At 44.0% G+C, this 72089-nt stretch overlaps 1 protein-coding gene across 2 annotated transcripts; it reads left to right on the top strand.

Moving 5' to 3' along the window:
• Window positions 1–20191: 20191 nt before the first annotated feature.
• Window positions 20192–64162, top strand: LOC147895383 (S-adenosyl-L-methionine-dependent methyltransferases superfamily protein). 2 transcript variants are annotated; one of them, XM_087383666.1, is made up of 10 exons: window positions 20192–20541; window positions 20637–20715; window positions 20825–20919; window positions 56406–56477; window positions 56564–56673; window positions 60894–61007; window positions 61096–61188; window positions 61355–61423; window positions 61604–61692; window positions 61992–64162. In XM_087383666.1, the coding sequence occupies exons 1-10, from the start codon at window positions 20368–20370 to the stop codon at window positions 63452–63454; spliced, it is 2358 nt and encodes a 785-aa protein (XP_087239792.1). In that variant the 5' UTR covers window positions 20192–20367; the 3' UTR covers window positions 63455–64162. The 2 variants fall into 2 exon arrangements, with proteins under 2 accessions (XP_087239792.1, XP_087239793.1); XM_087383667.1 differs by lacking the exons at window positions 56406–56477; window positions 56564–56673 and having other exon boundaries at window positions 20637–20711.
• The last annotated feature ends 7927 nt before the right edge of the window (window positions 64163–72089 follow it).

Raw genomic sequence — 72089 nt, 5'->3', positions numbered from 1 at the left:
CTCCGACACTTAAGAGGAAGGCACCCACACTTACTTCCAGGCTTACACAATCATCTCCAAGCACACAGGAGAAGAGGGTGAACAATGAAGAGAAGCAACTTTGAAGAAGGACAAGAAGCTTCCATACCTCTATCTAAGGTAAGTCTCTTTACGGTTGATCTTCTTTGAAAGTTGTTCTCTTTGGATTCATCCTTTGTCGTATCCAAGAAACGAATGATTTTGGTATCAATGTTATGCTTTCATGTCAGGCGCATGTCCTTTTCGACTTTTTAGAATAGTCCGTCTGTCAGAGCGCATCTAAAACCGCGTCTACAGATGCATCTACTCTGTTTTCAAAAACAGATAGCCACATCTATAGATGCACTGTTATACGCAAAAATGGACACGCTTCTTTAGGAGGTCCTTCTGTCTCGCAGAGCCGTCGGCATACTCCTATGCAGTCGAGACTCGGTTCTCCAACTACGAGTGGTCCACATAGTCCCATGCCATCTCTAGCTATGAGTGGCCAGCGTACTAACTCGACACGACACAGTAGCAGGCATAGTAGCAGGGAGAGTGGTGGGGGATGCATGGCATAGTGCTTTGGGAGGGGTGGTGGTGGGGACGAGGATGATTCAGATGATTTAGACATGCCTCCGTGTGATGGTACGATCTTTTATGACATCACTCAGACAGGAGGCATCTTGATGGATGCACGGGGGAAGGACATCATGGCCCTCATGCGCTCTGTAATTGCTAACAATTACAAAGATTGCTTTATCCACCACAAAGACCAGCCAAAGAGGTTGGCTAATGAGACCCTTACTGTTGTTCGCTCTAGGTATCCTAACCCCCCCAATCTTCAGTTCACAGATAAATGGGCCAAGTTAAAGATTGTTATGATACTTGGCAATAAAAGATCTTCACTTAAGAGGCAGGCACTAGCGGAGCTTGCAAGGCTCGAGGGAGGTCAACCACCAAGGGGCCCGCCCCACACTGCTCACAAGCATGAGTGGAAGAAAGCAATGAAGTCAGCAAGGGAGGAACGCAGTTTGCAGCACGTGGAGGCACAAAGGATCCAAATGGAGCAATATGGAAGCGTGCATTTTGGAGCAGGGGGTGTTGAATCTTAGGAGGCCCAATTTGTAAGTATCGATCTCAAATTATATTGTTTATTTAGTTTATTAGGAGGTTGTTTCTTTGTACTAACCCCTCTGCAAATTGTGTCATCTTGCAGCTTGATATCGTGGGCAGATACCCTACTCCTGTCGAGACAGCCTACCACTGCCACCATCATAGAGGAGACGTTGAGATATCAAGCTCTACCCCCGATATATCTCCTGGATGACTATCATTTATGTCACCACCTATGTTAGTTGTACTCGTGGTGTAGTTAGACTACCACGTATGTTTTTGGTTTGGGTTCACATATGAACCATGTATTCTAGGTTTTGACATATAGGGTATTTCCCTCTTCTATTGTATTGTTGTTGTGTGCAAAAGTGAAGAAAGGCTTCACCCTCCAACCTTGTGTCCTCTCTCTTTTGTGTGTTGTGAAGAAAGCTGAACTTGAGTCTCCTATCTCTCTCCCTCATTCTTTACATGGTATCAGAGCCTTGTTCGTGGTAAGGAGCTCAAGAAAACAAGCCAAGTTTGTGGTGTCCTAGTAAGAGGACCAGTGTTGCTTTCCTATTTCGAGTTTGGGAGCAAATCTCTGCAGGTAGCACAGCCAGAAGTGCAGGAGTGCACTGTCTCAGATTGAGAGGCCCTTCGCGGTGTGGCGAGAGCGCAGTATATGCTGCGGGATTGGGCGAAGCCCTCAATGACTTTATTTTTTTGATTTGAGGCCGTTTCGGGGCCCGTTTTGAAGGCGCAAGTTCTTCGCAGGCACTCAAAAAAAGGCCCTGTTTTTCGCTGTGCGTCCACTGCGCGGCTAGTCGGTGGAAAGGTGCCACCGAAATTGCATCGTATGCCTGTGTGCAGAGATATTGGGAGTTGCAGATTCATGCCTGTTGCCTGTTGATGCAAAATCGTCACTAGGAAGTGACTGTGTGGTGAAATACCACTTTCGTCAGTGTTGCGGATCTGCCCCTGTGAGGCTGTTTGCAGAAGTTTTGCTATCTGCCCTTGTGAGGCATTTGCTGTGTTTACAGGTTGCTGTTGCAATTCGTGATTTGTAAAATGTCTGAGAATCTGTCTACCATTGTCAGTGAGAAGCTTGACAAGAACAACTTCCAAGCATGAAAGTTCAGGATGACAAACTTCCTTATGGGAAAGGGAGTTTGGGAGTACATCAGTGGTGAAACTACAGAACCAGTTTTGGGTGCTGCTCCCACTCCTGCTGAATTGAAGGCCTTCAAAGAATGGCATGAAAAAGCCAGAAAATGCTTGTATTGGCTGTCTGTTAGCATTTCAGATTCTATGATTGTGCATATACAGGATGTAGAGACGCCTAAGGAGGCATGGGATACATTGGTGAAGCTGTATAGCACAAATACCAAAGCACGAAAGATGCAGCTAAAGCAGGAGCTGCACAATGTGCAAAGGAAAAATATGAATATAAATGAGTATTCCTTGAAGGTGAAAGGCCTTGCAGATTCTCTTGCCTCCATTGGAGCACCTGTTGATGATGAGGACTTAGTGTCCGTGACCTTGAATGGTCTTGGGAAAGATTATGCACAGTTTCGGACATCCATTGGAGTCCGTGAAACATTTCCTGATTTTCAGGAACTTATTGCTCTCTTGCTGAGTGAAGAGCAAAGGAATGGTGGTTCAGCCACCTCAACTTCTCAAGAGACTGCTTTCTACTCGAATACAGGTAGAGGCAGGGGTAGAGGAAGAGGCCGTTTTGGTGGCCGTGCAGGAAATCAGAACCAACAGCAACAACAGGAAAACCAGTCCTATGGAGGAGGACGTGGTAGTTCTAGAGGCAGGGGGAGCCAAAGAGGCCGTGGTTCATGGCAAAGGAACCAGCAAGTAAATAGCAGCACAGAATGCTATTATTGTGGAAAGCCTGGACACAAGGAGAATACATGCTATAAAAAGCACAATGACATCAAAAGTGGGAAGTTGCAGCAAAGCAACTATGCATCATCAAGTGGGCATGGTGATGACAGAAATGAGCACCTTTTTGTGATGCAGCATATGGTTAACTCCATGTCAGGAGATGCTGCAGCTTGCAATGATGTTTGGTATGTTGATTCAGGTGCCTCTAACCACATGACCAGTCATGGTGAGTGGTTTCATGATGTTAGAAATTTGGATAAGCCAGGTTATGTTGAAACAGGTGATGATACTGCGCACCCAATTACGCAGGTTGGTAAAGTGCCATTGGCTATGCAGGATGGCAAAACGAAGTACTTGGCAGATGTACTTCATGTTCCAAAAATCACTAAGAACCTGGTTTCAGTTGGCCAGATGGTTGAGCAAGGTCTGCAGGTTAGATTTAATCCTGATGGGTGCTTTGTTGAGGACTTGAAAAATAAGTGCCGCTTGGTTGCGAAAGGCAACAAAAATGGCAGAATGTTCACTTTGGATGTTGATATGCCTGAGGTGAAAGCCGCTATGTTTGCGCATGGGAGAGGTGTCATTGCAGATATTGAGATATGGCACAAGCGCATTGGGCACGTGAATATACAAAGGCTGAAATCTATGCAAACGAAAAACATTGTTGCAGGTTTGCCTAAATTCAGAGTTGAGGGAATGCAAAAGGTATGTGAAGCATGCCAAATGGGTAAGCAGGCCAGACATGCATTTCCCAAAAATGCTAAGGTGAGCAGAAGACCTTTGGAAGTGATCCATTCAGATGTTTGGACAACCAAAACTGCTTCTATTGGTGGATGCCATTATTATGTGACGTTTATTGATGACTACACTAGGAAGGTGTGGATTTATTTTATGAAGCACAAAAGTGAAGTGTTCAGCCATTTCAAAGCTTTTAAGGCCATGGTTGAAAAAGAGAAAGGTGTGCATATTAAAGTGCTAAGATCTGATGGAGGGGGAGAGTACTTTTCAGAAGAATTTTGTGAATATCTGAAAGAACAGGGAATTCAAAGGAAGTACTCATGCAGGTCTACCCCTCAGTAGAATGGGGTTGCAGAAAGGAAGAACAAGCATATTGCAGAAGTAGGATGGGCGATCCTAAATGAGAAAAACATGCCTGATTATTTTTGGGCTGAAGCAGTAGCAACTGCTGTTTATATTATGAACAGAACCCCCACTGCAGCTGTCCATGGCATGACGCCTGAAGAAATGTATACAGGTCAAAAACCAGATATTTCTCACTTGAAGGTATTTGGTTGCATAGCTTATGTTCATGTTCCTGATGAGAAGAGAACAAAGCTGGATCCAAAGGCAGAAAAATGCATCTTTATTGGATATGCTCTACACCAGAAAGGGTATCGCTGTTATAACCCTTCCACCCGCAAAATGCAAGTGAGCAGAGATGTTGTTTTTTATGAAATGAGCAGCTGGTATGCACCAACTGTTATGGTAGGAGATGCAGATGCAGGAAATGGGAATGCTGCAATAAATGCAGAGCAGCAATCTCAAGCCTTGAGTGGACCTAGAGAGTCCTCTACTAGTGGATCTAATGCATGGACAGGGAGATTGAGATCTAGTGAATCGTCACATGGCAGCCCTGATAGTGTTGTGCAGGTATCACATAAGGGAAAAGAAAAAGTGGACCATGCTCCAGTGTTTGATGTGTCTACTGGTAGCTCTCATGTTGATGGAGAGTCAAGTGGCTCTGAAATGAGCCTTAATGAGGAACTTGGGATTCCGTCTGTTGTTACACCTGGTGCAAGGAAAAGCAGGCATGATTTAAAGACTCCTGCAACTGATCCAGCTGTACGGAGGTCCACTCGTATTAAGTATCCAGTTGATAGGCTGAGATATGATGGGTATACAACACATCACTATGCTTATATGGTCAAGGTTCTAGAGGAGCCAGAGCCCACATGTTTTGAGGATGCAGCAGGGCATAAAAATTGGGAAGCAGCTATGGATGAAGAGATGGCTGCCTTGGATGCAAACCACACTTGGGATTTGATGCCTTTGCCTCATGATAAGAAGGCTATTGGCTGCAAGTGGGTTTACAAAGTAAAGCACAATGTTGATGGGTCTGTTAGCAGGTACAAGGCAAGATTGGTTGCCAAAGGTTTTGCACAGACATATGGAATTGACTATGAGGAAACTTTCAGCCCAGTTGCAAGGATGGCAACTGTGAGAGCAGTAATTGCTATGGCTGCTGCAAAGGGATGGTCTTTGCATCAGATGGATGTGAAAAATGCCTTCTTGCATGGTGACTTGCAGGAAGAGGTTTATATGATGCAGCCGGAAGGTTATGAGGATAATTCACATCCCGATTTTGTATGCAGGTTGCGCAAAGCCTTGTATGGCTTAAAACAGGCGCCGAGGGCATGGTCAGACAAGATAGGGCAATATCTTGTCACTATTGGATTTCAGATTTCCAATTCAGATTTTTCACTTTATGTGAAAAGGACAAACAGAGGGATTGTGCTTATAGTCATCTATGTTGATGACTTGATTATTACAGGTGATAGTGATGCAGACATTAATGAAGTGAAGCTGTTGTTGAAGCAGAAATTTGAGATGAAAGATTTGGGAGAGCTGCGTTACTTCTTGGGCATTGAGGTTATTAGATCCCCGAGTGGGATATGGCTGTTGCAAAGGCAATACGGTTTGGACACGCTGTCCAAATATGGGATGACAGGCTGTAAGCCTATTTCTGTTCCATTGGAGCAGAATGTGAAGCTCAATGCAGAGACAGGTGAGCTTCTTGAAGATATTACTATGTACAGGCGCATAGTAGGTAGCTTGATTTACATGACTATAACCAGACCAGATTTGAGCTATGCTGTGGGGCTGGTGAGTCAGTTTATGCAGGCACCGAGGAAGTCACATTTGGATGCGGCTAGGCGCATACTGCGGTATGTGAAGTCCACATTGCATTATGGACTGTTTTATGAAGCTGGGTGTGCATTACAGGTACATGGATACACAGATGCTGACTAGGCTGGTAGTGTCTCAGACAGGAGATCTACTAGTGGTTTTATGTTTTCCCTTGGGAGTGGTGCCATCAGTTGGAGCAGCAAGAAGCAGCCAACAGTTGCCTTGTCGAGCACAAAGGCTGAGTACAGGGGTGCAGCAATGGCTGCATGTGAGGTAGCTTGGTTACGGAAGCTACTTGCAGATATGGGACAGTCAGTTCATGCAGCAGTTGTCATTCATTGTGACAACATTAGCAGCATCATGCTTGCTAATAACCCAGTTTATCATGCTAGAACGAAGCACATTGAGGTGCATTATCACTTTGTGAGAGAGAAGGTTCTAGCTGGTGAGATTGATCTTGTCTATGTCAGCACTGAGGAGCAGGTGGCTGATATTTTTACGAAGGCATTGGGTACCGAGAAGCTTCGCAGATTTAGGAGCTTGCTTGGTGTACGTGAGATGGATTTGAGCTTGAGGGGGAGTGTTGAGATATCAAGCTCTACCCCCGATATATCTCCTGGATGACTATCATTTATGTCACCGCCTATGTTAGTTGTACTCGTGGTGTAGTTAGACTACCACGTATGTTTTTGGTTTGGGTTCACATATGAACCACGTATTCTAGGTTTTGACATATAGGGTATTTCCCTCTTCTATTGTATTGTTGTTGTGTGCAAAAGTGAAGAAAGGCTTCACCCTCCAACCTTGTGTCCTCTCTCTTTTGTGTGTTGTGAAGAAAGCTGAACTTGAGTCTCCTATCTCTCTCCCTCATTCTTTACAGGAGATACATGGAAGCACTTTTATAATGACGAGTTGATTACTGAGGAGCAGTATATCCGAGCTACTGGAGCGTCCCCTGAGGTATTTAAAAGTAATTAAATAATGTCAATATCATAAGTAAAGATTTAATTTTTCATACATTGATATATGTTGTCCCTTCTTTACAGGCCCCTGCACAAGAAGACGAGGAAGAAGACGAGAAAGGAGGCAGAGAAGGGAGCATAGAAGGGAGCGAGGATGTGGAGAACTTAGATTAGTCGTAGTAGTGCTAGCTACTCTTTTTTGTACTTAAAGCCACTGGCTTGGCTTCGTGCCTCTTGTATATACACTCCTCTTATTTTTGGTACTTGAAGCCATAGGACGTGGCTTAGCTTCGTGCTATATGTACATACAAGCACTTTTTGAGCTTTCAATTTTCTTGTGCAACGTTCTATCAATTAATGCCTTGTGAACTAAACATTTTGGAGTTGTAATATTTTATTTGGAATTGTAATTGTCGACTATAGACGTGCTTGCAAGAGTGCTAATTAAAATGCGGTTGGCTGTAAGAATTGAATTAACACAATGTGGAAATGGGATTCCTGTAACTACATAGCATACACAACACACACAGCATTCTGTAAATTTAAAAAATATTATGTAGCATGTCTATCAAGGCATCTATAAACGCGTCTATATACATGTCTGTCTATTCAAGGAGCGTCTATTTGCGTGTTTATAAAAGCATTTATAAGACCGTTTATAAATGCATCTATACACGTGTTTAACGATGCGTCTATCTGTTTTTTAAATTTTCTAGTAGAGTGTCTATTTACACATGGCATGGGGGAAGGGGCATAAGATGGCATGGGGGAAGGGGCTCAGCTGTGTAGTCGGCTGGGCTGTGCTGACTCCAGTGGGGTAATCTCAGCTGGTGTGGGGTTGGGGTGGTTTGGAGTCTATAGTGCCGACTCCTGGGGGGTGTTTAGAGTATAACTCCCCAGGACTGGGAGGGTGCCCTAAAAGGTTATATAACTCCTGAAAGATGGTCTCACGAAGATCAGGTGAGCCTGAAGAGCTTCCTAGCCACATGATGAACCGGAAAAAAGAAAAAAAGAAGATTACTGATGAGCTGAGAAGAGAAAAAGAAGAGAAAAAGAGAGAAAAATTACCACGAAAAGAGAGGGAAAGAGATGATAAAAGAGAGAAGGAAAGAGGCAAATATAGGAAAAGAGAGAAGAAAAGAGAGGCAAATCCTTTTCTTGGAAGTGGAAGTGGAAAGGGAAAGGGAAAGGGAAGAGGAAAGAGAAAGGAAAGGAAAGGGAAGGGAAGGGAAGAGAAGGGAAGGGAAGGGAAGGGAAGGGTCTTAAACTTTCGGAGCATGTCTATAGACACGTCTAACTTCATGCAAGATAGCCGAGCAAGTGTTTATACTATTTTTAAAATCTCTTGAAAAACACGCTCGTATAAACTTGCTCATAGGTTTTTGCTCGTAAAATTGATGCATCCTTGTAGGTCCCCCATATAGATTCAATGTGGATGAATTGAGGAATTGAAATTTCAATTAGAGGATTTATTGAAAAAGGGGTTTATTCAACCTAGCATTTCTCCTTGGGGTTCTCTAGATTTATTCCAAAAGAAAAAGGATGGAACATATAGGTTATGCATTGACTATAGAGGATTAAATAGACAGACCATCAAGAACAAATATCCTCTACCTTACATCAATGAGTTGTTGTCTCAATTGTGTGGAAGCAGTGTCTTCTCCAAGATTGATTTGAGATTTGGATATCATCAAATACGTATCAAGGAAGAGGACATCTCAAAGACTACTTTTAGAACTCGATATGGTCATTATGAATTCAAATTTCTTGCCTTTGGACTCACCAATGCACTTGCCACTTTTATATGTTTGATGAATGATGTGCACATTTCATAAATATCTAGACGATTTTATTTTGGTTTTCCTAGATTATATTCTAGTATATTCAAAGAACACTGTAGAAGATGAGATGCACCTTAGGACACTTGAAAATCAAGGGATCATAAATTATATGGGAAAAGGAGTAACTACTTATTTGCTAAAGATAAAATTGTCTATTTGGGGTGTTAGCCTTCTGGCAACAAGGGCCAGAAGTGCAGAGCATTGTGTGTATAGAGTAGCGGCAAAGCTCTGCTTGTAATATCTTGAGCGTGAAAGATGGTATGATGAATCTTAAAGGATGAGGATATCCAAAATGCTCTCTAGAAAAGATTCAATCATACTTGCAAAATTAGGATCTAGAGAGACAAAGACTAAATTTAGAGAGAGAAAGAATAAAAGCCTACACTTTTTGGTGTCTCCCCACTTTGTGTAGAGACTCAAAGGTCCCCGCACTTTGTATAGAGACACAAAAGGTCCCCCCCAAAAGTGGAGGGACTCTTGTCCAAAAGGTCTCCTACAAAAGAGGTTCCACCACAGAGGTACCTATGGATTGTGTAGAGACCAACATGTATAAATATCTCTCAATGGAGTGAAGCTCCGAGTCTTTGAGTTCAGTGTTTAAGCTCACTATTGTGTTCATCTGATTGATCTCCATTGCGTCCATGCTCTCTTACACTATCATGTTCTAGCATGCCCTTTCCCTTGCACTCCCTACCCTTGTACTCTCTCCTCCTTCTCCCTTCTCCTTTGTCTCCTCTCCCTCCTCCTCCCTCCTCCTTTGTCTCCTCTCCCTCCTCCTCCCTCTTCCTGTACCCTCCTCCTCCCTCCTCCTCCCTCTTCCTCCACCCTCCTCCTCCCTCTTCCTGTCTCCTCTCCCTCCTCCTCCCTCCTCCCTCTTCCTCCACCCTCCTCCTCCACCCTCCTCCTCCTCCCTCCTCTCTTCTCCTCCACTCTCCTCCTTCTTCCTCCTCCTTCCTTGTCCCTCCTCCTCCTCCCTCCTCCTTCCTACACCAAGCCCCAACCACTAGCTCTCCCTAGTACAGAAGAGGAGATGGTAGCCCCTTTGAAGAGAGAGAACGAGCTCTTGCAGGAGCCTTCATCAATGCAAGTAGCAGTGGACACCTTTGAAGATATGGTAGAAGACATGGTTCCCTAGCTAGTAGTGGACACCTCCAAACCATGACTAATGGAAGTAACTCCAGCAATAAAGAAGGAACCGAAGGAGGGGATAATATTCAAGGTGGAGCCTGAGGAACCACAACCAGTGGTGCCATGACAAACGATGAACATGCAGGAGGAAGAAGAGCTCATTCCTCATATGTTGGGAAGACCTTGAATGAGCAAGGTGCACCCGCAACCAGTGAGATGAAAGAGAATGTGTTAGTGCCCCAAGATAACCTAGGACAATCAAACGACAGGAGCTTATGCACAATCTCTGCACAATCAACTGCTAGAGGAGCATGCCAAGATACAAGTGAGGGTGAACAACTTGGTTTTGGTAAGTCAATTATGCCCTTCCTAGATGACAAACTTCTCAACAATTCAGTGACGTGGCTATGCACTCATGCACTGGTAGGCTTTCTTCCTAGAGTTAGACCCCTAATGTCCTTTATTGAGACTTGGATAAGAATAAATTGGGCCCAAGGAAGGGAATTTTGTATTGAATATAAGATTTTTGAAGAAAGGCTTTTTTGTCTTCTTATTTGAAAATCTTGAGATGGCAGCAAGGGCCCTCCAGCATGGTCTTTGGACTTAAAAAATCAACCATTGTACTTGGAATGGTGGTCTAAGGAGTTTTCTCCAAATCCCCCTAGATCTACTAGGATTCTAGTATGAAAAGCTTGAGATGGCAGCAAGGGCCCTCCAGCATGGTCTTTGGACCTTCAAAAATCAACCATTGTACTTGGAATGGTGGTCTAAGGAGTTTTCTCCTAATGCCCCTAGATCTACTAGGATTCTAGTATGGGTAGAGATGTCTAATCTTCCAGCTTATCTATGCAATTAGTTACGTTTCTTATGCTATGGATTAGGATAAGTCCTTGGGGTTGAACATGAAATTTTTATTAATCCTAGAGGGGACCCCTGGATTTGTATTAAGATGGACATTGCAGAAGAAATGCCCAAGACACTTATAATTCTGAATAGAAATGGTAGTACCTTTAGCTCACCTTTGGGGAGAAACCTCTGCTGTATAAGAATTTGCCCAATTCTTGTTTCTTGTGTGGACTGTCTGCACGTGGTGAAAAAATTTCCCTTGAAGTGGGGAAAGCCCAAAGAAGCTGCTCCTACTGCTTAGAAGTAGGCTACTCCTGCAGAGGGATGGGTCCCTAAGATTCCTCTATACCCATTAGTACTCAATAAGAGGGTCAAACCACTAAGAGCAGTGCTGAAAAAGGTATAGAAATTTTGTTGCCCCTTGTCACAAATAAAAGCCCTTTTGAACATCTCAAAGATAAGGGGGCTGAAAATGAAGTTAATAATAGAGAGAATCCTAATAATGTCATGATAATTGAAACTGGTAGGTCAAAGGAATTTGAAGCAGATGTTAATGGAGAGGATGCCATGGATGGGCATGATATCAATTATGAGGACTCAGAAGACGAGCAAGTCAAGGGTGCCCCAGGAAGTCAAGGTGGCTCTAGTCAAGGTGACTCTAGTCAAGGTAAAGCTTTCACTGTGGTATAGCACAAGAGAAGGCAATATAAAGCTACTAATACTCAAGTTAATAGCCCCAACCCTAGGGCCAAGAAGGGGCAGAAAAGGAATGTCAGGTAAATCAGTCTCCTTCTTAACCCTTAATGCTAGAGGGTTGATGGACCCTGGAAGAGGAGAGGAGATTTTTCACTAGTTGAGAGCTAACTCCCTCTCCCCTACTTGTCTAGCATTACAAGAGGTCAAGGCTTGTGGAGTCAATCTGAGAGTAGATTAACTATCCCATGTGGAAGGGAAGGGAGGGACTGCTATCAAAGTCCTCTCTCACTTCAATGGAGGCATCACCCAAGTGGTTACAGATGGTCAAAATAGATGGGTGATTCTCAAATGCTTCATCAAAGGGAATAAATTTACATTACTTTCTGTGTATGCCCCAAATGCAGTAGCAGATAGGAAGGTATTATGGGAATCTCTACTGTGTGCAGATGGCAATTGTTTTGCTATGGGAGATTTCAATAAGAGGGATAGATGGTTGGAAAAGGGCATTGTTATTAGAGGCTCTGAGCTTGATGCCTGGGAAGACTTTGCACTAGCAGTTGGTGGATGCATGTCAAGAGGGGAGTTTCACTTGGTGCAATAGTCGAATGGGTGGTTGTAGGAGAGAAGCTAGGTTAGATAGGTTTTATCTTTCCTAAGGTCTTCTGAGTAATCTTAGCTCTTTTAAGACTAAAACTTTCTCCTCTCTAACTATTTCAGACCACAAGCTAGTCTTTCTTTGTTGTGACTTTGGGTCCACATATACAGGAACTTCCTAGTCTAAAGTAGACCCAAAACTTTTTGCTTTGAAGAGTGTCCAAACCATGATAAATATAGTTTGGGATAATGCCTTTGTTGAGTACACTTCTGCTACTACAGATGCTTGGAATATTTAGTTGAGAATACTTAGAAACTTCTCAAGACATCTAGAAATAATAGAGCCAGGATTAGGAGCTCAGATAATGGATAGGATTTAGAGTAGGATCACGAGTTTAGACCAGCAGGCCAGATCAAGAGATTGAGAAAGTGCAGATCGTGCTCTCCTAGTGCACACAAGATTAGCAGAAGAACTAAGGAGGCTCAAAGTAGACTGAGTAAGACATGAAAGGGAGATAGCAAATGTATATCTATGTCAAATCAATACAACATAGGCTTCTTATGTAGAGAGAGCCTTTAGAATAGTCAAACCATGTGGGATCCTCTCATCCACATCTCTCCTTGTGGATATCCTCAATCCACATCTCCACATCATGTAGTCCACATCCTAGGGTGGCTACTTTAATTCTTTCCTATACCATACCTTAGCCCTTTAATCTATGTGCTCATGGCACCACAACTCTCAACACCTCCCCTTGGTGCCATGATCCTTTGGCTACTGCAAGGTGGTCAAATGTGAGGCTTTTACATGTCAATACCTCCCCTGGGTGCTTTCATAGCTACTCTCAGGTGGTCAGGTTTGATTTACAAAATATAGGCAAGGTTGGCAAGGGTTTTCGTTTCTCAATACATTCCATTGATGTCACCTTTTGGCTCATGGCTTGATGACGATTCCACGTAGTTGACCTATTGGTTCTTCAATCTGCAATCTTCTTCCTTGTGTCCCAGCTTCTTGCAATGGTGACACTTTGGTTTGTTCTTCAATCTGCAGTCACTTTGATAGTGACCCATCCTTCTGCAATGGTAGGACTTCATTGATGTTTTACTGAATAGTGCTTGTTCTTCATTATAGCTATTGCATGTTGATGTCGATGTCGATGTAGATGCCTTCAACTCTCTTTCTTTTTCAAGAAGAGAGGATACACATTCTTCAAACTTTGGATCTGGCAAATTCTTCAAAGTGGTTGTCAATGCACTATACTCTGCAGGCATGCTTTTAAGGAGAATTGCAAGTGCATCTTTGTCTCCTACTTTTGCATTTATGCCCTCTAGTTGAGTCATAATGCTTTTGATTTTGTTGACAAATTGTGCCATGGATTCATTGAAGCCCATGTGCATACCATAGAATTCAATCTTGAGATGGATTTCTTGGTTTTTGGCTTTTGCACCAAACACTGTGTTCAACTCATCCCATGCATCCTTGGCATGATCCTTAAAGTCTATATGATGAATTATGTTTGGACCCAAGTGCAATTCAATGAGTGATAGTGCTGCTTCATCTTTTTCCTTCCAAGCATCATTTTGTGTAGTGGGTATGTCTTCTTTTACAGTCTTCCAAAGCTTTTGGTGTATCAGGAGATATCTCATTTGTGTAGACCATGTGTGAAATCCATCCCCGGTGAACTTCTCAATAGTTGGGGTGCGGATTGCCATTGCAAAGGTCTTACCAGTTGATAATCTTTCAAATCTGGCAGTGTCTAATTGCATACAAAAAATCTGAGTTGATAGGCACGTAGAGCTCAAAAAACTGGTTATTTTTCCTTTTTGGAGCGTGTGCAAATTCTTCCTGGATTGCAAGTTACGGCTTGTCGAAGTTTTCATGAAGAAGAGGGGCCTTGATGATGTGGCACAAGGATTCACATGTAGAATTCAAACTGTGCTTAACAAGGGTTACTGAGTGTTTAGGTGGCATGATGATGTGGTATTAACTTAACCCTAAGCATTTAACCATGGTTTAAACCATAGTTAGTTTGACCCTAACCATGGTGGACCTTTACCATAGTTATTTTTTACCAAAAAACTAGCCATGGTGCATCTTAACCACAATTACTTGACCAGTGAGTTAACTGAACTCAACCAAGGTTACTTGTGATCTGCCACGTGTCAAAATTATAGGAAACCTTGTGGAAGGAATTCCAAGTAGAGAAGGCGACAACGGCGTCGCGGCTGATGGTGTTTGATGATGGAGTCAGTGATGCGAGGAAGCGGCGATGGAGATGGAGAAAAGGCCATGTAGAAGGCGCTTGTTGCTGCTGTCGGTGCTGGAGCTAGCTGAAGAGAGGACGGGGCTTGCAGTTGGACGTAGAGGCAGAGTTGTGGGAGCTTTTGCATTGGATAGACAACAGTTCCTCCCAAAGTTAGTACCTCTATATTGCGGCACACCAAGATTCCCGATAGCGCTATCATTAGTACCCTTGATAGAGTCGGGAGAGGAATCAATAAGGCTATTGCTTATCTCTACATTACTTGCGAGGATGGTTGGGCCAAGCAGATTGAGCTCCTGGCGCATCAAGAATTAGATCAGTCAATGGGTGGCCCCTTGGACTCACTGCTGGCTTGTATGAGGAGATTTTTGCCTACGTATCCTCCCTTGTACATTAGGCTCTCACGGGTGTGTTGAGTGTTGTGAATGCAGGCTATGGGAAGCCTGGCTACGGTGTCAAATGTTGGCAGCCCGTTTGCAAGTAGCCTTTTGGAGCGGGGCATTGTCGTGGAGCATCGCAGTTGGAAGCTTGCTGATTGGAGAGGTCTCGTGTCGTGAGCCGAGAGTTATCTGCAGAAATAGACATATTGGAGGCGATGTAGAAGACTTTGGGCAGTTAGGAGATGTAGTTGTAGGAGCCGCTAAAAGATCCGTTGGCTTTGAGCTCACTTAGCTTGTCATGGCGGAGGCTGCGTTTGCATTGTAGACTTGTTAAAGCGTAGTAGTTTGTAGAAGCAGCTGAGCTGAGCATTGTAAGACTGAGTGTTTAGGTTAGCTGTTGCAGTTGTTGAAGTCGAGGTCTTAGAGCCAGAGTTTTTCAGCCTGTCATTTGAGCTTTTCTATCTTGAAGTTGGGTGGAAGTGTGAGACTAAGGTCTCTCTCTCAATAGAAATCTCTCAAAAAATATCTAACATGAACAATCACTCAAGAGGCATGAACATGATTCTGTCTCTCTCTCTCACACACAATCAAAGAAATTAATCTAGCTCTCACAAGAACAGAAATATCTCAAATTCTCATGGATGGAATTCTCTCAATCGAAAACTAAAACTAACCTAGGAGAAAACAAGTGCTCCTAAGGCAAGCCTACAACTAATCTAGGAGACTAGACCTAAGCTCTGATACCATGAAAAAGTGTGGATCATGCTCTCCTAGTGCACACAAGATTAGCAGAAGAACTAAGAGGCTCAAAGTAGACTGAGTAAGACATGAAAGGGAGATAGCAAATGTATATCTATATCAAATCAATACAACATAGGCTTCTTATGTAGAGAGAGCCTTTAGAATAGTCAAACCATGTGGGATCCTCTCATCCACATCTCTCCTTGTGGATATCCTCAATCCACATCTCCACATCATGTAGTCCACATCCTAGGGTGGCTACTTTAATTCTTTCCTATACCATACCTTAGCCCTTTAATCTATGTGCTCATGGCACCACAACTCTCAACAAAGATTTAGATGTGCAAAGTGATTTTTTAACTGCCAAAAAAGAGCTCAAAAAATAGGAGCAAATTAGACTGAATGACACCAAGGTGTATTACAGGGAGTGGTGGGCAGGTAAGATTGATAGGCCAACTTAGAAAACTTAGCAGCTTATTAGAAGAAAAAGATTCAATGGGGGTAGCCCTCTATTGAAGAAGGCTGATTGCACTTCGATCTCATCCACAGAGGAGAATATTAATTTGGTACATAGCCATTTCCAAGCACTCCTCTCTTCTACAATAACTCCAGATGAAGAGGTCCAGACAGCCAGAGAGTTATGCCAAGCTGTAAGACGCAAAGCTGTGGGGAAGTTTGACATGGGTGATTTAGAAAAGCCTTTTTCCATTGAAGAGCTAAAGAAAGTAGTTATAGTGATGGCAGATGTGGGAAAACACTAGGAGAGGATAGTCTTCCCATTGAATTTTATAAGGCTTTCTGGGACATAGTTGGACCCCACTTGCTGCTATTGTGGCAAGAAATTATTTCCAAGGGTGCTCTACCCTCTCATGTTAATGGAGGAATCTTCAAGCTCATCCCTAAGGAAGGCTCTAAGGATGAGATTAGGAATTGGAGACCTCTCACAATGCTTAACTATAGTTATAAGATATTTGCTAAGGCTCTAGACCTCAAAATCCAAAGAAAGATGAAAGACTGAAATCTTCAGGATTAGAAAGGCTTCATAAAAGTGTCACCTTCTTTAGGCAATCATAAATATTTGGGAGGGGTGTGAATATGATAAGGAAATCAATCAAGATATATGCTTCCTCAAGATAGACTTTGATAAAGCATATGACGGGCTAGAATGGGACTTTCTTATACAATCCTTACAAGATATGGGCCTGGGTTCCTAATTTATTTCTTATGTCAAACTATTGCTCACTAATGCATCAGCCAAGATATATGTTAATGGAAACATGAGCTCCCCTTTTTATTTGAAGAGGTCAATTAGACAAGGCTGCCCTCTTACTGCCCTCATCTTTGCAATTGCAAAGCTGATTCTCTTGGGTGGCTTCTCAAGATTCAGATTTAGGAAGGTAACCTTAAAGGGATTGAACTCATGTCTGGTAGGTAGCTAGTGTGCCAGCAGTTTGCTGATGACACCACAATCACCCCCAGAAATACTGAGCATGATGTTAGATGCATAATGGAGTGTCTAGACATCTTTTGCAAAGCATCTGGTTCTAAGATTAATCATACCAAAAGAGCTTATGACACCCTCAGTGGTAAGGAGCAGATTTATTTGCAGAATCTGGGATGCCATAGGATTAATAAAGGCCGTGTGTTTAGGCTCTTGGGTATACCCATGGGATTTGACATATCCATGAAACAAAGATGGGATTGGTTCATGCACAGATTTCAAAAGAGGATTGACAAGTGGAGGGGATTTCAGGCCAATCTTGCAGGAAAGAGGCTCATGCTCAACCATTGCATTTACCCCATCTCCATTTTTTTTCTCTCTTGTTGGGCACCTTGAAATTTTGGTCTAGACAGACTCATTAGAGTCTGCAAGTCTTTCTGTGGGAAGGTAACTCCAAAATATCAAAAGTAAGGTGGTCTTATTGCACTAAACCTAAGAAAGAAGGAGGGCTAGGGGTCACATATATTGCTATGGCAGCTAGAAAGCTATCTGCCACTTCGGTTATCAAAGCTATTCTAAATCTAGAGAGAGATTGGGCTCAACTATTGTTGAGGAACATGAAATACATCCCCAAATGGAAAAACTATCCCTTATTATTTGCTGTTTAACCATGTAAAGCTAAGGGTAGTGCATTGTGGCAATTTATTTGGAGAGCTTTTGAGGAGGCCAAAGTATTCTTCCATGTTTTTGGTAAAGGAGATTTTATGGCTAATGATTCCATTTGGCTCTCAGCTATCTTTAGAAATGCTCAACTCACTAAGGAACTTGCTTGTGCTTTGTTCAAGAAAGGTTTACAGACTTGGGGCCAAGCTGGAACAAGAAACAACTCAGGTGGAAGACTTGGCAGGAGATTAGGAGAGAGTTTGCTTTAACTAACCAAAGCCAAACTCTGATTTTAAGTAGGATGGAACTATGGCAGAGGGATATCGGTTGGAAAGGGGGTTCTGTGTTAATTTTTTACAAGGAGTTTAGTTGGTTAGGAAGCTCTTCCTCCCCATACCCACTTCTACTGCTGCTCATATGGATGACTTATTTAGAACCCTGAACACTAGATGGTCTTTGTAGGACAGTAGGGACAAATGGTATGAAAGGTTTGGCAAATTATGGATCAAGCAGGTCCCTAAGAAGATGTCCTACCTAGCTTGGCTCATCTTGCACAAAGTTGTCTGGACCAATGTAAGAGGACTCAGGATAGGGAAGGTCTGTAGAAGATACCTTGGTGTCCTTGAGGATGTTTTTCACTTCTTTGGTGCTTTCCCTCATGCCAAAAAGATTTGGAAGTTCATTCAGATTAAATGTGGTGAGCCAGTCAACTAGAAGGCTATATTACTAGGGGATGCATTAAAAACCAAACAGCAACTTTGGTTCCAAATAAGGGCACATGCAATTATGGTTTATTTGGATCTCTAGGAACAATATTCAGTTTAATGATGTGAAAATTTGTACAGATGCCTTGTTTGCTGCATGGTGGGACAGGAAAAAAGGAGGTTGAAATTTTAGATAAGTGCCTATAATATTGAGCATATGAGGTTGAGTGCAGATTTGGCTGAGCCAACAGATGTACCTTAGTGGAAAAGCAAAGCTACCTGCAAGTCTTGCCTTTTAGTTCCCCTCTTCAGATACCATCTTTCACACTCATGGTGAGTTGTCACAAGAACAAGAGATCTCTCTTGACCCTCTGCAGGCTGTTCTTGCCACTGTTGGTGTCATTGCTTAGAGTACGGAACATAATGAGGATGCTTCTAAAAGCTTTTCCTTTCAGGTTTCCTCTTGCATATAGAGGAGGACTTGAAAGATCTTTTTCTTGTCTTCTGCACACACATATTTTTTGTATCTCCTTTTGTAAGGGTGACTATGTTGTAAGTCCTTTGTTGGACTAGTGGAATTGTTATGGACAAACTCTAATGGTGTACAAATGTTCTCAAGTTTAACATAATCACTTTTCTCGCTCCAAAAAAAAGAAAAGAACATTCAATGCATCAAGAGAATTTTGATGTAGCATATTGGCATGCTATGTGGGTCGATTTGTGGGCAGAATGAACATCATGCCAACCTTTCTTCCTTTGGCAACTATCTTTTGTTGTCATAAATATTTTGAAATAAAAATACCTCTTTTGTTGAAGAGCACTTCATAATTATTGTCAACCATTTTGCCCAACCAATAATACATTTTGAGTTAAATTCGATACACAAAGTACGTCGTTAAATTTGATAATACATTTTGAGTTAAATTCGATACACAAAGTATGTCGTTAATGTACTTTTATGATCGTGAGAATTTTTGGAAAGGAGTTGAGCCCTTGCCCATTGCAAATATATAAATACTTGTCTATCTTTGGGACTTAGATTCTAATATATATTAGATATCCACCCTGCATCACTAGTCATATGACCAGATGCGATTCAGTCAACCAACCATTCAGGCTATTGTGGATGACTCAATAGAAATGGAAGTTCGATAAGTTGACTATTCATCAGTGGTGGCAAGAAAATTTGATCTACTCATCCTGTTGAGAATAATGACCTATTTATGCAGACTGGTTTTGCTGCTGTTGTTGAAGATACTCCTTGAAACAATGAGGTTCCCAATAACCACAATAATTACAATTACTGATCTTTGTGGATTTGTAGATGCTTGATTGTTGCTTTTGTTATTGTTTTGTCTCCATTATTTTCCTCTTCCATGACTGTTGTTAAAACTGTTATGACTATGAATAGGCCGATTTGGTTGTCTTAAGAGATGATGCTTTTCCCACGAACTAGGTGAATTTCGAGTGTGCATGACTCATTATCATCAAGGTCGCTGGTTGGTGGAGATTTAATCTCCGTTGTAGGATTAAGACCCTCTAAAACCTAAAAGCATAACAAAAAAACTTTGATAGAAACTGAGAGGGAAACCGGACGAACCACCTAGTCACACATCGACGACCCAAATAGAGAACTTTTCACAAAAAGGAGACAACCTAGCAAAACCATAGAGAATGTTTAACTACATAATCCCAGGAACGGCATGACGGGCTAATGATTGGCTGAAATGATGGCGACGAGAAGGTGAGTGTGCGGCCATGGGCAAAAGAGTAGAGGGCGACTTGTGGCGACGAGAGCGACACATGGTGACGATGATGCCGCCTCGTGACGATCAGGAAGGGCCATGTGCGGCCAGCCTAGCTCGTGCCAAAGGATTCTCGGAAAGGTGTCACCACACGTGGACTATGATGCCGCCTTTGACGGCCGGGAAGGACCATGTTCGGCCAGCCTAGGCAGACACACGTGTGGTGACGCCTTTCCGAGGATCCTTTGGCACGAGCTAGGAAAATTTCGAGCGTGCGCGACTGATTGTGCTAATTCGTGAAACTTGACGAAATTTGAAGATCCGTTGTTGTTTGAATTGTAGATTTCGATCAGATTGATTTTTCCTCTGTTGATTGGCTTCACTGTTAGCAGTTTTTGACTTGAAATTTTGCTCAGATGTAAGCAAGTTTTCATGGACGTGATCGACCTTCGATCGATTTTCTGTTGACCATGGCCGTTGCACAAGGAATGCCTTCATACCCTGCAAATCTGAGCTCGGGGCACTCTTCCCGAATTGCTCCCCCTGCCTGGACTGGTGCCCCCGCGTCTGGGACTGTGCAACAGCGGCTCCTTGATTTTGTGAAGTGTTGCCTTCTGCAGCAATTGGTGCCGCCTGGCGCAACTGTGAGCAGAGTTTCGTGTTTGTTACGCGTAAGGAATTTCCGGATTGTTGGCACAAGTCTATGTGTAATGATGTTTCCGTAACGCGTGTTCTGTAGGTTTGTGATTTGTACTGCGGGCGCGGGATGGACACTGAAAAGTGGGCACGAGCTCAGATTGGTCGATATGTAGGAGTGGGTAAAGCGCTTTTTTTTTTTCTTATTACGTCACAGGACTCTGTACTGCAATTTATGCTCGTGTAAGCCATCCACCAGGCTTTTTTCCTGAGATTGCTTCTTTTTTACAGATTTTGCAGCATCAGCCTTGGAGGAGGCTCGCGAGCAATGGGACAATCACAACAGGCCATACCCTGCAGATTTCTGTGAAGTTGATCCATGCATGGTATTTTCTATAGAAATGTTATGTTTCATTGCCCTTCCTTATATACTCGGGAAACCAGGCAGAATGATGGAGTTCAAATTGTCCATTGGCTTCAAGCAGCCATCCCTACTTCTTAAAAACATGATGGACTCAGCAAACACATTTTACTGGCTTTGGGGGGAACTAACGTGCTTGTTGGGAATAGACCTTGCAAAGATGTTTGAGCGGGAAAAAAAGAACGCAAGCTATACTTCAATTGTTTGCAATTTACTCCCTATTTATTGATGTTTTGATTTAACATTATTCAGAAGCCTTTTTCCTCACGTTTCACGTAGCGCGAAGGAAATCCCCCAAGGTGCCCTAGTTGACGTTAGGTTACACGAGGGCAGAAGTAACCTAGATCGTTAGGCTCTTTTGTTTAGAAAGCACACTTATGAAGAGTTACATGCTTGTGGTATCTCTAATTTTACTTTTAGGTTAGAATGCTTACTCTCTTTAATCTTAGATGTGGCCATGTCTTGTGTGAAAATTTTGTTTTGTTTTGAAAATGCGGTTATCTTATTCTATGTAACATCCTACACTGATATCATTGCATGGGTGTGCATAAGGAAACCAATGCTTCCATTGTCATGTGCCGGGTCATAAGGAAGAAGATTGCCAGCATTACCAGAAGCTTTGAGCAGAAGGAGCCACTTCAAGTGGTTCATCCACAGCTTTAGCGCATACGGGGACAATCTCAGTGGGCATCGAGGAGCTTGAAGATCAGCAGAAGGGGGAGCCTCGTTAGTTTCCCAACATGTTTCAGTTTTATGGCTAGATTGGTGGTCACAAGGCCCTTATCCTGGCAGTTTCAGCAGCCCCGAGGACATTATTTCCACCAAAGCAGCTAAGTAGGGCCAGTTGACTCTCACGTCAACTTGCCTTTGATGGTGCATTTCTGGGGCAGTAGATAGAGAACAACATGGCGGTCTCTTCAGCCACTCTGAAGATCTTAGGGTGGATAGACAATCGCCCACTCATGATCGCACCTACTCAGGCTACGGACGTCATCTTGGGGACACAATGGTGGCACCAGTTCGATGTGATGTCAAGATCCCATGGCACGGGTCCAAGTTCACTTATTGGCTTAAGAGGTGTTCCGCCTCGACCTTTGATGGTGCATTTCTGGGGCAGCATATAGAGAATAACATGGAGGTCTCTTCAGCCACTCTGAAGATCTCAGGGTGGGTAGACAGTCGCCCACTCATGATCTCACCTACTCGGGCTACGGACGTCATCTTGGGGGCACAATGGTGGCACCAGTTCAAAGTGATGTCAAGGTCCCATGTCACGGGTCCAAGTTTACTTCTTGGCTTAAGAGGTGTTCCGCCTCGACCTTTGATGGTGCATTTCTGGGGCAGCAGATAGAGAACAACATGGAGGTCTCTTCAGCCACTCTGAAGATCTTAGGGTGGGTAGACAGTGCCCACTCATGATCGCACCTACTCAGGCTACAGACGTCATCTTCGGGGCACGATGGTGGCACCAGTTCGAAGTGATGTCAAGATCCCATGCCACAGGTCCAAGTTTACTTCTTGGCTTAAGAGGTGTTACGCCTCGACCTTTGATTTCAGTAGTTTAGAGGGCTCAAGATCGGACATAGCTGGACATAGTACAACAGGACCAGGGTGTCTCTCATGAATCTTCCTCTATCCCTATCACAGAGGAGAATCACATTGAGCATGTTCATGGGTCAGAAGGCCACAGCAAGTATCCTTACCAAAAGTCAGCAGAAGACCTTGGGATTCAGTTCTTCCAGATCAAAATTCATGAGCTAGTCATTTAGATTAGGATTTATAAGCCAGACATACCACAGTCAGCCACCTCCTTCATCATATTGGGATGTCCTCTTCATATCCTAGTTTGAGTTTCAGCAGAAGGGGATGTCATGGGCATCCACAACCTGTGGACATGTTGGCTGCCATATAGAGCACAGTTACGCTGAAACGCGTTTCAGAGCCCAGCCAGGCCTGAGGAAACGCCGTTTCAGAGAAGCCCCGTTTCCTGAAACGCGTTTCAGGGTCTGAAACGTTTCAGGACCCTGAAACGGCTGGCTGAAACGTTTCAGCCAGTCTGAAATGCGTTTCAGAGCCCTGAAACGTGCCGTTTCAGACAACACAGGCTGCTAGGTCTCCAAAATCACATTTTTTGTCTTTTTGCTTTTGATTTTGGTCTCCAGGCTCCTTCCACTCCTTCAGCCTCATACTCTCTCCATCCTCAAGGTTTTCCAGCCCTCCTTCAGCCCCATTCACTCCTTTCCTCTCCTTTCTCTCCTGCAGCCTGCTTCAGCCCTCCATCATCATCTACTCCCCTCCCTTGCTGACGTGGCGTTTCCCCGTTTCAGCCCTCTCAGAAATCCCAAAACGTTTCCGTTTCCGTTTCCGTTCCCCGTTTCCCCGTTTCCGTTTCCCCTAACTATGATATAGAGGCAGCCACATCAATGTAGCCTGCCACGCAGGCAGCCGCATCAACAAACTGTGCAGCAACCACGTGGACTGCCACAGCACAAGTGCCACATTAGCCAAGGCATTACAGCAGTTCCATGTCAACCTTCAAGTGCCACATTAGCACGCCACGTCAGTAGTGCCACCTGGCAGTCTCAAAGAAAATAACTTCTATTAATGCTTTTAAAACACCATACAAATAGCTTTTGAAAGGAGCTGACAAAGTTAAGTACAGAAAAAGAAAACTGTTGCCAGCTAGAGGAAAGTCAACTTGTTTCCAGGTTTCCTAGCCTAGAAAGACTCCGAAACCAGGAGCTAGTAACTAGGGTGGTGGTCTATACATCTAGCGAATACCCCTTGAAGAAAGGGTGTAAAAGACTCTTGCAAGCTAGGCCTTGCAGAAACTTTCGACGGTCGTTCTCGATCCTAGAGTACCGTGCTCCCAAGTGGGTGCCCAAATGAAAATGATGTCCTGCCAAATGGCAACTAGGGTAGCCGTCGGGGAGACCATCTGGCCTCCATCACCCGGCTGCACTGGGCGGCCCAAATGTTCCAAGTAGTAATGCTGGACACTGTCTCCCAAACACTATCCTCTGTTGAAGGCGGCAAGTGTGATGTGGGAGGGTGGCCATGCATCATAGATCTCTATTTGGGAGATTTAATGTCCATGGATCCTGTACGCCAGTGATCGAGAATGCATGTCCTCCCTCCGTGAGCGAGGCTACCATCCCTCAGGTGAACTCCCCGTCTGCATCCGTTGTGTGTTGGCCACGATCCTAAGGGAGGCCAGCCAAATCCTCTGTGCGACCTGGCATCCCTATACGCCAATGATCGAGAGGGCATGTCCTCTCTCTGTGAGCCAAGCTACCATCCCCTAGGTGAAGTCCGTCTGCATCCGCCGTTGTGTGCTGGCCATGATCCTAAGGGACGCTAGCCAAATCCTATGTGCGACGTGGCATCCCCAAAGGAAGTGGGGAATCGTTTCCAGAACTCTGTCCGCATAGCAAGTACATCTACCATCTACCCACATTTGCTCCAGCCAAGGGCCTATGGGTAGACCCCCATGCAGTAGCAACCAGAAGAAATACGAGATCTTGTGGGGCCATAGATTGGTCCATAGATGTGGCTAGAAGTGGGAGATAACCTTGCTCAAGACATCCTGCTCAATCCAGTGCCGTTCTTTTGAGGGGGACCATGCTGCTACCTTAAGCTGTAGCCGGTGCCCAATGCGAGTCATGTAAGGAAAGAAAGGGACCTCCTCCATCTTGTCTGAGTGCCGTATTTAGGCTAGTTGGAACCACTCCCTTGGATCCCACTATATGTCATAGATAGGTTTGCCCTCCCAGAGAGCCATGATTGCCACACTGCTCCCTCCAAGGTCGATAAAGACTATGGTGGGGTCTATGTACCAAGTCCTGCCCATGCGACCCACTATCCTAACTCTGCCACTCCAAGGCCGCCTCTGTCTCATCCTCCGCCTTTGTCTCTGCCTGCAATAAGCCTCGTGGTCCAACCTTGTAAAATCTATAGTAACAGGATCCGAGGGTCTCTTGAAAGAAGCGAATTCTGACAGGTACCCAGGGGATCCATAATCCTCCCACCAAGAATCATGAATAGCAGCATCAATCTTCGCCACCCAGGCACCTGCCCCCGTAAGGTGAGAGAGGGCTTGTGTTCTGGCCTCTACCTCCGTGGGGAGCTGTCTCCAAGCCCAAAGGATCTGGCTGGTCCACTGTAGGATCATCTCTTACTAACCAACAACCATCATACCAATGTCTATGGTACCCCTCCTTTCCCTAGCTTTTTTGGACCTCCATGTTCCAAGATTCATTGCTCTCTCCTCCGTGATGCAAGAGAATGTGTACCTGAAGAAACATTCTCAAGTACATCTACAAAAATTCTTTCAATATGTTGTGGTCAGCAAAGAAGGGACAAACCTGCCCCCTGCCCATCTATAAATAGGGGCATTTGTGCCCTGGCGAAGCTGTTCACTCTCAAGATCACCGAGGAGCATGGAACCTAAAGGACTGCAGGGCAGAAGTTTGGAGCATATAATCAGCTCTGCACTGAGCTTCCAAGGCAGCAGTAAGCATCAAGTGTTGGGACTTTGTGGTATAACCTATCTTTGAGGAATATACTTTGAGTATTTATTGGCCGTTCATTATTGCTATCATTTACTCCAGATGTGAGTGTTATAGTAAAAGATTCTTCTGCACACATGTCTGTCAAATTTGGATCTAATTGAGTTCTTCCCTTTGGTTCAAAGTTCTTCCTTTGGTTTACGATTCTTCTGCTGCGTAGGGTTGAGCTATCTCTTAGCAAGCCCCAGCATGGTATCAAGGCTAATTGTTGTACATGCCTAGATTCTCCAACAAAAACGCCAAAATGTTCCATTAAGATGATAAGGTGGTTACCAACCGTACAAGTGGGCTTGGGCCTTGCACCGCAAGCACTTATTACACCCTCACCCTTAATATTAAAGCAGTAGCCCTAGATGTCGAGCTCTGCCTAGTGGAATGGCCGAGAAACGGACTTTCATTGTCACCATCTGTGACCAGCAGATTTCTCCAAGGTGCATTGCGAGTTGCAGACGGCAACACACTAGTCAGTTGGAAGGACCGTAGATGAGGCTTCGTGGGTGCTTAGAAAGGTTCCCAAGCTTTCATGTTGGAAGTTGACAGATGGTCTCTTGATGACCTAGCACAAGGTCTTATAAAGAATGACTAGATTTGATGGATGCTAAGTTACCACGAGTTGGGATGTGGTGGCACAAACCATAGCAAGCAGGCACAACCGGTTAGGTGTCTGGTTGGCTGACTGGATTGGTCAGTCAGATGGCTATTCAGCCCTAGTGTGGGGGCAATTGTTAGTTCAGTCTATGTGCAGCCCTTGGGATGAGAAACAAGAAATTCACACGAACTTACCCTCATTAGATCTTTCAGGTGCAAGAGTCCAACCTTGAGTGTCTTTGCATAGCTTGAGTGTGGATAGGAGGCAATTTGTGTGCTCAAATGGGAGGAGAAGAAAGAATAAATGGTGCCATGATATTTTGGAGTCGTGGATCGATTTCTGTTCTATAGATGAGATCTATTGTGGCTGTACATCTGTGAGTTCTCTCCCTGATTTGAGAGTGTTCTCTCTCTCTTCTTCTATCCGCACAAGTCTATGATATGTTGGCAAATCTTATGCAGTAGGTGTCTTGCTTTTGGTGATTGCAAGGACGACGTTATATCTACACGTTGTGTTTAGTTATGCTATGTGCGCGACCAGTGAAGGTATGTTTTCTAACACTTTGGCTCTAAGAGCCTCAACGATAATTTGAATGGCACAAACTAATCTCTATGGGCGTTCATGATGTTGTGGACCGCCTTAGATAGGGCCTTGCTTGCTTCAGTTACTAACTTTTGTATTTGTGTTGATGATTCACCCTACGATTTCACTTGGGCTGCAGATCAAGATCAGCCGCGCAGAGAGAGAGAGAGAGAGAGAGAGAGAGAGAGTTTTTTACTTCGTAGCAACAATGCCAAGACGCACACAATAGGCGTATCCGAAGTCGACCACAAGGATTGAACACACACACACAACGACATAAACCAGAGCCTCAACCACCAAGACCCACGCTGGTTTTACAAAACTTGATGGGGAAGGATGGTATTAAAGTCTGCGTGAGACCCTTCAGGATCTATGGGACTGGCGATCAATATGTCTTACATCTAGTGAAAGAAAATATTACAAACTTTCTATGTATTAAGTACTTGTTAGTTCTAGTACCTTGTTGTGGTGTTCCAAAACCTCTTTTAAGGAGCTTCCTAGCTTTTTGGCTTGCTGCTCCACCATATTTTTCAAATTGTCTCTGTTGTCCCCATAACCTTCTCTGATGTGTGTGTAGGCTCTACATCTTAGGAGTACATGCTGCTCATTTTCTACCTCCCCTGTGGGGTGGATTTTGCAGGTCCTTTTTCTCTACATGCCCCTCTCTACCTCTTAATCATGTGAACTGGTTCTGATTTTGCAGATTAGATGCCTTTTAGGCATTGATATGTCTTCCCCGATGTATTTTGGCATTCCGTAGCTGTCCGTTGAGTTAATTTCCTGTTTGTAAAACTGTATTGGTTTCACCATAGTTTCTGTAGCATTTTCCGTGCCACTATCTGGCTAATTTCACATGCTTCTTCAGCTATATCAGCAGCTGTTATACCCCATGATTCCATCCACTTCATTTCCTCTCTGTGCCCTTCCGTGATTTGAATAGCTTCCATTGCCTTGCGTGGTATCCTACTGGCATTCATCTTCTCAACTTTGTTAAGGTAAGCCATAAGTTGACATAATGCCTCCCCTTCTAGATGTATCATACCTGTCTGAGTAAGTAGGATGGGGTAGGGTGTCTATGCGTTAACCATAAACTTCCCTCTTAGGAATTGTTTATGTAAAGTTTCTATTCTTTCCCAGTAGATCCTAGAGAGTCCATGCGCCTAAGCTGGGAACCCGTAAAGGATTACTGTGTGCACAACCGTAGTATATATAGAAACTTTCTTATTTCCCAATTCCATAGATGTGCCTTATTTCATTTTTGTTGGAAGCTATATAAGGCTTTCAAGCCTACCAAAAATCCTCCTCTCCACACATGCATTCTATTGTAGTTGTCTGTAAATTCTAGTCCTAGATATTTATACATGACTACTATTTTGAAGGGCTCTCCTTCAAAGGTGATATCAATCTATTTATTACCTGTCCCAACCACCATTACTTTTGTCTTGTCTATATTGACTTGCATTCCTGAGTGTTTGGAGAATTCTTCTTTTTGCTCTTGAGAAATATCATTTTTCTGTTCCGTGTCACCTGTTTTTATGCTCATGCTTTTCTCTCTCTCTCAGCTGTTTCTGCTGTTTTCTAGGCTCTATTTGCATCCTTACATCATACCAGTGACTACATGGCATTCTTGCGCGTCTCCCTTTGCTTTCAGTGAAGCACTTTTGGGCTCTTAACAACATCATATCTGTTATGGATTTGTTCATATCGTGACATGTAGAAGGCATTTGATCTTGTGCCATTTTTGTCTCTATTTGCCTCTCTTAAATTGATCCTTTTTGTATTCCATTCTTAACCAGGACTTGTGGTGATTTTTTGTTTTCACGGCATTCCTTGTCCCTAGAGATATTGCTTTGTGGTCGGAATCCTCAATTTTGATGTATTCAATCATGTGCCTTGCATGCAGGTTTCTGATCACATAATCAACTGGTTTTGCATGTATATCCTTCTGTGTTTTGAAACTACAAGGTGCCATTACAAATTTGCATCCCAAAGCATCCGCATAGTGTGAGGAGTTGCCTTCCCATATGGGTGATTTTCCTGGTATCTTTTGATGCCCTTTTCTAGCCTCTTCTTTCTTTGTTGTCGTCTTCTATTTCTTCCATCCATATGGGATCTCTCCCCTCCGATGTGATGATTCCTTGTATTGATCTTGCTCTTGCATTAAAATCCCCTGCGAGAATAATTGTATTCTCTTTAGAGAACCTGGCCATATCCTTCCTAACTGCATAAGGGGGTCTTCTTGGGATATGTGGCTTTTATTTTGTAGATGGGTGATTTTGGGGGTGCAAAACAGCATACTACCAGTCTGATATTCCCATCCTTTGTCATGAGAGAGAGAGAGAGAGAGAGAGAGAGAGAGATTAACTTCCGCAGAAGACCAAAATGGTATCTATTACATTAGAGTGCGAGTTGCGTAAAGCATATTCAAGGGAGTAAGTAAAACTCAACTCAGCTGATTAGAAGTCCTACAATTTGACCTAATCTAGTGCCACCTGTCTAAAACTGGTGCAGAGCTGGACCTGAAGCTGAAGCTTGTGCTGGCATTACTTGTGTCTTGTGGGACGTGAAGCTGGAGCTTAAGCTGGCGTGATGAGAGAGAAAGAAAGAAAGAAATAAAGTCTATTAATGTCCACGGGACCCCAAAAGATCTATAAGACAATAGAAAAACCATCTAATACAAGAGCTTATGGAGGGCACATGGCAACTCCCAAGAATTGCATAAGGCAACTCCAATTATTTATAGTACCTAAGTTATATCCTGGGAAAAAAAACATATATAATCGACCATACATCATTTTAAGATTAAAGGTCTTTTGGTTTTTGATTTGAATTCCTTAATGAGTGCTATTCTTCCGTGGTACCCCCACTTGGCAGCCTTAACCTTGGCTAATTCCGTTGCTTTATCCTTCAGTTGAGCTCTTGTAAGTTCCTCAGCTATCCATAGCTTAGTTCCTTTCAGCTTTGTAGGACTGTCACAGGATCTTGAGTCTTAAATCTCATGAGTTGAACGTAATAACAGCATGACCTTTTTGATGACTAATACAGACTGTTGTTGTAGCTTCACCATCATCCTCAGAGATATCGGGCTTGTCTTCCTCCAGTCAATGCTAGGCATGGCTGCTTTAACATGTGCTAAAGTATCACTGAATGAATCCTCCTCATTATACATCCATCTGGGAGTTCCCCAATAATGCATTACCTCGTCTGGCTTCATGTTTCGTAATCTCTTATTGAATATCAGCTTTGTTTCCCTTTGCTCCAAACTCCACAATGACCTCTTGCTTGGCTTTCTGCATTTCAGCTTGATCCAACCAAATCCTTAACTGTGGAGAATAACTGGGGAAGCCTTGCAAGACTTTACAACCTCGTCAATTACCTCCTGCTTACTAGGTCCTTCAAGAACCTGGATTCTAGCTATAGCATTTCCCAATTGTGCCCTCAGCTCTCTCACATCTGATCTTGTAGGAACAAAATATGTTCATGGTATCCAATAATGGAGTGGCCAGAAAGATCTCCTCTCTCATATATATGTGCGTAAGGAGACGGTGTTTGATTTGCAACCGTGGCATATCTTGCTCTGTTGGAGTTGAGGGAGTTTTTGAAGAAGAGGAGGAAGAGAGGCTGGGCCACTCTTTGCTGGCCATTTCCCCTGTTACCCCTGGATGAACTAACCCCTATTTGAGCTAGAGGTTCAGTCCGACTAGGGGTTCACCCCTCAACTGAGAACCTTCGATGTGCAGTTGTATATGCTCCCAAGATTTGTTGCTGATGAGACCTAACACAATGAGAGAGAGAGAGAGAGAGATAGAGATTAACGTCTTCAGAAGCCCTCACGGGACTATGAGACAGCGCGCACATATCAAAAGGGTAAACACCAAACATCAGTTATAGATTGAGTCTTGGGAGTGCATATACCACTTCAAAAGTTATTATACCTAGTACAATGTAGCACTTCAAAAGTGCTACATTGTACTAGGTGAGATAGTCAGCCTGTATTACATCAGTTTAAGAGTGAGAGTCCTTGGGTCTAGATTTAAAATCTTTGATAAGTGCTTTTCCATCTTCGATTAGTGAGTCACCAGTGTTACGCTCTAGCCGAGGTAGCATGACCTCGGAAGAATCAGTCGACATTTCCCTTAAAGGATCTATCTCTGTAATATATGTGTTTGCGCTTCATGTAAATGATCGGGAGGGATTTAATGTCAAGGTCCTAGGTGAGGGCTGATAGCACCAGACTAGATAGATCTAAGACCAAGGGCCTAGTGCTAAGATTGTGCCTAGGGGCAAGGAATTAAATGCATCCCAAGAGAGGGGTGAAATGTCGCATTAGGAAGGCCCTATATAGATGACATGTGGCATCTAGATCTATCTAGGGAATTGGGGTTTGCTAAGGCTAGAGAGAGAAGAGAAGAAAATGATGCATGTGATTTTAACGTAGATCTCTGTCTGGCTCGTGAGCCTTAGCGAAATATGGCTGGGAGGAAATAAATGGTGCTACTCCCGTGATCGAATTAGAGAATAAATGGAGAGAGTTTGTGATAGTTGGTATCAGAGCTCAAGGCTACGAAGAGGAGAGGCGTGAATTCGAGATACAGGCTTAGACAGCCCGAGTGGCGGACGGCGACTAGTGTTGGTGCTACGCTATGACGGACGGAAGGTTTGTCGACAACCTTCTCGCTGTGAGTCGTTGCTTGGGGGTCCCGTAAGGCAGCGACGGACAGCAAGTCTGGAGATAGGTGGCGAGTGACGTGAAGGAGCTGCTGACGGCGCCTGGATTGGAGTCCCTGACTGTCGACGTCGAAAGGCCTGCGAGAGGACCTGGGGTTCCCGTAACGTATTGACAGGCCTACGAACCGGCGGGGCGCTGGACTACCTCAACGGAAGGTCCATGCATGCGTTTAACGAATAGAGAGGGCGACTACAGCAAGACCAGAATGTGGGTGCCGTGACGACGGACACCCGGGGATTTGTGACGGCGCCTGGTGACGCAGTGCAGGCGTGGAGCGCAGAGGGACACGAGCGGTCGTCGAAGGACCAGAGCGCAAACACGTGATGCGAGGTGGTTCGTGGGTTTAACGGAGGGTTTGGATCGACGCTCATGTAGAGTTTCCAAACATACGTGAAGCTTTCGATGCGATATGTGGACTGAACGCAGAACAGCGTGGTGATCTGGAGCGGTTGACAGATTGGTGAGATTGGTTGGAGCACGAAGGCATAGGGCCCACAGGCTTCGGGATATCTGGTTACCTCGACCCGTGACAGTTTTCGATTGATTCCCTCAGACCGATTTCGATCAGAGAGCAGGCTTCGTGGACATTTGTATTCGTGAATAGCCATCGGATCTAACTGGGGACCGAGTTCATAGACCAGGGGGCTCTCTGTCACTTCTGTCAATTCTGTGTTTTCTTCTCTTGATTTGGTTTGTTGATGCTCCGCTTGCATAAGAGTTTACAGTCTACGATGCTATAGGGACAGATTATGCCTGTGCAGATGCCTGTATACTTCAGTCTGAGTTAATTTGCAGGAATTTCCCTAGTATAGGGAAAAGCGGGATGTGGATATATGCCTGTGTCAAATGCGTAGTTAGTGTGCATGTCAGATTGCAGGTATTCCCTAGTATAGGGAATTGTGTCAGAGTGTCAGTACCCTGAATCGTGTAAGCGTGTAAATACAGTGTTCTAGCGGTGTTTAAAAAAAAAAAAAAAAACCCAAAATAAAACACCTATTGAACTGAATGGAAGCAGAAGAAGGGGCTTCCAGGAGGGACCCTGGTGAATCAGGAGTCCGGCCGACCCAGCAGGGATCGCGCCCAGTAGCTCACACTTTATCTGGCAGGATTGCATTGCTGGAGGATGCCTTGCAACAGTTGTTAGTGCAGCAATTACAAGCCAACGCAGGGCAATCTGAACTTAGGAGAGCGTTACAGAGTATGTCTGCCAGACCTTCTCGAGAAGAGAAGGGAAAGGCTCCAATGGAACTAGAGTCTAGTGTCCATACGGTCGAGCCTAGGAAGGCTAAAGTGCCAAATATTGCCAATTACAGACCGGAAAAGTATTCTGGTCGGATGAACGACCGTAGCTCCGATGTCATTGAGACCTGGTTACACAAATGGGACGAGGCGTTCGCCATTTGTGAGATCAGAAATGACATCAAAAAGATCCGCGAGGCCACCCACATGTTTAGTGAGGTAGCAGATCGGTGGTGGATTAAACAACAAAAAGATGGCATAGCATCCACTACCTGGGAGGGGTTTAAAAGAGAGTTCAGGAAACACTTCTTACCTCCTGACGAAGCATCCCGAGCTTGGGATCAATATAGGAACCTTCGTCAGAGAAATTTATCAGTGGCAGAATACACTGATAAGTTTCGAGAGAGTGTAATGAAGGTCGATGAACCCCTGCCTCAATCAATCCAAGTGAAAGATTTCATATTTGGATTGAATGATCGAATAAAAATGGAAGTTCGGGCTAAGTACGCGAACACGCTAGATGATGCAATAGCTATAGCCCTGAACTACGAGGATGCCAAGGGCAGCAAGCCAAGTGGGTTTGCACAGGTCGGAACCCAGTATGGGTATCCGAAGAAATCCGGGTTTAAGAAGAAGTGGGCTAGTAGAGGGAGTGGTTCGCAGCCGAGTGGTCAAGCCAAGCAGGCGAGACCGGCTGAAACTCCTAAACCAAGTACCACCATTGGAGTGAAGAGGAAAGTAACCCCAATGGCAGCCCGGGCTTGGTCTAAGTCTCCCTTGAACCCAGAACAAAGGGAAAGAGCGAGGAGAGAAGGCTTGTGCTTTGGTTGCCTTCAACCTCATCAGTGGAGAGATTGTCCACGTAATAAAGATCGTCGGATGGCTGAGATGGTGATCTCAGAGTGCGACGTGGAGATGCAGGGAAGTCCCAGAGCGGAAGAGATGCAGATTCAGCTAGCGGGATCTTCTCAGAGGTTAGCACCTTGTTTGTTATGTGTATCTGTTGCTAAGTTAGTGACGAGTGCACCTGATAACATCCTATCTAAGCCCGCAGCAACGGGGTATACAGCCTTCAATGATACGGAGTTAATCAAAATGAAAGGGCAAGTGGCCAGTCATGATGTCATTGTGTTGTTTGACTCGGCGTCAACTCACAATGTGATTAACTCCAAGCTCGTGAAGAGGCTGAAATTAAAGACAAGTCCATCTGACTATGCGTACACAGTCAGGATGGCAGATGGAAGTTCAACTGAAGTATGGGACCAAAGGGTTACCCAGTTGGAGCTTCGGATTCAGGACTATGCTGAGAAGCTTGATTTTGAAATGACCAAGCTTGCTCATGCGGATATAGCCCTGGGAATGGCGTGGCATTCTAGGAAGAATCCAGCCATTGATTGGAAAAAGCACGTATATCAATTCAAGATGAATGATGTGCTTTATGTCTTGCGAGGTGAAAAAGATATACCTCAAGGACCGTTGGTTTCCGTGATGGAAATCGGAAAGGCTCAAGTAGAGTTTTTGTACCTTTGCATAGCATCGGTAGAGTCGGTGAATGATTCTTCGACTAGCACTGATGTTACGCAAAGTGGTGAGATGGCCAAGCTGGCTAATCTTATAACAGAGGAGTTCTCTGAATGTTTCAGGGATGAACTACCTTATGGGTTACCTCCAGAGCGGAAAGTTCAACATAAAATTGAACTGATCCCGGGGGCAGAACCTGTAAATAGACCTCCCTATAGAATGAGTTTTACTGAAGAAGCGGAGGTGCGTAGGCAACTGGAAGAATACCTCAGGTTGGGGCAGATTCAACCAAGTTTCTCACCTTTTGCTTCACCAGTGATATTAAAGAGGAAAAAAGATGATACGTTTCGCCTCTGTATAGATTACAGAGCATTGAATAATATCACTCTTAAGCACAGGTATCCGATGGCTCGGATTGATGATTTGCTAGATGCATTACATGGAGCCGTGATTTTCAGCAAGATAGATCTTAAGTGCGGCTATCATCAGATCCGGATTAGAGCCGAGGATGTGCATAAAACCGCTTTCAGGAGCAGGTTTGGTCATTATGAGTTTTTGGTAATGCCCTTCGGACTTACCAATGCTCCAGCGACCTTCGTCATGCTTATGAACGATTTACTACGTCCGTATATCGGAAAGTTCGTAGTACATTTCATAGACGATATCCTAATATTCAGTAAGAGTGTTACTGAGCATCATGAACACTTAAGAATAGTGTTCAGTACTTTGAGGAAAGCCAGTCTCTATGTGAATAAGAAGAAAACTATACTGTGTATGGTTAGGCTTGAGTATTTAGGGTTCATAATTACTCCACAGGGGGTAGAAATGGATCCGAAGAAAGTGGCTGCGATACTAACTTGGCCAATCCCTCAGAGTCTGACCGCGTTGCGATCATTCTTGGGATTTGTCCAGTTTTATAGAAGGCATATCAAAGGATATTCCGGAATAGTATCGCCATTGACTGATCTGACCTCAGATAAAGTACCTTTTATTTGGGGACAAAATCAACAGGAAAGTTTTAACACCATAAAACAAGCTGTGGTCTCAGGACCGGTGTTAAAAATAGTTGATCCCCAGAAACCGTTGTTCCTAGAAACCGATGCAAGTGGCATTGCGGTAGGAGCAGTCCTCCTTCAAGAGGGAAGGCCAGTAGCCTTTGAAAGCAAGAAGCTTTCTCCCTCTCAAAGGAATTGGCCAACTCATGAATTGGAGTTGTATGCAGTTATCCATGCTTTGAAAACATGGAGGCATTATCTGTATGGTTCAGAGTTTTATGTGGATGTAGATCATGATACTCTGAAACATTTTTGTAAACAACCTGACTTGAGGGGCCGCCAAGCTAGGTGGGCAGAGCTCATGCAGGAGTTTAATCTAACGATTCGGTACCGAAGAGGAAAAGACAATAAAGTTGCTGATGCGTTGTCTCACATTATGCACAACCTGAGTTTCACGGTATTAGAGAGTGCTCTAATGACCGAGATCAGAGAAACTCAAAAGGTGGACGAGTTTGTCCAGAGCTTATGGCCTAAGGCTCATGTGTTAAAACCCGGGGAGAGTGAAAAGGATGACCTGGCATCCAGAAAAGGCCAAACTTATGCAAGATATACCATAAGGGATGGTATGCTAGTTAGAAATGGCAAGGTTGTAGTACCTGGTCAGAATGATCTCAGGCAGAGAGTCATTCGACAATGCCATGATAGCCCGTGTGCGGGACATCCAGGAGTCGAGAAGACCTATGATCTCGTGAAGCGAGATTTCTTTTGGCCAAAGATGAAAAAGCATATTCATGAATATGTGACACGGTGTTTCTCGTGTCAGGTAAGTAAGGCCGAGCGGGTAAAGTCACCCGGACTTTTACAGCCCTTGGAAATACCATTAAGTAAGTGGGAGAGCATTTCCATGGATTTTATTGTAGGGCTACCTGCAACACAAGGAGGGTATAATTCTATCATTGTGGTGGTTGATCGTCTAACCAAGATGGCTCACTTCATTCCGACTAGAGAGTCTGTTAGTGCCCCGCAAGTGGCGGATTTGTTCATTAGACATATATTTCGTCTGCATGGATTGCCTAGATCCATAGTGTCAAATAGAGATGTTAGATTTACCGGTCATTTTTGGACAGCGGTATTTGAGACACTAAGGACTGAGTTGGGAATGAGTAGTGGAGATCATCCTGAGACGGATGGTCAGACGGAGAGAGTCAACCAGACTTTAGAGGATATGCTGAGAGCATATGTGTCATTGAGGCAACATACATGGGACAAGTGGTTGCCATTGTTGGAGTTTGCCTACAATGATAGGAAACATTCATCTACTGGGTTCAGTCCGTTTGAGCTGAACTGTGGTTATAGACCAGCCAATCCGACTATAGTTGGAGTACCTCAGAAAGTGCCTAGTGCCGCGAACTTTGTAGTTCAGATGCGGGAGATGCTAGCACTTGCGAGAGCTAATATCCGCCAGGCTATGGATAGAGCCAAGGTGTATGCGGATGAAAATCGGTCTATAAGAGTATTTGAAGAAGGAGAAAAAGTTTTTCTCAGAATTCCTTCGCACTCGAAGTCGTTGACTTCAGGAGAGTGTGCTAAGTTATCACCTCGATACTGTGGGCCGTGGTTAATTCTAAAGAGAATAGGCAGTGTAGCCTATAAATTAGAATTACCACAGGGGTGTAAGGTGCACCCGGTTTTTCATGTTTCGCGCTTAAAGAAATTTTTACATACAGGTGACTCACTAATCGAAGGTGTGGTTTTGTTTCAGGAGATAGAGGATATTGCAAGGCGCAAACCAACAAGAATCCTGGACCGAGGAACAATGCAAATACGAAATCGAAAGATACCCACGGTGTTGGTTGCATGGCATGGTCAGCCTCTATCCGAAGCTACCTGGGAATCCGTATATCAGTTGCGGAGAGTGTTCCCAGACTTTATCATCGAGGACGCTGATGTCTGAAGAGGGAAGGAATGTTACGCTCTAGCCGAGGTAGCATGACCTCGGAAGAATCAGTCGACATTTCCCTTAAAGGATCTATCTCTGTAATATATGTGTTTGCGCTTCATGTAAATGATCGGGAGGGATTTAATGTCAAGGTCCTAGGTGAGGGCTGATAGCACCAGACTAGATAGATCTAAGACCAAGGGCCTAGTGCTAAGATTGTGCCTAGGGGCAAGGAATTAAATGCATCCCAAGAGAGGGGTGAAATGTCGCATTAGGAAGGCCCTATATAGATGACATGTGGCATCTAGATCTATCTAGGGAATTGGGGTTTGCTAAGGCTAGAGAGAGAAGAGAAGAAAATGATGCATGTGATTTTAACGTAGATCTCTGTCTGGCTCGTGAGCCTTAGCGAAATATGGCTGGGAGGAAATAAATGGTGCTACTCCCGTGATCGAATTAGAGAATAAATGGAGAGAGTTTGTGATAACCAGTATGCAAAAATTTCTTTAAACGAGAAACATGAAACATTGGGTGCACCTTGCAACCCTGTGGCAATTCTAATTTATAGGCTACCTTGCCTATTCTCTTTAGAATTAACCACGGCCCACAGTATCGAGGTGATAACTTAGCACACTCTCCTGAAGTTAACGACTTCGAGTGCGAAGGAACTCTGAGAAAAACTTTTTCTCCTTTCTTAAATTCCCTTATAGACCGGTTTTCATCCGCATATGCCTTGGCTCTATCCATAGCCTGGCGGATATTAGCTCTCGCAAGTGCTAGCATCTCCCGCATCTGAACCACAAAGTTCGCGGCACTACGCTCTCTCTGAGGTATTCCAACTGTAGTTGGATTTGCTGGTCTATAACCATAATTCAATTCAAACGGACTAAATTCTGTAGAAGAATGTTTTCTATCATTGTAGGCAAACTCTAACAATGGCAACCACTTGTCCCATGTATGTTGCCTCAATGACACATACGCCCTCAGCATATCCTCTAAAATCTGGTTGACTCTCTCCGTCTGACCATCTGTTTCAGGATGATCCCCACTACTCATTTCCAACTCAATCCTTAGTGTCTCAAATATCGCTGTCCAAAAATGACCGGTAAATCTGACATCTCTGTCCGACACTATGGATCTAGGCAATCCATGCAGACGAAATATATGTCTAATAAACAAATCCGCCACTTGCGGGGCACTAACAGACTCTCTAGTTGGAATGAAGTGAGCCATCTTGGTTAGACGATCAACCACCACAAGGATAGAATCATACCCTCCTTGTGTCGTAGGCAGCTCTACAATAAAGTCCATGGAAATGCTCTCCCACTTACTTAGTGGTATCTCCAAGGGTTGTAAAAGTCCGAGTGGCTTCATCCGCTCGACCTTACTTACCTGACACGAAAAACAACGTGTCACATATTCATGAATATGCTTTTTCATCTTTGGCCAAAAGAAATCTCGCTTCACGAGATCATATGTCTTCTCGACTCGTGGATGTCCCGCACATGGGCTATCATGGCACTGTTGAATGACTCTCTGCCTGAGATCATTCTGACTAGGTACTACTACCTTGCCATTTCTTTTCAGCATACCATCCCTTATGGTATATCTTGCATAAGTTTGGCCTTTTCTGGATGCCAGGTCATCCTTTTCGTTTTCCCCGGGTTTTAACACATGAGCCTTAGGCCATAGACTCTGCACAAACTCGTCCACCTTTTGAGTTTCTCTAATCTCGGTCATTAGAGCACTCTCTAATACCGTGAAACTCATGTTATGCATAATGCGTGACAACGCATCAGCAACTTTATTATCTTTTCCTCTTCGGTAGCGAATCGTCAAATTAAACTCCTGCATGAGCTCTGCCCACCTAGCTTGGCGGCTCCTCAAGTTAGGCTGTTTACAAAAATGTTTCAGAGTATCATGATCCACATCCACATAAAACTCTGAACCATACAAATAATGCCTCCACGTTTTCAAAGCATGGATAATAGCATACAACTCCAATTCATGAGTTGGCCAATTCCTTTGAGAGGGAGAAAGCTTCTTGCTTTCAAAGGCTACTGGCCTTCCCTCTTGAAGGAGAACTGCTCCTACCGCAATGCCACTTGCATCGGTTTCCAGGAACAACGGTTTCTGGGGATCAACTATTTTTAACACCGGTCCTGTGACCACAGCTTGTTTTATGGTGTTAAAATTTTCTTATTGATTCTGTCCCCATATAAAAGGTACTTTATCTGAGGTCAGATCAGTCAATGGCGATACTATTTCGGAATATCCTTTGATATGCCTTTGATAAAATTGGACAAATCCCAAGAATGATCGCAAAAAAGCGGTCAGACTCTGAGGGATTGGCCAAGTCAGTATCGCAGCCACTTTCTTTGGATCCATTTCTACCCCCTCTGGAGTAATTATGAATCCTAAATATTCAAGCCTAACCATACACAGTATAGTTTTCTTTTTATTTACATAAAGACTGGCTTTCCTCAAAGTACTGAACACTATTCTTAAGTGTTCACGATGCTCAGTAATACTTTTACTAAACACCAGAATATCGTCAATAAAATGTACTACAAACTTTCCGATATACGGACGTAGTAAATCGTTCATAAGCATGACGAATGTAGTTGGAGCATTGGTAAGTCCGAAGGGCATTACCCAAAACTCATAATGACCAAACGTGCTTCTGAAAGCGGTTTTATGCACATCCTCGGCTCTAATCCGGATCTGATGGTAGCCACACTTAAGATCTAGCTTGCTGAAAATCACGGCTCCATGTAATGCATCTAGCAAATCATAAATCCGAGCCATCGGATACCTGTGCTTCACAATGATATTATTCAATGCTCTGTAATCTATACAGAGGCGAAACGTATCATCCTTTTTCTTCTTTAATATCACTGGCGAAGCAAAGGGTGAGAAACTGGGTTGAATCTGCCCCAACTTGAGGTATTCTTCCAGTTGTCTACGCACCTCTACCTCTTTAGTAAAACTCATTCTATAGGGAGGTCTATTTACAGGTTATGCCCCCGGGATCAGTTCAATTTTATGCTGAACATTCCGCTCTGGAGGTAACCCATAAGGTAACTCATCCCTAAAACATTCAGAGAACTTCTCACCACTTTGTGTAACATCAGTGCTAGCCGAAGAATCATCAACCGGCTCTACCGATGCTGTACAAAGGAATAAAAACTCTTCTTGAGCTTTTCGGATTTCCATCACGGAAACCAACGGTCCCTGAGGTATATCTTTTTCACCTCGTAAGATATAAAGCACATCATTCATCTTGAATTGATATACGTGCTTTTTCCAATCAATGGCTGGATTCTTCCTAGAATGCCACGCCATACCCAGGGCTATATCTGCATGAGCAAGCTTAGTCATTTCAAAATCAAGCTTCCGAGCATAGTCCTGAATACGAAGCTCCAACTGAGTAACCCGTTGGTCCCATACTTCAGTTGAACTTCCATTTGCCATCGTGACTATATACGCATAGTCAGATGGGCTAGTCTTTAACTTCAGTCTCTTCACGAGCTTGGAGTTAATCACATTGTGCGTTGACGCCGAGTCAAACACGCCGAGTCAAACAACATAATGACATCATGATTGGCCACTTGCCCTTTCATCTTAATTAACTCCGTATCATTAAAGGCTGTATACCCCGTTGCTGCGGGCCTAGATAGGATGTTATCAGGTGCACTCGTTACTAGCTTAGCAACAGACACACATAACAAACAAGGTACTGACCTCTGAGAAGATCCCGCTAGCTGAATCTGCATGTGCTCCGCTCTGGGACTTTCCTCCATTTTTACGTCGCATTCTGAGACTACCATCTCAGCCATCCGACGATCCTTATTTCGTGGACAATCTTTCCGCTGATGAGGTTGAAGACAACCAAAACACAAGCCTTCTCTCCTCGCTTTTTCTCTTTGCTCTGGGGTTAAGGGAGACTTCGACCAAGCCCGGGCTGCCATTGGCATTACTTTCCTCTTCACTCCAATGGTGGTACTTGATTTAGGATTTTCAGCTGGTTTCGCCTGCTTGGCTTGACCACTCGGCTAAGAACCACTCCCTTTACTAATCCACTTCTTCTTAAATCCATTTCTTCTGGTACCCATACTAGGTTCCGACCGGTGCAAACCCACTTGGCCTGCAGCCCTTGGCATCTTCATAGTTCAGGGCTATGGCTATTGCATCATCCAACGTGTTCGCATACTTAGCCCGAACTTCCATTTTAATCCAATCATTCAATCCAAATATGAAATCTTTCACTTGGATTGATTGAGGTAGGGGTTCATCAACCTTCATTACGCTCTCTCGAAACTTATCAGTGTATTCTGCCACTAACAAATTTCTCTGACGAAGATTTCTATACTGATCCCAAGCTCGGGATGCTTCGTCAGGAGGTAAGAAGTGTTTCCTAAATTCCCTTTTAAACCCCTCCCAGGTAGTGGATGCAATACCATCTTTCTGTTGTTTAATCCACCACCGATCCACTGCCTCACTAAACATGTGGGTGGCCTCGCGGATCTTCTTGATATCATTTCTGATTTCACAAATGGCGAACGCCTCATCCCATTTGTGCAACCAGGTCTCAATGACATCAGAACTACGGTCATTCATTCGACCAGAATACTTTTCCGGCCTATAATTGGCAATACTAGGTACTTTAGCCTTCCTAGGCTCGACCGTAGGGACACTAGACTCCGGTTCCATTGGAGCCTTTCCTTTCTCATCTTGAGAAGGTGTGGCAGACATACTGTGTATCACTCTTCTAAGTTCAGACTGCCCTGCATTTGCCTGTAACTGTTGCGCTAATAACTGCTGCAAGGCATCCTCAAGTAATGCGATCCTGCCAGATAAGGTGTGAGCTACTGGGCGTGACACGTGCTGGGTCGGGTGGACTCCTGACTCTACAGGGTCCATCCTGGAAGCTCCTTCTTCTGCTTCCATTCACGTCAATGGGTGTTTTGCTTTAAAAAAAAAAAAAAAAAAAAAAAAACACACCGCTAGAACACTGTATTTACAAACTAACAAATTTCAGTGTACTGGTACTGTGACAATTCCCTATTCTAGGGAATACCTGCAATCCCACATGCACACTGACTAAGCATTTGACACAGGCATAACCCAAATACCACTTTTCCCTATACTAGGGAAATTCCTGCAAATCAACTCTGACTGAAGCACACATGCATATACACAAGCATAGTCTCAAAGACTGTCCCTTTTGCTGTACAGGAATAAATCAACTGTAAACTCTGCTGTACAGAAACAAATCGGCTGCAAACTAAGATGTTGTATAGAAAGGGAGCAAATGGGAAGGAATGATGCTCTCTGGAAGTTCCACGAATCGCGGATGTCTCGAAGCCTGCTATCTGTCTCGGAACGATACGCTATCTACTGCTTTGAGTAGCTGCTAGATGACCTGAAGGCCTCGGCGTGAATTTTGAGAGCGGGGGACCCGTCAACCACGCACTGTCGTTGAGTCACCCACATGACCATATCGCTGCCCGTGCGTCGCCCATCGCTATCTGTGAGCTGCACGAAGTAATTCTACACTCTGATCATCCGAAGGTCTTACGCCTCCACGAACTATTTGCAAGCTGTCAACGATCTGTTACCTCGACTGCATCATGATGTCCCGATCGTCAGCGCTCCCTTCATACGCGACTCCTCTCTTTCACGCGCCACCGTTCCCAGGCCCTACTGCTCATCGTTACAGCCTTGACCGAGCAATTGATACGATCATTATCTAATTCTCTGGCTTTTTCGTCGACCGAACCAAATTTTGCGTGGCTTAATTTGTCGCATGGAGGTCACGAGCTCCTTGACTCTTTTCCTCCGTTTGGCGTCATGCCATCTCTAATTCCCCAAGTTTCTCAAACGTAGTTCCACGTAACGGAATCGGCCTCAGCCCACGTCGTTCAACCCCCTGCGCTCCGATGCCCCAAATCCTGTTCGTCCAACCTGGCGCTCTGATACCAAATTTTACGTACATTTCCTAATTTACTACACTACTGCAGATCACGGGAGTAGCACCACAGATATTCCTCCCAGCCATATCCTTGCTAGAGCGTGAGAGCACACAGAGAAATCAAAATCACGTAAAAGTTTTTTTCTCTTTCTCTCACTCACTCCAACAAGCCCCATCTCCCTAGATGGATCTAGATGTCACATGTCATCATCCTAGGGCCTTTCCTAATGCATCTTTTCACCCCTCTCTTGGGCTGCTTTAATTTCCTTTGCCCCTAGGTACATTGCTTGCATTAGGCCCTTAGCCTTAGATCCACCTAGTCTGGTGCTATCAGCCCTCACCTAGGACCTTGACATTAATTCCCTCCCGATCATTTACATGAAGCGCAAACAAATATATTACAAACGTAGATCCTTAAGGGAAATGTCGGACTGATTCTTCCGAGGTCATGCTACCTTGGCTAGAGCGTAATAGAAACCCTGTGATATTGACGGCTTTCAGCATGTGTGGTCTGCCGTGGTCTCTTGGCTATAGCCTTGTGACGAAAAAGTGCTATGCTACTCCAATTGGCCGTGCCCTTGAATTTATTGAATTCTCCAAAAGACCGAAGGGTATAAGAGACGAAAAAAAACTAAATACAATGGGCTGAATTGGTGGGGCCACCTAGTAGGGATTTGCACCCAGGACAGATAGAAACGCGAATAATAAATATTTGAACCTATGGTGAGAAGGGAAGATTTATAGTGTGGTATCACTGTGGCGATCCTCTAGGCTCTCTATGGTATTGGAGGAACTAGCCATTAGGCATTTGAGACTGGATAAGAGGGTATCGGCAGAGAGAGGCTTTGGTGGTGGGCTGGTGCTGTGGGGACATGAAACTCGTGATAGAGCGCTGATGGCAATGAATCTGCGTGGTCTTCTAGCAGTAGCTCTTTGTCATACACGTGCCATTGTCATCCCCGTCGATCATGTCCCTGGTGTAACAAACATGGAGGGAAAATCCCCAAGCCTTATCTGTGCATCGACATGCGGGTGGGTCTAGCGTGCCTCTTGCTTTGGGTCTCGGCTGCTGAGAGATAGAGCTGTGGACAAGAGCTGTAAAACTGAAAGGAACAGAACTCAAACCTCCCTGCTTGTGCTGGCTCAAACCCTGAAGTATTGTGTTGCAAATCGGCCCTCTCCTTGGTACAGCGGCTTGGGACTGCTGTATGGAGGCTGTTTGGGGGAGGATATGAGCTGCACAAGGGGCTGAAGCTGCACTGGAAGGCTGAGGGCTGGATGCTGAAATGAGGGGCAAGGGCCCCCTTATATAGGGGGATGTAGGGCCAACCCAACTAGCTCAACCAGGCCGACCAGCCATTTGGCTTGTTGGCTGGCTGGTAGGGTTCAATTGTCACATGCACTCCTGTGCAAGTTGACACACTGGCTACATCGACAAGTGCATTATAGTTCCCAGATAGGAGATTTTGTCGTATGCTGTGACCCCTTTGTGAGCCCTTGTCCAGGGGCAGTCAAGCACAAGCTACGTAGGTCAGTCTCTCAGCCTTAGGTCAAGTCAGTAGTCAGTTCTTGTTCACTAGTACCCACTGGAGAACAGTAGGTTAAGTGTTGCAGAGTCTTGGATCATTGGATCCAATACTAAATTGATCATATTGGACACACAATCACTAGATCCAAACTTGTGACATGAAAATTTTGGACCAGCAAACGGAGAGAGGTTTGGACACTGTTTCCTCAGCTTTCTCAGCTCTCTTTTACAGTTTACACAGCTCACTCTCAGCTCTATATTTCAGTCATCTCTCAGTTCTCTCATAGGATCTATCACTTCTAGTTTTCACTCTCTCACTCATGCAGTAACCTTGCATTCCGGTAGACAGCACAAGCCTCTTCCTTGCCTTGCAGAAGCGTCCTACATCGTCAGTGTGGACAGCATCAAGGTCTCGGTATTGGTCGGCGTTGCCTCTCAGGTCCTTGGGTCTGCTATACATGTGCACAGTGAGCTCTTCAGAAGTGCGTTCCGTGCTCTCTCGAAGAATGTTCTTTGTATTTCTCAGTTCTCCAAGTATAAAGCAAATTCTCCCCTGATTGGGGGAGGGGGTCCTCAATGGGTACAGGGACCCAATCGGTTGTCGACTCTACTCTCTCTCTACCCTCATCTCCTTTCTCTCTCTATGGTAAACAACGCTCATTTCTCGCTAAAGGTTTAAAGGTCTTGTTGTGAATTACACGATCAGATAACCGTTGCATGTTACATTGGTATCAGAGCTTCGGTCTGTATCCATCTTGACTACTGCGAGTGTGTGGTTGTGCTGAGATCCAGAAAGGGGACACAATCAAGCGCCATGGAAGGGTCAGGAAAAGATTTCAACCGTGAAGACTTTGAAGAGGAGAAAGACTACCAACAAGATACGCTTCCGCCAAATGCTCAAGAAGTAATGGCGAACCTTCTAGAGTAGAATCGGGTCTTGCTGCAGCAACTCGAAGAACATTCATCCCAGTTGGAAGAAAGCAGAAGACAGCTGGACCAGACAAAACAACGTCTGGAGGAAAAAGAAGCAGAAAAGCCGTTGGAAGAAAGAGGAACCATAGATTTTGAAAAACTGCTCTTGTTGATGCTTGAGGAATGCAAAAGTGAGGAGGCACTGCGACGTGTAGAGCTCGCCCAGGCAGAGAGGCAACAAAAGCTAGACCGAGAGGCGATGCTTCTCCAACACAAACAGATGTTAGCCGCTATGCAGGCCAGTTTGAGCGCAGCGGCCGTCTCCGCCACAGCTTCGCCATCGACAAAGGTAACACCACTCACTCGGTCCACTCCAAATTTTATTAAGTATGTGGTAAGTGTGACCATTTAGCAATTTTGCAATTTATTCATTAGTTTGTAGCTCATTTTCTGTTAGCGCGGATTCAAGATGAGCAAGATAAAGTCCACCTTGCAGCCCCTCATCTTACAGGTGAGGCAGTGACTTGGTAGCAGCATTGGGCTAGCAAGCATACTGACCGAAAAACGTTTAAGACGAATTTCGTTTGGGCAACGTTTGTGGCCGACCTCAAAGCCCGTTTTCTCCCACCCCAATATCTGCTTAACCTGGAGGATGAGTTCGCTCGTCTCTCCCAGAATGGTTTGCCTGTGTTGACATACAGTAACAAGGTCATCACACTGGCACAACAGTTGGGCATGACGGAGAGCGCCAAGATGAAGCCATTCATTCGAGGATTGGATACGAACATATGTTTTACCATTCGGAACTTCGACCCGCCAGATTACGAGCGGGCGCTGACTCTCGCAGGGATAACTCCCATGGTGACACGTGGCACTCACACATGAACCACTACTAGATTTCCTAGTACAACACATCACACACACTCTTTGGCTATGATTTCTCCAATATCCCCCTTCAGAGCAAAGAGTGTGAAACCCAACACGTAAGGAGTAGACCGATCCCCCCTCCATTGCAATACTGCAAGGAGCAAGTCCAACTATCCAACACCTCCCATGTGATGGTGACTTCTCAGTCAGCTTGCGACCAGCAAGGGTAGGCCATCACTCGTCACCGCTCCTTACTCTGAATCTGGTGGTCAATATCATCATACCATAACAAAAACTATACAACCATTTTTGGGGGACAACCTAGGGCAGAGTACCCTTATCGACTCCAAATACATTCATTTTAGAGAGACTACACAAGGCTGAGAATCTTTATTGACTCAACACTAGCACTAAACATCATCTACCACCTCTGAAAGGGATAGATCATGCAATATGGCAGATAAAGCTTGCTCCTCAGGTCCAGTAGATGTGGTGAAAAGATTCGGGAGCTTGTCGCATGTCTTCTTGGCTGAACTATTGAGGTCAAGATGATGAAGTAGATTGTCAGCCAACCTCAAACCAATAAGCGCCAGTGCCTCTCATTCTTCTCATCCCAAGCTGTGACTTGTGTTGTGGGTCTTCACCACAAGGACAAGGCTCCATGTGTGCAAACTGAGGTAACAAACTCGCAGCACCAGATGAAGAACCAGCAATTGAGGAGTATGGAGACTGGTCTAGGACTCGAGAACGTAATAGGAGCCCTTGCGTCTGCAAGACGGCTGAAGAGTTGGTCTTGTAAATAGTTGCAGCAACTGGTCAAAGGCTTGAAGCACTCCAAAATGCACACGTAGGTCTGAAATATGCAAGGCGGTTGATGTAGATGGCCGGGCTATAGCTGTAGTTGCTCTAGATGCAAAGGCTGGTCTCGAAATGTAGAAGGTGGCTCACGAAGGCAGTCCGCATTGCTGTAGCAGGTCACCAAACTGAGAGTCGGCTGGTATATGAATGATGGAGTGTTGGAAATAGCTCAGAAGTGGCTCTGTTGAAGACGGCTATGCAGCATCAGCACAGATAAGATGCTGATTTTGGCGACGAAATGCTCCAAAACGTCCACATGTAGAAAACGTCTTGGGAATTGAGCCGATCAGCAAACAGGGAGGCTGCCAAAAGCACCTAGAGCTTCAACAAAATTCGAATGAATGCGGTAGGCTATGGAGAGGCTCTAAGCAGATGCAGACGGCTGAAAGGAAGAGGTGGAATAGAGGTGAAATGAATAGATAGCATAGGAGGCGTTTGAACAAAATTAGGGTTAGGGCTGAAGAGGATGATGATGTGGCAAGGCGGATTAGGGCAGGGCTAACCTACTTTGATACCATGAAGGAAACATGGGGTGTGTGTGTGTGAGAGAGAGAGAGAGAGAGAGAGAGAGAGAGGTTAGGGTGAGAGGAAATGATACTCAAATGAAGACATAATGGTAAGGCTCACATTCATTCATCAAGTATCATCAAGTATGATATGAGCAGTGAAGTACAGGCCTTTATGGGCTAGACACACACACATGTACCAAGCGCTATATGGGATAACTCCCATGGGGGGTGTGTGTGTGTGTGAGAGAGAGAGAGAGACAGAGAGAGAGAGAGAGGCTAGGGTGAGAGGAAATGATACTCAAATGAAGACATAATGGTAAGGCTCACATTCATCCATCAAGTATCATCAAGTATGATATGAGAAGTGAAGTACAGGCCTTTATGGACTAGACACACACACACATGTACCAAGTGCTATATGGGATAACTCCCATGGGGGGTGTGTGTGTGAGAGAGAGAGAGAGAGAGAGAGAGAGAGAGAGAGAGAGAGAGAGGCTAGGGTGAGAGGAAATGATACTTAAATGAAGACATAATGGTAAGGCTAACATTCATTCATCAAGTATCATCAAGTACGATATGAGTGTTAGAAAATACCCAACAGAGGGTACAGACAGCGGAAGACTTATAGTAATGCCCAGGAGCTCACACAGTGTGGTGTGGGTGTGGAATCACAAACTTCTTTACTTATGTGCATTCAATAGATGTGCAGACTCATCAATAGACAATGAACCGGCCAGATAGAGAAACCACCAAAATATATATATTTCCGTCCAAAACTATGGACACAATACAAGAGAGACAGATCCATAGTCCCACCAATGGTGTGGTCCTCTGATCTTACCACAAGGTCCTTCTCCTATCAGCTGGCTATCTCTAGATTCGAGCCCGCGTGCTCCACCTCGAGCTTCTGTAGACTTTCCGTCCAGATCCCTTCCACCTTGCTGTCTTTGCACCAGCCTAGGTGGGCAGCACTCTGAGCTAGGTCTGCAGCTCTACAGCTCTCTTGTCTCTTTCTGGATAGAGGCCCACAAGTGGCTGATCTGCTTCTCCTTCTGCTCCCTGAACTGCTGCTCCAAGTGTAGAAGTGAGGCCTCAAGGACCTCCTTTTATAGGGCCCCAAGGGCTGGCAAAAATACCGACCAGCCTGCAGCAAACTGGCCGACCAGTCTGTGGCTGGTCCAGCCCTATAAGGGCTCACAACCCAGGGCTTTTGGCCCCACACTTCTAGGGCCTTTGGCCCTCCAATCTGGGCAAGGGCCCAGCCCTATATAAATCATGCCACTGCCCCCTAGCAGCCCTATTTGCTGCGCCTGCACATCCTGCCATAACTGCGCCTCTGTCAGGCCCTTTTCCAGTTCCGTACAGAGCCGTCCACCATGTAGATGTCAGCGCCATGTGATCGCTTTTTATTCCGGGTTCCTTGTGCTGGCTACTGCTTCGCCTTTTGCTGCTGCAGATCCATCCTAGCTCCGGGTACCCTCCATCTCTTTGATTCTTGCCCACAACAGCTCTAGATGTGCTGCCCACATGACAGCCAAGATGCTGTCCATGTGGCAGCCCCATCTTATCAATCAATCCCTTCTGGCTCTTGTCCACATGGCATCCAATCAGATGCCCATGTGACAGACACTCAAACCCTAGGTTCACCCCCCCATGCTCTCCTCATATGGGGGCTTATAGATGGGGAGGTGACCTTTCCAACACCCCCTCTCACCGATACATCTCGGCCCAATGCCAACACGTTGATGACGATGCTCCAGTAACTCCTTGGTCGTAGTTCTTTGGAACCTTTCAATGTCAAAATGTTTTCCTGGCTTTTCATCCAGTGGCTCTTGCTCCACCAGGTCCGGTTCCGCTTCCGCACACCATCCTGGTACACAGGTCCATCTTTGGTAGCACCTCCTGGCACCACCTCCTTCAGTCACGTTCCCGCCTCTGAACTTGAGCAAATTAGGCGTCACGATCTTCCAGTTGTCCCCCTCATAATGAGTGAACAACCTGGAGTCTTCCAGGCACCATGCTCTGAGGGTCTGTTTCAACCTGTCCTTCCTTTGGCAAGGTCTGCAACCAATGAATATTTCCAGTTGACCTGGACCATGAGCTCTTGCTGAGTTCTCAAGCTGGTACTCTTCTGGCTTCAATACTCTTTGTCCATCACCTTGCAATCTGCGTCCAAGATTTGAAGAAGCACCAATACTTTCCCTTCTGCCTTCGAAGAAGGCCAATTCCTTCCAATCTCGTATCACCTGAGACAAATGAAGAGCAGAGTCTCTCCACAGCATGCTATAAAGGCTCAAATGCAAAATATCAAGTACATACCAGACTGTTGTACTGCCTGAATGTTTGCCATGAAAGCAAACTGTTATTGAAGCACCCACCAAGCGCCTGTGTAATCCTGTATTGTCCCCTTGTGAACTCTAGCATCCATCTGACCATGAGACCCCAGGGCCTTCCATGGAATCCACCCTCGTGTTAGTGTCAACTGCCACACACCTGGAAGGTACCAAGCGCTCCATGCTGTCCTTCACCTTCACAAAGGCATCTGACTCCTCGTCGACCCACATCTCTATGTCAGACATCCTCACTGTGATTTCTGGATCAATATATCTGACCTCGGTAACACTCGGTGATGTCACAAGGAACAACTCTTTGATTACCACATTTGCTTTGGCCTCTCCCTCTGAATCTGAGTTAGACTCCTTTTTGTTTTTCTGATCCGCCTTTTTCTTTCTGCAGTCCTTTGCAAAATGTCCTGGCGTATCACAATAGAAGCACTTCTTCTTCTACTTCCTTTTAGAAGTCCCCTTGTCGTTAGAGTTGTCTTTCTTGGACTTGCCACGGCTTGCCCTTTCCTTTGCCAGTGGAATCCTTCGCCAGCATCGCCTTGTCATCTTTGTCCTCGTTGTAGAGCTTCTCCCGAGCTTCCTCCTGTAGCAGTAATGGACCCAACTCCTCAAACATCAGCGGTTTGGTTTTCTGTCCTGCTGTCATAGCCATAACAAAGCTCTTGAAACTCCGAGGCAGTCTCCTTAGTACCATCAAGGCCAAATGGCATGAGTCTGTCTTCTAACCAACTGCTGCTAACTGATCCCTCACCACCTTGACCTTTGTCAAATGGCTATGTACGGTATCTCCTTCTTCCATATCAAGATTGTAGAGTTGATGCTGAAGAAGCAAAATCCGGGAGGTGTTGTCCATCTCATACAGATCCTTCAGGGTGGCCCACGCCTCTACTGATGTCTCGGGAATGGAGTCCGCTGTAGTACCTATGATTATTGCCAAGGCATGAGCATCTCTGTCTTTCCAAGCTTCGAGCTCCTCTTTGTCTACTGCCATGACTATCTCCCCTTTCGTGTCCACCATGTCCTCCGGCTTCGACTCCACTCTCGTGGTCAGCTTCCACAACTTCCGAGCCACTAAATGACTCTGGATCTTCACTTTCCAGATTGGGTAATTAGTCCCGTCCAGTTTCCCAGACTCTCCAAAGTTAGGGATAGTGAAAGAGAGAAAACTGGGGGAGGAGGAAGGGAAAGCAGGGGCTGAAGAGGCTGTAGAGGTCGACATCTCTGCTGTTTATACCACACAGTAAAGTCAACCAAACTCAATTTCAGTAGACTAGAACTCTGAACGCACCTGATTGAACCTGAGTCACCCTCCTTGTCGCAAGGGCACAATCCTCCAGTCGTCGAAGTCGATTCCCAAGAGCTTCTGAATCAGGGTCGTCCTTCAGCAAGGTCCCTGCCTTCAGGCTCCCACACCTGTGAGCCTCCTACTTGGGCTCTGATACCATGTTAGAAAATACCCAACAGAGGGTACAGACAGCGGAAGACTTATAGTAAAGCCCAGGAGCCCACACAGTGTGGTGTGGGTGTGGAATCACAAACTTCTTTTCTTATGTGCATTCAATAGATGTGCAGACTCATCAATAGACAATGAACCGGCCAGATAGAGAAACCACCAAAATATATATATTTCCGTCCAAAACTATGGACACAATACAAGAGAGACAGATCCAGAGTCCCACCAGCGGTGTGGTTCTCTGATCTTACCACAAGGTCCTTCTCCTATCAGCTGGCTATCTCTAGACTCGAGCCCGCGTGCTCCACCTCGAGCTTCTGTAGACTTTCCGTCCAGATCCCTTCCACCTTGCTGTCTTTGCACCAGCCTAGGTGGGCAGCACTTTGAGCTAGATCTGCAGCTCTACAGCTCTCTTGTCTCCTTCTGGATAGAGGCCCACAAGTGGCTGATCTGCTGCTCCTGCTGCTCCCTGAACTGCTGCTCCAAGTGATAAGAAGTGAGGCCTCAAGGACCTCCTTTTATAGGGCCCCAAGGGCTGGCAAAAATATGGCCGACCAGTTTGTGGCTGGTCCAGCCCTATAAGGGCTCAAAATCCAGGGCTTTTGGCCCCACACTTCTAAGGCCTTTGGCCCTCCAATCTAGGCAAGGGCCCAGCCCTATATAAAGCATGCCACTGCCCCCTAGCAGCCCTATTTGCTGCTCCACATCTGTGCCTGCACAGCCTGCCATAACTGCGCCTCTGCCAGGCCCTTTTCCAGTTCCGTACAGAGCCGTCCACCCTGTAGATGTCAGCGCCATGTGATCGCTTTTTATTCCGGGTTCCTTGTGCTGGCTACTGCTTCGCCTTTTGCTGCTGCAGATCCATCCTAGCTCTGGGCACCCTCCATCTCTTTGATTCTTGCCCACAACAGCTCTAGATGTGCTGCCCACATGACAGCCAAGATGCTGTCCATGTGGCAGCCCCATCTTATCACTCAACCCCTTCTGGCTCTTGTCCACATGGCATCCAATCAGATGCCCATGTGACAGACACTCAAACCCTAGGTTCACCCCCCCCATGCTCTCCTCATATGGGGGCTTACAGATGGGGAGGTGACCTTTCCAACAATGAGAAGTGAAGTACAAGCCTTTATAGGCTAGACACACACACACATGTACCAAGTGGATAACTCCCATGGTGACACGTGGCGCTCACACACGAACTACTACTAGATCTCCTAGTACAACATGTCATGGCTATGATTTCTCCAAGATTTTTTAGCCCATAAGCCCTTGCTTGGAACTGCCTTTGGGGACCCCTCTGGGGCTCCTACCAGGACTGATCCTTTCCTCTTCCATAGACTAGGCTTTGGGGTCCCTTTGAGTCTCCTACCCTAGGCTATGACCTAGACCTAACTAAATCCTAAGATGGAAACACTACTCATTGTTCTCCAGGGGGTACCAACGAACAAGGACTTGTCCTAAAGCTCGAGACATTGACCTACGTAGGGCTTGCAAAGGGGTCAGGGCATACGACATAATTACCTATTTAGAAATCTACTTTGCACTTGTTAATGTAGCCAATGTGTCACCTTACATCCAAATATACGGGTGCATGTGACATGCCCTCCTCCTTAAGTTGGTAGTAACTGCATCGCTTCCAAGTAGTCCGCAAATACTTGTGGGAGCTCTTGGAAAAAGCTTTCATCTAACCATACTGCTTCATGGGTCCTCGATCTCTGAATTTGGTGTGAAATGCATGGATGCGTCATCTAGATCCATGTTTCCACTTATGGAGGAGAATTTGTTCTGGCTCTATAAATTGTGCATCATCGATCACTTCGGATTGCTTCTCATCTGTGGTATCATCGAGTGCTGGGCTGATATAACCACGATACGTGAAAGACATGGTGGATTGTCCAACTATTTGGAAGCCGCAACTTCTTGGAGACGTCGTTGATCTTCTTTCTTAATAATGGGGAAGGGTCCAAAGCTTTTGAGGGAGAGCTTGGGGCATCGCTTGCTCACCTGTTTCAACCTTTGCTTGATAATGTGTAAATACACCCATTCCCCCTCTTGAAGCCTTCTCGAAGGTGACATCTCGACGGGATTTGTTGGCTTGGCGCGTGTACGCTACTTGCACTTTGGTGAAGCGGTATTTAACTGTCTATGTAATCTTTGCCATGGATTTTGTAGTTTTATTGGCTTCAAGAGACGGGGAGATCATCTTGGTAAGGAGTGAGGAAAACATTCTACCGAGCGCTGCTTCATATGGTGTACGACCAATGCTCGATAAATAGATATTATTAAGGATGGCCTGTATGCGCGGAGGATAATGCTCCCACTTTGGTTGCGCATCATGACAACAAGATTTTAGTCCATCAAACGCCAACTAATTATAAACCTCTGATTGCCTCTCTATCTGCGCATGGAATGCGCTAGACATCTAGAGCTTGGTGCCAAAATTTTCAAATAGGGCCCTCGAGAGATGAGAGAGAAATTTGAATCCACACCCAATACAGGCATGAGGATGACATCCCACCGAGAAAGAAAATTGAGTAGCGTTATGAGTGATCTGTGTGCATAGAACGCATCCACAACAAGCTCATGAGGCACTAGTATGCATCCCATCTTCTTGGCTAATTGAGGAAAGACAGCATCGTTTGAGCTCCCCATATCAAATAGGACTTTAGCTGTGCCATAGGCTCTGATGAGCCTTCTTCTACTCATCAAGATCACCATCCTTCTTACCTTCAAAGACCACTGATGGGACGGTGCTCAAAGCAGACAGAATTGCATTTTTAGCTAATGTTGGTGGGACTGGAAGAGTTACTGCGGAGTCGACGGTAGAAGCCAGTGCTTTTGCAACCTTTTGGCCAATCACTTTGTGCAAATTTTCTTTCCATGCCTTGCAAATTGCAATATGATGGCAATGGAAACAACAATGCTCCGCATGGTACCGCTTCTGTTCATCGGGTTATAAGTACCTTCCTGTGATACCCGCTTTAGCTTTTTCATATGGAGTCATTTTCGGCTTAGACTCCTTAGACTCCTCCTTCTGACAGAGGACCGCTAGTTCTCTTTCTTTTGAAATTGATTGTCCTTTTGCTGAGGGCCTTTATTTGCTGGGTTTGAAGGTTGTTGTTGTGGGGCTTTGGCTCTTGGCTGGACCTACTTAGGCTTCCCACTGTTCAAAATCATCTCTTGATTATGAGCCAGGTAAGTGCACGTTCATAGGTGAGTGGGTCAAAATCCCAAACAAGAACACGAATGTTGGAGTCCTCTGATGAATTGCTTCATGTTGTTGGTCTCGGACGTGCCTAATTGCTGTGCTAATGTGATGACCTTGTTGCTGTAGGACAACACATGCATGCCATTATGGGAGAGACGAGAAAACTCATCTTCCAAATTCAGCATATATATACTGAGGCGGTAGAAACCAAGCTTTAAGATTGGACACAAACGTATCCCATATGAAACTAGTGACATGCGTGGTGTGGTCAGTATGGCGATTGACCCACTGCTGCCACCACGTAACCACCTCACTGGTGAGATGAGGGGCTGCTAGGTCGACTTTATCTTGTTCATCCTAAATGCGTGCTAACGGAAAGTGAGCAACAAATTGATGAATAAACTGTAAATAGTTGAGGGGTCACACTCATTGTTATATTTCGTGAAGTTCAGCATGGACCGGGTGAGTGGAGTGACCTTGGTTGATGTCGAGGTTGGTGTGGCTATGGGAATAGCTGCACTAATGCTAGCTTGCATAGTGGCCAGCATCTGTTGGTGCTAGAGCAACATGGCTTCTCGGTCGAGCTTGTGCTGCTTCTCGGCTTGGGCCATTTGGTGTGCTTGCGCTCTTCACGTATAAAAAAGATCAGTTTTTTAAAATCCGAGACTCCTATGCTTTCTTTGGCTTTGCTTCCTTTGTTTCTTTTATTTTCTTCCAGTTGCTTCTTTGTCTCTTCCAGTTGTCTTCATTTTTCTTCCAGCTGCGATGAATTTTCTTCTAGATGGGACAGGAGTCGTCGATTTTGCTCCATAAGCTTCTCCAACATTTCTTGAGTGCTTAACGGAAGTGTACTCTGCTGACTGTCTTTGCAGATGATTATCTAGTTAGTTAACAGTCATTAGAGCGTTATTATATTAGGCACCAATTTGATGGTGCAGTATTTGTTTGTATTTATGACCGATCAAGCGGTGTAAAGGGTGCCGCTAAAGTATGTAACATTGGAAAATGATTATTAATGAAGATGTTTACACACGTGTCTAGGGTCCTAGGGGTAATAGGATGCATTGCACAAATTTGCATTCTTGTGAGTTTGAAACTTCACGAGTGTAGCCCAGTGGTCCGGTAAAACCCCTTTTTTGAGATTCGCAAGCAATGATCTCTGTAGAAGATGAGTTTTACCGAAAGCTCAGGAGGAGGTAGCTATGTCCTGTATGTGTGGAGATGAATCATGATAGGTGAGCGGAATGGATGGAGCATCAAGGCCATACTGGAACTGTAGTAGTCTGTCCATATGTAGTCCCAAAATTGCTAACCATTTGCATGTCTGGCTATACCAGCTCCATTGATCTCCCTCTGCCTCCTTAGTGATAGATGAAGTCAAGGGCAGCCATGGCACTCTGTGCTGTCCAGATGTCGTGGTGCCAAAGCCCCTGACTATATGGAAATAAGTGACCACCTGAAAGACTACATCAAGCTGTAGAGGAGTAACCCCAAGCTCTGCTAATAGAATGTGATGTGGAACCGATGGCTTGTCTGGATCATCCAAGCAAGAAGCAGAGAGAGAGAGAGAGAGAGAGAGAGAGAGAGAGAGAGAGAGAGAGAGAGATGAATTTGTTTTTCTGTTTTGGGTAGGCTGATTTGCAATGCGAATTAAGGCACATGGGCCTACCTGCTGATTTTGTGTGCTGCATGGGACATTTACAGGTATGTATTCTCTTTCTGCTATATTTGTAAACTAGCTTCGTCCTCATTGCTTTGCAAAGCCTGAACTTATATGGTAGAACTTGCAGGACTGTTTTTTTGAGGAAGAGGTTGTAAAGAGGCTGCTTCAAAATGTGGCATCTGTCCTTAAACCTGGTGGTTATTTCTTTGGTACTACTGCTGATTCTTCTACCATATGGTAATTTTCTCTTACATTGAAATCAATGGGGAGGTGATATAGATGATGCTTGTGAGTTATTTATAGAGAGGATGCCTAGGGAGGTTGTGATTGGGAGTATGCATTGAAAGTCTTATCTGAGCTAAATGTCTGAGTGTTTGTGGGAAATATGCAAGTTTGATGTGTAGGCAGCTGGATTTTGGCATGCAAAAAGTTGTCTTATCTTGTATTTTGCTTACAGGCTTTGAATACCTCATATTTGTCTCTGGAATAGTGAATTTAGCTTGAAAATAATCTACATAATGGAAAGAGGTAGTTTAACGAGGAGAATGCTAGGCAACTAGGTTAAGTAGGAACTATGATAAGGAATGCCTTTATAAAGCAAGAGTTGTGGAATTGGCTTGGAACACCTAAGGATAGCTATATCAGAGTGGTAGGATTCCCTTATTTGAAAATCTGATTGGAGGCATAAACTTTTAATATTTTTACTTGCATCATGAACCAAAGGTTGTGTTGGATGCTAGATTAGGCTTGGTGCATGTGCGCATGCCATTTTTATGGGGGAAAACCCCTCAAAGGAATATAGGAAAAGGGCAGTGAGGAAATGCCTTTTAAGTCTAGAGGTGTTGTTGCACGCTAAGCAAGCCTTGTCTTCTTTTTCTCACAAGATTGTGGTCTTAAAGACTTTTCATGGAGATTTGAGGTGTTTTGGATAGTGTCAAGAAGGCCTCAATTATTCCTCAAAGGCATTCCCTATTGGAACCATGTTTGAAATAGGACTGTAATATTCAAGGCATCATTCGACTATGAACCATCTTCTAGACAGGGTTAGGGTGTGAGAATCTCTAAGGGCCATCCAATGCAGTTCTACATTACACCAAAAGCCTCTTATAAATAGCATGTTCAAGATAAGAGTGAGGTGCTAGAGAAATGCAAGAAAGACACAAAGATGACTAATATAACTTTTCCAAGACACAAACTACTTGCACCATGTTTTCATTAGCATACCTCAATAAAGGATTTCAGAGGCAGGTGTAAAATGCGAAAGCAATGCCATGACCAAGTAAAGCAAAATTATTGATGTACATCGGCAAGCACTCATTCTAGCAAAATAAACAAGAGGTACACAACATTGATGGTAAACCAATGTGTATAGTGTACTAATAGATTGGTAATCTTTAGGAATATGCCAAATTGAGATACAAGACAAGCATGTGCTATAGCAAGCATATTCACAAGTTTATGTATACACTATATAAGACATTTCAACACATTAAATTGAGGGAGGAAAACCAAGTAAAAGGTGCCATTAAATGACAACGTGGCAAACATTAACAAAATGTAAAATTTGAAAAGTTTGGATGCAAGGGCATAGTTCTTATGAATGATCCATGTTAGCTGAACTTCTATTTGCAACAAAGAAGCGGTTGTTAGGAAATTATTTGGATCAAGAATGTACGGAAGAAAAATGCACCTGCTATCTGTGATGGAGTTTATGGTATCAACCTTGTGGGTGACTATCATGAGATTGAAACTGCACTATGGAAGAAGAATGTGTCTTGTAGGTTCTTAGCTTAAATGTTGACAACTAGGTGAAGCCACCAACATTGAAGTCAAATGTTTATCGGTCTGTTTTTTAAGAATAAAGAGGACAAGTCAAATTAGGAAGTTCATACAAAGTGAGAAGCGATCACCGATCATGCACAAACTTGAGAATGACATTTGTGAGAATAGAAATTGTGATCAATGTCTGAGAGTTGAAATTAATTCATTGGTTGAAGACATCAAAGGGCTACTCATGGTGACTCATGTGACACATTTATTCACAAAGTCCTGCATGAGATATTGATGGGGAAAGATATGATTAAGTCCAATCATTTAGTGAAGACTCTTACTATCAAGGTGATTTATGACATGAATATGCAATTCATCTGTGTACGGTCTAGAAGAAATATAAACCACAAAGAAACTTCCCATAGGCACTATTTTTCAAAAACAGATGGTATGATGAGGATTCCGAATCTCCCATGCAAGCTCCTTCAAGAGAGGGCTCAAGGGCTACTCTGAGTCAAGCAAAATGTGATTATGCTTCAATTATCTACAATATAAGGAAGTTTTTTTCTCACCAAGATGAGAATTTAGTATAGAATCAAATGATTTTAGCTGAAATAACGTCATCTTCATAGCTCTAAAATCCAAGGATGTGGAGCGAGAATTTGCAAACATTATATGATGTTCCCAACCAGTCAATGGTTGAGGTGTGGTTTAGTACTCATGACGAGGGCCGATTGCATAAGGAGTTTCTTTGTGTTGGAATGCTTGATATGCTCTGGTACCAACCAGCCTCCTCGAATGAAGCATAGCAAAACCTCATTGATCATGTCGTCTGATTTGGTTAACTCCCCGATGAATTGGTAATGAACCTCGACTTATTTCTTCCTTGTGTGGAACACTTGGTTCTTTGTGATCACTACACAACTTTTATGGTCCCAATAGATCTCTACCACTTCATCACTTTGGAAGGCCTTCATGTCTTCCAGAATCTAGTTGAGCCATAAAGACTCATACCATGCCATTAATGCTGATTGGTATTTGCTTATGTCTATGACATAGCCACTATGTGTTTCTTCTTCTTGAAGAGATATGCCCAATTGCTAGTACGAAGCCATATTTGGCTGAGTCTAAATCACAATGCTTGTGGAAGTTGATTCCACTCTGGTGAGATAAATACGAAGCTACATGCCTTTCTAGAATTATGTTGTAAGTAGTTGGTGGTAACCTTCATTCTAGGGTTTGAGCCAAGTGAGATCACCATCAAGAGGCTTACGTAGAGTTGTACTTTAAAGATTGATTGCATTTGGGAAAGTCTCTCACATTTTCCACACTTATGGGTTAGCTCCCTAAGGTTTACCCTTTGTTTACTTCATTATTCTTCTCTACTCAACTTAATGCTTTAAATGTGGACACAATTTTATCGAAGCCTTTGTGTTATAGGAGGATTCGTTTATGATAATCTAATTTGGCTTGCCAATTGTCACAGTCTTAGATGGAAAAAATAAACTGCTCCCTTGTGCCTCTCTTTGCCGCTAGCATGACAAGGAAGGAAGCCCCCACCTGCTTGTCCTCCTCAAATGCTAGATTGTTGAAGTCTTCTCCAACAATCCAAAGAGTCCATCTTAAGAAGATAGTTTGTCAGTTGCCTCTAGAAAGGGCCCCTCTACAGGCGACATGCCGGTGCATAAATATTGAGGACCCTAATATAGAGATTCCTACCTAAATGCCCATCCACACCGCTCGTGGCAGCCATGAAAACCGTGCAAGTTTTAGCTAGCTACTAACTAATGGCTAGGGGTGAGGGATGAGAACAGAGCCCTCCTAGAGCTACAGGCTTGTGGTGGATGCCCTGAGCAACCCACCTTGGTTGTGGTTTCGAGGGTGGTAGTCTCAATCCCTCTATTTCCTCAAGAGAGGCATCAATTGCACCATGCCAAACTTGTGGGCCGAAGTCAACAAATGAGGTTCCCAAATGAGTAGCTATTTCTCGCAAGGGATAAAAAGTGTCATCAGGAGAAATCAACACTCTGTCCATGCCAGGCATTTTTGGAAACACGCTAGTTCAAAATTCATCTTATCCCCATAAATGATTTACATGGTATGTAGTGGCGCTCCTAACCATTGTCCCATAAAAGACATCATCTGATTCCTTAAAATCTGGTTGAAGTCCGTGGGAAGCCCTAGGCCGGGTGGGCTTTGGTACCCCCCAGCACATCCCCTTTCCTAGGGTGGATGTAGATGGCTGAAACCTGCAAAGTATGGGGGCGGCAGGCATACGCCTCACGCTTGAAGGATGTACAAGGTGTTATTAGTGATTGCTGAGTTTTCCCTGCTGGCAGGAGTCTTTTTCTTTAACTTTTGGATAGAGTATGCCTTCTCATTCATGCTCAATAATGAAGGGATTTGTGCTTCTTGTAAGCCTTTTCATTCATGCTCATATAGTGAAGGGATTGTGCTTCTTGTTCCATATACATCTGTGCATATTGCCTCTTAGAATTCCCCCTGAAGTTTGATATCAAATCACAGGTCCAAGTATCAGAAATCACAGGTCCAAGTGAAGGGATTTGTGCTTCTTGTAAGCCTTTTCATTCATGCTCATATAGTGAAGGGATTGTGCTTCTTGTTCCATATACATCTGTGCATATTGCCTCTTAGAATTGCCCCTGAAGTTTGATATCAAATCACAGGTCCAAGTATCAGAAAGCTGTCGAAGGAGCACATAAAGCTGGGTCCTTGCGAACAACTGGGGTCCTTCCTCGTGTGAACTCTGAGTACTACGTGATAAGCTTTGAAGACGACCGGTTCGATCTCCATCTTTTGACACCATTTGTGCATGTTTATGTGAGCAATTTCTTTTAATCATACCTGCCTGACCTCGAAATTCGACAGGTTTATGCCATTTGGTACCAAATATACATTGCAATTCACAGATGGAGTTATTTCCCAGAGCCAACTGTTGATCCACTTTCCAAGCTTGATAAGGTGTCCATGTGATTGTGTTATTGAATGGCTATAATCATTTCTTTCCTTTCAACCGGTCATTGTTGTACTCAAGTGCATTTTTATGTGTTTCTCTTTAACAGGTATTATTCATGAAACGAAATTTGTTGTTGTAATCATGTCTTCTTCATATGGGCCTTTTTTACAGGCTAGCAGAGGATGTAGGTTTAGAATATGTAGAGATACAGAATCTACAGGAGTTCTATGAGGATTATCGGTACCTCTCTGAATGTTACTCTGTAATGGTTTCTTTTGGCTTGAAGTAGAGAAAGTTGACATTTATTTAAATGCCTTTTGATATGAGACAAAGCAAGCTTTTATTTTTTGGTCAGTTGCTAGTTTCTGTGTCATTTAGTAATGTATTTGCTTACCTTGGGCTTGTTTTCTTTGATGATAGTGTTCAATTTTTTGATACATTACGTACAACATGTGGAAACCTTTTGGATCCAAAAGGAAGGCTTTTGCTATTTGCTTATGATGTTCTGAGTAAGACTTTTTAATTCGAGAACTAGTCTTGTATTTTTGTGGGTTATAATGAACAAGCCATGTGATTTGTATATGAGCTAATTGCCTGTCCTTTTGGAGTGCTTATGTGATAACATAAGGATGTGGAAGCTTGTGAGTGGACACTCATGGAATGAGGGCCACACATTTTTGTTGATGTTTGGGCACCATTTCAGAATAAACCTGGGGTTTATAGCAATGTACTCATTATTGTAGATGGTATTGGAGACCATGCACAAGTTCTGGCACTAACAGCTTCCAATTTTCTATGACGAATGCAGGCTTATATACAACATTTATTTTCAAGAAAGCAGACCATAGTGAGCCGTTGTTTACCTTGAGCCCATTGCCTCTCACAGATGAAGATCAGTTAGAGACATTTCCAGAGGAGGCAATAGATTTGAATGTTGCACCTCAACAGGAATGTTATGTAGCACCAGATGAACATACAGCATCAGCAAGATCACTGATTCCATTATCAACCCAACATGATGAGTTTGAAACTCATGAGATAGAGGACAGAGTAAATTATGAGGGTAGTAAACTGAAGAAACCAAGTGGTACAAGAGAGGTGGAAGGTGATGCACAACAGTCTAGGCCAGGTCATGAATGTAAGAAGCTGGAAAACTTATCCTCAAGCTGCAATTCTGAGCAGTTGCATGAACATGGCAATGAAGGGGCAGAATCTGATAGTAAAGGTGCTGTAGAGGAGCTTTATGTTTACTCAGATAAGCAAGGAATGGTAGAAAAAGAGGATAATAAAATGCATGATACCGGCATAAGATTGGACTTGGAGAGTGGAGGTTTAAATGAGCTTCCTGAAAATTCTCCCCAGCATCTCTTTCAGCAACGTCATGTAAGCTCTACTGGGAAAGGGAAAAAGCGGGAATCTTCAGAAAGATTCATGCCTGTCCAAGGTGGAGTATTTGTGCCTCTAACAGACAGCACTTTGGAGCCCATAGTGGAAGAACAGACGGACATTGACTCTGGAGGTAAGCTGCTTGTTGGTGTTGAGAACAGAGACTTGAGAAGCTCTAAGGAAGTGCATGCAAAGGACAAACTCCATCCAGACATTGTAGGTGAAGAAGGAATTCTGACAGTTGTAGACAAGGATACCCAAAAAGAACGGCATAGTCACAAAATTACTACAGGAATTATGCACAAAGATAGTAAAGAAGACCCAGATGCCAGTGGTGGAAAATGTTCTTCAATTGAAGGCTTACAACCAGAGACTGGGACTGGACATCAGAGGCATCGTAGTTCTCATTCAAGTAAATCTCACCATCATCCATCTCATGCTGAGCAAACACAAGAGCAATCTCGCAGTTCCAGGTATTCTTCTCATTCTACAACATCTAGGGAGAGGGGCGAACGCCGAAGTCACAATTCTTACAACAGTCGCAGGGATGAGCACTCTAGAGATTGGCATCGAAGGATTCCCAATGCTCGAAGTCATGTGTTCTTACCTATGTTGCCTCCACCAGATTTAATCTTCTTTCCTTTACCCATACAAAGCCCTAATACACCTGGGATCTTGGGGCCTGGTCCTCCTTCATTTACAATGCCAGAGACCTTCAGGGAACTACACTCCTGGCCATTGTCTCAGCCCCCAGAGAGGAAATTCCATTCAAAAGCTCGGTCATCTTCTAATTTGCGTAGTGATCGACAAGCATCTGGTGGTCGAGGTCGGAGAGACTCTCCTAGTAGAAATAGAGACTCCCCACCTCCAGGAACAGATGCTTGATCATTACAGTCCTGATGGTTTGTCACTTGTCCCCTTTAAAGGAAGGGAGTCACTCTGGGGGATCTCAAATGGTTTTCCCATCTCAGGCCAACATGTGCTTTCAGATGGCATTTGATATTGCAAGCGCATTGCAATTTCTTTGATGGATATACCATCCATGTATCATTAAGTCAGAAAACACCAAGCTTGTGCCTAGTTTTGGAATATTTGTAACTTGCTCCACCGACAGAGTTGTGTCAACTGTAGCAACAAACTGAAATAATTAATATTGTACATTGCTCGACGCTCGTCTACAGGTCACACTCCTGACATTTTGTACCATACCAATTGGCAAACATCTGTGTATGATCTACCATCCAAGCTCGATTTAGATATCTCATATTGCCATTTAATTGATTCTGAAGAGCTGCAAAAATTTGTTCGTTTATTTCTGTGATGGTGAGACATGTAGTGAAGTGGCCACAAAATTCACCTGGAAAACACTGTAGAATATTCAGGCAAATCCCCGGTTTTCAGAATTTGTTAGAACCAGAGAAGATCCGAGATAGCCGGGATGAGCTTATACGCGATTTTGTCAAATAGGTTCTCAAATATATGTGGAGGCATGGCTCCTGAAATTCACCTGGAAAACACGTCTTGCTATTGTAGAATATTCAGGCAAATCACCGGTTTTCAGAATTTGTTAGAACCAGAGAAGATCCGAGATAGCCGGGATGAGCTTATAGGAGACTTTGTCAGATAGGTTCTCAAATATATATTGAGGCATGGCTCCTGAAGCTTCTTGTGTGTCTTAAGCTGTTTTGTTCCCTATGTGCCAGATTGTTAATATTTGGCATTTATATATGCTTTCCTTATCTGGTTCTTCATCTATACATGTATTGGTCTTGTAAATTTTGTGTATTCTAGCCCCTATACAGTTGATGATTAACATCGTACACCTGACTATTGAGGTTTGCTTTTACAGGATGAGTGTGGGCATTCCTGGATTTATGAGATTGTCTCTTTGCGTGTGCTGCTAAAATCTTGTTCTTTAAAGGACTATGAAATATGCAGAGGAATGTGCTTCACTAGATCAGTTTAATGAAATTTCCTCTGTATCAAACACTTCTACCCAGGATGGATGTACTATCTAGCAAGCCATGCCTTGTTTCATTTCTAGTCCTTCAATTTATTTTGCTTTCGAGTATATTTTTCGCTTGGTGTGACAAAGTATGCTAAGTACTCGTATAGTCTCTCATTCCTCTGGTTCATGAGTAGAAAGATTTCTCTGGTTGGGCTTTTGGAAGCTTTCGTAATTGGTTTGTTGTTGTTAGTGTTTTTACTGTGAAAACATTTCTTATCGTATCCAATGAATGATTCGTGATTTGAGCTGAACCTAACCTTTATCGCTTCTCTTAGTCCAAAGCTTTGTGGAACACATCTATTTTTGTTTTTTGCTTGCCAAGTATTTCAGGATTCGTTACGATTTTCTTGAGCTCCCTAAATTATCATCCTATTTTGTACAACCTTTATAATAGGATGATAGACATTGTGTATAGAAGAGAGAAAGTATGCTGGTGTTTACTTTATAAAAACATCATGAAGGTTTCACATTCGTCTTTGCAATATATCAATCTTGTTGAAATATATATTTGTTGTTAGAGGATCACTATTTTCATCTCCCTCTAAGTGAAACCTATTTTAACTATTCAAATGGAAAATTGTACTTGCTTGGAAGCAATTGGTTACTATGTGGATGATCTGTAAAAATTACTGTGTGTGGAAGTTGGGCAAAGAAATTAGATAATCTTGATTACTGTTTTTATTTTGCTCGTTTCTCTCAGCTGTTTTGAAGTCTTGCAAATCAATTCAACAGTGAATATAAGACACTACAGTCGCTGCTTGTGGTACTATTCGTGGATCATAGTTTGATACTGACATGTCACAACGAGTGGCTTGAGAAAGCTCTTTGGAATTGGTATCGCCTTGCTATTTAAAGGCCACATTTCCATGATAAGTGGTTCCTTTTTCTCAGACTTTTAAAAGATTAGTCAAACAAGCTAGTCAAAAAAGCTAGTAGGGTACAAAGAGAACCAATGAGATCCTGTGTAATGTTGGAATAGACAACGTTCTATAGACATTAGTTATGGTCAGGCCGAATTATAGCAATTGGGTTTTTTTCCGTGGATTATATTATAATTGCAAAAATTTGCTAGAAAAGATTAGGCTAGCATTGATAATTTGGTGGAGAGGGTATGTGGACAGTATTTGTTCCTTTTCTGTACTAGTTGTGCAATCGGTACACCTAAGACCTAAGACAATGCAGGAAACGTTTGAATATGTTATAGGGAAGTTAAGGTGCTTGTTTATTGTTGGTTTGAAGAAGTCCACATCTGTATGTGTGCGCGCGCACGCACGTGCGCATCTCTCTCTCTCTCTCTCTCTATCAATCTTCTAGCATTTGTTCCTTTTGTTTACTATACTATCAATACACCTAGGACAATATATTGTAGCGAAGTTAAGAAGGTGCTAGTTTAGTGTTGATTTGAAGAACTCCACATCTATTTTTGTAAAGAATACAACTACATGTATGACATAATAGTTATGTTACATATACCATAAGGATGTTTGAGGGTTAATTCAAAGAACTGCCATTCTTATGTGGTTGTTAAACTTTTGTTCATGCCAAGGCATGCAATGCACATGAGAGTGATCTTCTTTAGTTTCGGCATTTTAAGGACTCAAATCAAAAGCTACTTGTGTTGTAGTAAAGTACAACTAAAGTCATTACAATTGGTGGTGACGAGCTGAATTTTTTGTATCAATTTGTTGTATAAGCAATTGGAAATATATAAAGCTCATGGCAAATTGATAGTTTCCAATGAAGCCGACCCATCAATTGTTACAAATACTAAGATTCAAATAAATGGAAACCTCTATTGCCTTGGATATAGCTAGGTCTTACATTCCCATGCTTGTACAATGTAAATATGTCTCCTTTATGTATCATTTAACTTGCTTGGTTTTAGGGCTATCTTTTGTGACATGTGGGATGACATTATGCTATACTACATATAAAGATAGATGAAAAACTTATAGAATTTGTGAAAGGTACTGCAATATAGCTAAAGTTGAAAAGATGTTTTTTTCCATATTTCTACTCTTTCCACCATATTTGTTGAAGGCAAGTATAGAGCTTCATAATAAATGGGTATGCACTCTTGATCTTAATACACCTTCGTTTTATTAAGGGTCTATAAAAGTTTTTTTCTTGAAACTAATAGTAGAAGATAAAAATCAATCTTGAGTTTTGTTGTCGGATGGTAAATATGTAGCAAGAACAATTGTTATGGGATGGATTCATGTGGAGTGACTTCGTTGAGTAGGAAGATGATATGAATATGTATCTATGTTATTGGACGGTTTGCCTTTCGTCTTATCTTATGTTAGTTCTTACTATATCTTCTTATCTTCCTCTTCCTATATCTTACTATATGTGGGAGACTCTAACAAGCCACGCGTTGCATAAAGGGAGTTCCTCAATGCCACGTGTTGGATGGACAGGGAAGGTGGGAGGGGGCTAGAGACTGCTGCCACGGGGACAGTGCCACGTGGCCCTGTGTGGCTTGCAGGAGGCATTGCCTTGCCCAACACTGCAAGCCTTGGTGTTTCCCGCCCATGGTTTTTTCAAATGATCTCTTTTGTGGTTCTCTCCTCCCTGCACACCTTCCAGCAGAAATCTCTTTGCTGCCCTCTCGCTTAGTGCCTTGCGGCCCACGCCTCCCAATACACTTATCCTATTTGGCCATTCGGATTGTTTGCGATAGGGTACCAAGCTTTTTGGAGCATATTTGTTTGCTCACAAACAGATTTTTGCACAGAAGTGACGAGAAGAAAGGTTGAGGAAGTAAGAAGAAAAATGCTTTTGCGGCGATGCCACCCTTTAAGAAACTGTAGCGCACCCCTCTCCTTCGACATGGTCTCCTCATCCTCCTCGCTTTTGGAGCTTAAATTGAAGACACTCTGCTCACCGATCACTCTTCCTGGGGATAGACAAGGTCATAGGTAGCTTCACCTCTCCAAAAGCTATGGTGTTGCAATTCTCTTCTTTTGCTGCATCGCAATACCGTGGGCACATAGATGGATATAGTCCTGTTGACGTAGCCAGAATGACCGTGCATATTGGTACTCACTGCTCAGTTTGCAATTGGTGAGATTCCACACCTTGACAATTACGTCCCAACAGCCAGAAATGGCGATAGGTTTGGTGGTCGCAGGTGAGAATCTCACGCAGCTGAGCCAGTGTGAGCATCGTCATCGTGGATGGTGCACTTGCAGTCGCCAACGGTGTTCCAGAGCTTGATGATGCAGTCTCTAGAGGCGGAAACAATCTTCCTACTATCGACGACAAGAAGATCTGTAATGCAATAGCATATACGTTACCCGTCTGATGGCGATGGCGATGGTACATATTAACTCCGCCATAGCCACTTTTCTCTCTGCTTTCAAGCTTTTCCATCGCACATTCGACCTTTGCTCTGCAGATTTTCCTCTGCTCCGTCAAGTAAATTTGAGCTCATCTCCTTTCGATCCCAAATTTCGGGCTCTGCTCTGCAGATTTTTCCTCTTTTGCGTCGGCAAATTTGAGCTCTGCCGTGCCCACATCGAGCAACCCAGCTATGGCGATGCTTCTCTCCCTGCTGCAACAGCAATAGCCTTTGCTCTTCGCAACAACAATAGCCTTTTCTCTCCTTAGTTCTCGAGCTCTCTGGCTGCAAAATTTTCACTCTTCGGCTATGGCGATCCAATAGCTTGGCTTGCTCTGAGCTCTGGGGTGCTTTCTTCACTCCAAGAATCTGATCTTTGCAACTCCCTACTGCATCGAGTTTCCCGGCTATGGCGTTTTGCCCCGTCTCCCGCTCCTCCTGGGACCGCTCACCATGTTCAAAGACGGAGCTCGCTGCCCCCATTATCGACTTCGACAAGATCCTCTGCGACTCCGACACGATCCTTTCTGCCTCCCGTGAAAAATCCTTTGTCGTCTGGTCTCTCACCCGAGGCGAGGCTCATTTTGTCAAGGACATCGTCGCCGCAGCGTCCTCTAATTTGCCTTCTTTTGCTTGCGTTAGAGGAGTAGGGAGGAAAACCGGAAATCGGGGCAGTCAGCGGACAATGCGACACTTGTCGCTTTTTCATTCGTGGAAATCGTGGCCCCGGAATCTGACGTGTTACCCTGTCTGTCCCAAATTACCATTATTATAGTTCTTGGATCCAACGGTTGGGATCTAAAATGCGCGGACCCCCGTCCGTTGACGGTCCTCATCATGCTCCTTGATTGAAAGCCATAGTGACCTTCATACTTTCAAAAAAGTACACATTTTTTAAGGAGACGCTTTGAACGCACCCCCCACCTCGGGGAATCACAGAGTTTTTGGAAAGAGGCAATCCATTGGAAAGTTACAAAGTTCATTGCACCTCATCTCCCACTTTTGAAGCCGAGTTATAATCGCTATCTAGGTAATGCTTTTGCTTGCGCCATGGATGCAAGCAACTTGACTAAAATCAATTCCACTCACTAGGTGCTAGATATGAGCATCTTTCTTCGTTGATTTGATCATATCTACGCTTGAAAACACTAAAAGTTTTGCTCTTGCAGAATTGAGCTGAAAATTTGACTTATGTGCGAGCTGTGAGAAAGGAAACGAAGGATGTGGTGGATTGAAGAGTGGCCTTTCCCATGGTACTCGGAATAATAGTGGGAGCACTTTGCCTACATTCTACCAAGCTCTTTCTTGGGGGACCTATAGAGCCAAAAATTTTCCCTCTTGGAAGAGTTTATGAATGCCCAAGGTATAGAACTTCCTTGCAGTCGCTCCTGTTTCTTTCAGCGGCAGCTAAGTCCACATACAATCTCTTGAGCTCCCAAGATGTCATACAATTCGGCAACAATAGTCTCTTCTCATATAAGACTTAGCAAAATTGATTCAATAGCTCCATAGCTGCAAATTAAGCAAACAGATATCCATTCCCTCAAATCCTCAACCTCTTTTGAGCAGCCATAAATGATGCAAGGGATACTCCTCAAAGTACTTAGGCAAGATGGGTTTATCAATTCATTTTGAGAACCTTCGAGTAAGATCCTCGATTTGAGATTTCTTTTATAATACTATAGGCATGCTCTAGTTGTCGTGAGTGTTGAGTTTGCATATAGTCTATTGTTGAAGTGTCTCTAGGTTGGTTATATTTGTGCAACAGGACAACACTCATGCTAGAACTATTGGTACATTGGTTCGACTATAGCCATGACAAGGTTATTGAGCTCTTGCAAATGTACTCTCTTTTTCTATGTTCATGCACGCAAAGGCATACCTTAGGAGGCTTGATTTTCAAGTCTAAAATGGAAGCAAATAGATAGATCAATAGATCACACACACACACACACACACACACACACACACACACACACACACACACACACACACACACACACACACACATGCATGCATGCACGCACGCACCCACCAACACACATAGTGTTGTATATCTTCATTCCTTAGATGTGGCTATTAGAAGGATATAAAATTTTGAACTTGGATTCTCCCTAAGAGGAGCTATTATTGGATTCCAATTTTCGAACCTGATTCTTGGTCGTTTTTCCATTCTTCCTTCAATAAATGAATGTGCTTGGTTACTTCACAAAACTAAGCTATATGTGACGTTGGAGATGCTTCTTGAAGTAGAATTTTGTATTATCGAAATTCTGTCATCCCATCATTTCTCAAGGATTCCAAGGGTGTTTATAATAACAACTTTCCCAATATGTGTAGATTGGGAGACATTAGATACACATTAGCAAAGCTTCGTATTACAAATTGTTGGGTATCACAAACATGTTGATGGAAGTTTATCTAGGGTAAGAAAATCTTATTTGAAACTAGCATTGTTTCAAAAAATCGTGCAAGTTTCGGTGTTTGACATGTGAGTCAATCAGTTGACTGAGATGCTACGATGGCTTAGTTAGAATGATTGTTATAGGGACTATTTCTTTGGCCAAAGCCTCCAACAAGCCACACCCATACGAAGCAACAAGGAGTACTTGAATTCTATGGTGAAGAATGCAACCTTGGGGGGCGCACTACTAAGAAACCTTACGTATCACATGCGTTCAAGGGGTATTTGAAAACCCCTCAACTAAAAATTTCCCCATAATAAAAACACCCCTTTTCACTTATGAACTAAGTGATTTTTTCCTAAAATTGAAATTAAAAACCCCTCTTGTTATTGTAATCTTGTTAAATTTTTGCAAAAAGTTGAATTAAAATACCCCTCCTTTTGAACGCACATAAGAGAGCTCCATGTTGCAACTCTAGAGGGGACGACAAGAAATCAAGCCTAATTTAGATAGATGAGCAAGATCCAAATGAGAATGACGAGAACCATCATGTGAGCAAGAAAAGAGAGGGTACCCGAGCTAGAGTGAGCACAAGCAAGCTCAAAATCAGAAGAGGAAGAAGGTGTATTTATTGGAACCATTTTGCTAGACATGTATGCAAAAATGTGGGAGCATGGAGGGTGCATTCCATGTCTTCACGACTTCCCAGATGTGCGAGGAAGGTGTCATAGCAAATAATAGAACTTTGGTCAATGTAAGCAAGTTAAGTGCCTTGGAGTCAGACGTATATGTCAGACGTGTATGTAGGTAATACTTTGTTGGGTACATATGCCAAGTGTGGGAGCATGGAGGATGCATAGAACATCTTTGATGAGTTGTCTCATCCAAATGTGATTTCCTAGAATGCCATGATCTCAGGTTATGCCTAGAAGAAAGTGGATGGATTGGCTTTGGAAATTTATATACAAATGATCCCAGAAGGTGTTTGGCCAAGTCGTCAAGCTTTCATTATAGCATTGAAGGCATGCTACTTTGCTAGCATTGGAAGAGTAGGAGCAAGCTGATGTTAAAGGTATTAAATGAGGGTGCTCAGGGACAGGTAGAGCAATCCACTACCAAGCAGTGAAGATTGGATTTAAGTTAGATTCCTTTGTAGGTCCAATGTTGGTGGATGTAGATGTGAAATGCGGGATCATAGAGGATGCACAACATGTCTTTGACAATATGATAAGGGTACCGCATTGATTGCATCCTTGCATATAGATTTGCATGGAAGCAATTCAATGTCTTTAATTAGTTGCCTAATCATGATGTGGTTTCATGGACTAGCATGATCTCAGGATATGCTAAGAAAGAAGAGGGTATGCTAGCATTGAAATTGTATGCACTGATGCATCGAAAGGGGTTCAACTGGATAATCGAGCTTTTGTTGTGGCCTTGAAGTCTAGCAATATCATGGTGGCAATGTAAAAATGGGATCAAGTGGATGGAAGCTATGTGAAAATAGGGTGCCTAGAGAAAGACAGAGCCATGCACTCCCATATAGTGAATCCATGGATGTGAGTCAAATTTATTCGTTGGAACCGTTTTGCTACGCATGTATTGCAAAATGTGGTACCATGAAGAATGCACGGCATGTCTTAAATATGATGATGCATCATGATGTGGGGTATGCCTAAAAGGAAGGCTTTGGAATTGTAGATACCCAATTACTTGACGAGTCGCTGAGTCGCATTTATTGTAGGTACCACTTTAGTGGATACT

This window comes from Dipteris shenzhenensis, chromosome 13, assembly GCF_047967505.1.
Source record: "Dipteris shenzhenensis isolate YYH24624 ecotype China chromosome 13, Dip_SZ_1.0, whole genome shotgun sequence".
Lineage (NCBI taxonomy): Eukaryota > Viridiplantae > Streptophyta > Polypodiopsida > Gleicheniales > Dipteridaceae > Dipteris > Dipteris shenzhenensis.
This window is presented reverse-complemented; position numbering and strand designations above follow the sequence as displayed.

Excerpts from the sequence above, each read along its gene's own strand:
- LOC147895383 (XM_087383666.1), top strand. The coding sequence starts at position 20,368 with ATGGCCGTTGCACAAGGAATGCCTTCATACCCTGCAAATCTGAGCTCG. Across the intron at positions 56,478-56,563 it reads GCTGCATGGGACATTTACAG|GACTGTTTTTTTGAGGAAGA; the intron begins GTATGTATTCTC and ends TAGAACTTGCAG. Across the intron at positions 61,008-61,095 it reads ATAAGCTTTGAAGACGACCG|GTTTATGCCATTTGGTACCA; the intron begins GTTCGATCTCCA and ends GAAATTCGACAG.